General features: G+C 39.9%; 1 protein-coding gene and 1 non-coding gene across 3 annotated transcripts; one reads left to right on the top strand and one right to left on the bottom strand.

Annotated features, from left to right (window-relative positions):
* Nucleotides 1-23,268: 23,268 nt before the first annotated feature.
* On the top strand, nt 23,269-71,692 carry SLC17A5 (solute carrier family 17 member 5). 2 transcript variants are annotated; one of them, XM_068551614.1, is made up of 11 exons: nt 23,269-23,474; nt 36,198-36,394; nt 38,397-38,630; nt 41,147-41,234; nt 43,212-43,298; nt 44,687-44,805; nt 45,898-46,056; nt 51,772-51,904; nt 53,831-53,978; nt 66,855-66,945; nt 70,392-71,692. In XM_068551614.1, the coding sequence occupies exons 1-11, from the start codon at nt 23,381-23,383 to the stop codon at nt 70,527-70,529; spliced, it is 1,488 nt and encodes a 495-aa protein (XP_068407715.1). In that variant the 5' UTR covers nt 23,269-23,380; the 3' UTR covers nt 70,530-71,692. The 2 variants fall into 2 exon arrangements, with proteins under 2 accessions (XP_068407715.1, XP_068407716.1); XM_068551615.1 differs by lacking the exon at nt 66,855-66,945.
* Nucleotides 57,781-57,853, bottom strand: TRNAA-UGC (transfer RNA alanine (anticodon UGC)). Its single transcript has one exon. It is a non-coding gene; the product is annotated as a tRNA-Ala (tRNA).
* Nucleotides 71,693-72,089: the final 397 nt, after the last annotated feature.

Below are 72,089 nucleotides of genomic sequence, written 5' to 3'. Positions count from 1 at the left end.
TGTGTTCTGCCTGTGTTTTCCTCTAAGAGTTTTATACTGTCTGGCCTTACATTTAGGTCTTTAATCCATTTTGAGTTTATTTTTTGTGTATGGTGTGACGGAGTGTTCTAATTTCATTCTTTTACATGTAGCTATACAGTTTTCCCAGCACCACTTATTGAAGAGACCATCTTTTCTCCACATTATATTCTTGCCTCCTTTTTCATAGATTAGATGGCCATAGATGTGTGGGTTTATCTCTGGGCTTTCTATCCTGTTCCATTGATCTATATTTCTGTTTTAGTGCCAGTACCATACTATCTTGATTACTGTAGCTTTGTAGTACAGTATCAAGTCTGGGAGCCAGATTCCTCCAGCTCCATTTTTTCTTTCTCAAGATTGCTTTGGCTATTCGGGATATTTTGTGTTTCCATACAAATTATAAAATTTTTGTTCTAATTCTGTGGAAAATGCCATTGGTAATTTGATAGGGATTGCGTTGAATCTGTAGATTGCTTTGGGTAGTATAGTCATTTTCACAATATTTATTCTTCCAATCCAACAACACAGTATATCTCTCCATCTGATTGTGTCATCTTTGATTTCTTTCATCAGTGTTTTATAATTTTCTGAGTACAGGTCTTTTGCCTCCTTAAGTAGGTTTATTCCTAGGTATTTTATTCTTTTTGTTGCAATTGTAAATGGTGTTTCCTTAACTTCTGTTTCTGATCTTTTGTTGTTAGTGTATAGGAATGCAAGAGATTTCTGTGCATTAATTTTGAATCCTGCAACTTTACCAGATTCGTAGATTAGTTCTAGTAGTTTTCTGGTGGCACCTTTAAGATTTTCTATTTATAGTATTATGTCATCAGCAAACAGTTATGGTTTTACGTCTTCTTTTCCAATTTGTATTTCTTTTATTTCTTTTTCTTCTCTGCTTGCCGTGGCTAGGTCCAGAACTATGTTGAATAATAGTGGAGAGAATGGACATCCTTGTCTTGTTCCTGATCTTAGAGGAAATGCTTTCAGTTTTTCACCATTGAAAATGACGCTTGCTGTGGGTTTGTCGTATATGGCCTTTATTTTGTTGAGGTAGGTTCCCTCTATGCACACTTTCTGGAGAGGTTTTATCATAAATGGGTGTTGAATTTTGTCAAACTCTTTTTCTGCATCTATTCAGATGATCATATGGATTTTATTCTTTCGTTTGTTAATATGGTGTATCACATTGATTGACTTGTGTATATATTGGGATAAATCCCACTTGATCGTGGTGTATGATCCTTTTAATGTGTTGTTGGATTCTGTTTGCTAGTATTTTGTTGAGGATTTTTGCATCTATATTCATCAATGATATTGTTCTGTAATTTTCTTTTTGGGGGATATCTTTGTCTGGTTTTGGCATCAGGGTGATGGTGGCCTCATAGAATGAGTTTGGGAGTGTTCCTTCCTCTGCAATCTTTTGGAAGAGTTTGAGAAGGATGGGTGTTAGCTCTTCTCTAAATGTTTGATAGAATTCACCTGTGAAGCCATCTGGTCCTGGACTTTTGTTTGTTGGAAGATTTTTAATTACAGTTTCAATTTCATTACTTGTGGTTTGTCTGTTTATACTTTGTATTTCTTCCTGGTTCAATTTGTCCATTTCTTCCAGGTTGTCCATTTTATTGGCATATAGTTGCTTGTAGTAGTCTCTTATGATCCTTTGTATTTCTGTGCTGTCGGTTGTAATTTCTCCTTTTTCATTTCTAATTTTATTGATTTGAATCCCTTTTTTCTTGATGAGTCTGGCTAAGGGTTTATCAATTTTGTTTATCTTCTCAAAGAACTAACTTTTAGTTGTATTGATCTTTGCTATTGTTTTCTTCATTTCTATCTCATTTATTTCTGTTCTGATCTTTATGACTTCTTTCCTTCTACTAACTTTGGGTTTCCATTGTTGTTGTTCTTCTTCTTTCTCTAGTTGCTTTAGGTATAATGTTAGATTGTTTATTTGAGATTTTTCTTGTTTCTTGAGGTGAGATTGAATTGCTATAAACTTCCCTCTTAGAACTGCTTTTTGCTGTGTCTCATAGGTTTTGGGTTGTTGTGTTTTCACTGTCATTTGTTTCTATGTATTTCTTTATTTCCTGTTTGATTTCTTGAGTGATTTCTTGGTTACTTAGTAGTGCACTGTTTAGCGTCCACGTGTTTGTGTTTTTTACAGTTTTTTTCCTGTAATGGATTTCTAATCTCATAGTGTTGTTGTTGGAAAAGTTGCTTGATATGATTTCAATTTTCTTAAATTTTCCAAGGTTTGATTCGTGACACAGGATGTGATCTATTCCAGGAGAATGTTCCGTGTGCACTTGAGAAAAAAGTGTATTCTGCTGCTTTCAGGTAGAATGTCCTATAAATATCAGTTAAGTCTACCTGGTCTATTGTGTCATTTAAAGCTTCTGTTTCCTTATTAATTTTCTTTCTGGATGATCTGTCCATTGGTGTAAGTGGGATGTTAAAGTCCCCCACTATTATTGTGTTACTGTCAATTTCCCCTTTTATGGCTGTTAGCATTTGCCTTATGTATTGAGGTGCTCCTATGTTGGGTGCATAAATATTTATAATTGTTATTTCTTCTTCTTGGATTGATCCCTTGATCATTATGCAGTGTTTCCCTTGTCTCTTTTAACATTCTTTATTTTAAAGTCTATTTTATCTGATATGACTATTGCTACTCCAGATTTCTTGTGATTTCCATTTACATGGAATATCTTTTTCCACCCCCTCACTTTCAGTCTGTATGCGTCCCTAGGTCTGAAGTGGGTCTCTTGTAGACAGCATATATACAGGTCTTGTTTTTGTATCCCTTCAGCCAGTCTGTGTCTTTTGGTTGGAGCATTTAATCCATTTACATTCAAGTTGATTATCAATATGTATGTTCCTATTACCATTGTCTTAATTGTTTTGAGTTTGTTTTGTGGGTCTTTTTCTTCTCTCGTGTTTCCCACTGAGGAGTTCCTTTAGCATTTGTTGTAAAGCTGGTTTGTGGTGCTGAATTCTCATAGCTTTTGCTTGTCTGTAAAGCTTTTGATTTCTCCGTCAAATCTGAATGAGATCCTTGCTGGATAGAGTAATCCTGGTGGTAGGTTTTTCCCTGTCATCACTTTAAATATATCCTGCCACTCCCTTCTAGCCTGCAGAGTTTTGCTGAAAAATCAGCTGATAACCTTGTGGGGATTCTGCTGTGTGTTATTTTTTGCTTTTCCCTTGCTGCTTTTAATATTTTTTCTTTGAACTTAATTTTTGTTAGTTTGATTAATATGTGTCTTGGCATGTTTCTCCTTGGGGTTATCCCATATGGGACTTTCTGTGCTTCCTGGACTTGGGTGGCTATTGCCTTTCCCATGTTACAGAAGTTTTCGACTATAATCTCTTCAAATGTTTTCTCAGACCCTTTTTGTTTCTCTTCTTCCTCTGGGACCCCTATAATTTGAATGTTGGCACATTTAATGTTGTCCCAGAGGTCTCTGAGACAGTCCTCATTTATTTTCATTCTTTTTTCTTTATCCTGTTCCACAGCAGTGAATTCCACCATTCTGTCTTCCAGGTCACTTATCCGTTCTTCTGCCTCAGTTATTCTGCTACTGATTCCTTCTACTGTATTTTTCATTTCAGTTATTGTGTTGTTCATCACTGTTTGTTTGTTCTTTAGTTCTTCTGGGTCTTTGTTAAACATTTCTTGTATTTTCTCAATCTGTGCCTCCATTTTATTTCCGAGATTTTTGATCATCTTTACCATCATTACTCCGAATTCTTTTTCCGGTAGGTTGCTTATTTCCTCTTCATTTATTTAGTCTTTTGGGTTTTTACCTTGCTCCTTCATCTATAACATATTTTTTTGTCATCTAATTTTTTTTGATGGGTGGAGCTGTGTTCCTGTCTCACTGCTTGTTTGGCCGAAGGCATCCAGCACTAGAGCTTGCAGGCAGTTGGGTGGAGTCGGGTCTTGGTGCAGAGAGAAGGAGCTCCAGGAGAGCTCACACAGATTAATATTCCCTGGAGCCTGAAGTTCTCTGCTATTCCAGTGGCTTGGACTAGGCATTCCCACCACAGGAGCTCAGGCCCCATCCTCAGCCTTTTTTTCTTTTCCTTTGTGCTTAGTGTAGTTTCACTTGTTCACAGGGTACTGCGTGCAGAGGCCTTGACCCCGGCACTTGAGACTGGAGTTCCTGGTGAGACATGGCTGTACCAACACTGCAGCTGGAGGACCGTGTCTGAAACTATAGGTTTAAAGAGGCTTAAAAGACAACAATTAGTAGCAATGTATGAATATATTTGGCTCCTGATCCAAACAGAACCCTGGATAAAGGATTGTTCCATTTCTAAACAGTTGAAATTGTGCATACTGATTGGGTATTTGATGATATTAAAGAATTTTTATTAATTCTTTAGGCTGGAGTTATACTTTTTGAAAGGGTTTTTATCTTTTAGACATACATACTGAAATAATTGTGGGTGAAATTTATGATGTCTGGGATTTGCTTCAGAAACAATACAGGAACCAATTCAGACCCATTAGGATAGCTATTATCAAATAAATAAATGAATAAACCACAGAAAATAATAAGCATTAGAAAGAGTGTGGAGAAATTGAAACTCTTGTGCATTGCTGGTAGGAATGTTAAATGGTGCAGCCATGGTGAAAAGCTGCATGACAGTTCCTCAAAAAATTAAACATAGAATTACCATATGATTCAGCAATTCCACTTTTGGGTACACACCCGAAACAACTGAAAGCAGGGACTCAAACATATATTTGTACACCCTTGTTCGTAGAAGCATTATTCACAATAGCCAAAAGGTGAATGCAATGTAAGTGTTCCTTGATGAATTAATGGATAAACAAAATGTGACATATTTGTACAATTGGGATATTATTCAGAAAAGAAATTCTGACATGTGCTGCGACATGTTTGAACCTTGGCAGCATTATGCTAAGTGAAATAAACAAGTCACAACAGGACAAATATTGTGTGATTCCATTTATATGAGGTACCCGGAGTAGTCAAATTCATAGAGATAGAAAGTACATTTTACTGGTGGTTGCCAGGGGCTGGGGAGAGTGGGGCATGGAGATTTATTGTTTAATGGGTAGGGAGTTTCAGTCTGAGAAGATTAAAAATTTCTAGAGATGGATGTTGGTGATGGTTACACAACAGTATGAAAGTATTTAATGCCACAGGACTGTACACTTAAAAGTGGTTAAAGTGGCAAATTTTATGTTATGTTTATTTTACTATAAATAATAATAAAATTCAACACCCATTTATGATAAAAACTCTCCACAAAGTGGGCATAGAGGGAACCTACCTCAACATAATAAAGGCCATATACAGCAAACATCATTCTCAGTGGTGAAAAACTGAAAGCATTTCCTCTAAGGTCAGGAACAAGACAAGGATGTCCACTCTCACCACTATTATTCAAGATAGTTTTGGAAGTCTTAGCCACAGCAATCAGAGAAGAAAAAGAAATAAAAGGAATACAAATTGGAAAAGAAGAAGTAAAACCATAACTGTTTGCTGATGACTTGATACTATACGTAGAAAATCTTAAAGGTGCCACCAGAAAACTACTAGAACTAATCTATGTATTTGGTAAGGTTTCAGGATACCCTTCAAGTTTTCCTTCAGGATACAAAATCAATGCACAGACATCTCTTGCATTCCTATACACTAACAACAAAAGATCAGAAAAAGAAATTAAGGAAACAATCCCATTTACCATCGCAACAAAAAGAATAAAATACCTAGGAATAAACCTACCTAAGGAGGCAAAAGACCTGTACTCAGAGAACTATAAAACACTGATGAAAGAAATCAAAGATGACATAAACAGTTGGAGAGATATACCATGCTCCTGGATTGGAAGAATCAATATTATGAAAATGAGGTATCACCTCACACTGGTCAGAATAGCCATCATCAAAAAATCTAGAAACAATAAATGCTGGAGAGGGTGTGAAGAAAAGGGAACCCTCCTGCACCGTTGGTGGGAATGTAAGTTGAAACAGCCACTGTGGAGAACAGTATGCCGTTTCCTTAAAAAACCTAAAATAGAGCTACCATATGACCCAGCAATCCCACTACTGGGCATATAGCCTGAGAAAACCATAATTCAAAAAGATACATGTGGGTTTCCCTGGTGGCGCAGTGGTTGAGAATCTGCCTGCCAATGCAGGGGACACGGGTTCGAGCCCTGGTCTGGGAAGATCCCACATGCCGCGGAGCGACTGGGCCCGTGAGCCACAACTACTGAGCCTGCACGTCTGGAGCCTGTGCTCCGCAACAAGAGAGGCCGCGATAGTGAGAGGCCCGCGCACCGCGATGAAGAGTGGCCCCCGCTTGCCGCAACTAGAGAAAGCCCTCGCACAGAAACGAAGAACCAACACAGCCATAAAAAATAAATTAATTAATTTTAAAAAAAAGAAAAAAAAAAAAGATACATGTACCACAATGTTCATTGCAGCACTGTTTACAATAACAAGGACATGGAAGCAACCTAAATGTCCATCGACAGATGAATGGATAAAGAAGATGTGGCACATGTATACAATGGAATATTACTCAGCCATAAAAAGGAACAAAATTGAGTCATTTGTAATGAGGCTGATGGACCTAGAGTCTGTCATACAGAGTGAAGTAAGTCAGAAAGAGAAAAACAAATATCGTATGTTAACGCATATATATGGAATCTAAAAGAACTGTACTGATGAACCTAGTGACAGGGCAGGAATAAAGACGCAGACGTAGAGGACAGACTTGAGGACACAGGGGAGGAAGGGGAAGCTGGGACAAAGCGAGAGAGTAGCATTAACATATATACACTCCCAAATGTGAAATAGTTGGCTAGTGGGCAGCTGCTGCATAGCACGGGGAGATCAGCTCGGTGCTTTGTGACCACCTAGAGGGGTGGGAAAGGGAGGGTGGGAGGGAGGCTCAAGAGGGAGGGGATATGGGGATATATGTATGCATATAGCTGATTCACTTTGCTGTACAGCGGAAACTAACACAACATTGTAAAGCAATTATACTCCAAGAAAGATGTGAAAAAATTTAAAAAATAATAAATTGCATTATCTAATGCATTACTGATGGTATAAAAAATACAATTAATTTTTGTATGTTGATCTTGGATTCACCAACCCTGCAAAACTCTTATTAGTTCCAAGAGTTTTCTGGAGAATCTCTTGAATTTTCTATTAATAGTTGGTCCCCCTATACCTGAAACTAACACAACATGGTAAATAAACTATATTTCAATTTTTAAAAGTATTTTTAAGATGGCCCTCCATATCTGCAAGTTTTGCACCCACATATTCAACCAACCACAGATTGAAAATACTGGAAAAAAATTTTCCAGAAAGTTCCAAAACACAAAACATGAATTTGCCAGGAACTGACAACTACTTAATAGGAATTACATTGTATTTACAAATATTTACACAATATTTACATTGTATTGGGTATTGTAAGTAATCTAGAAGTGATTTAATGTATATAAGGGAGGATATACATAGGTTGTATGCAAATACTATGCCATTTTATATAAGGGCATCCCCAGATTTTGATATGGGGGCGCCTGGAACCAATCCCCAATGGACACTGAGGGACAATTATAATTAGTTTCCATCAAGCAACCACAGGGACATGAAAAAGTAGAGTTTAACTGACTTGATGGTGACAACATCAGAGCCTTGAAACAGGTTTAGAATAGTATAGGCAAGAAGCTCAGGTGCTAGTAGCAGAGCCTAATCAGTAACGTGGTGATAGGACTAACAAGGCAGAGCGGGAATTCTGAGCAAGGATACAAGCTGGAACGCCCCAGGGGATGTGCTAGCACTAGAGCCACATGTAGGGTCTGAAAATGGAGCTGAGGCGGAGCGGGGAAGGTAGCATGGGGTCTGGAGTAACTCAGGCGTCAGAGGCAGTAACTGGACCAGACAAGAACATCACTCCCATGGAGGTCATTTAATGCAGACAGGTTTGAGCAAAAACTAGACTTTGTCAAATGTGAAGAAACATGGGGATAAAGTTGCTTTGTTTTGGTTGAGACACTGAGTGCCAGTAGGCACTACCACTTCAAAGCAGGAAAGAGTATAGTGAGAGAGAAGAGACCTGGATCCCCACCGGCGGTGGAGCCCTGAAAGCCAATTTAGACTGAAACTTTTTGACTTCTCATAACCACTGAAAAAGGAGGTAATTTTGTCGAGTTATGTCTCTCCAGGGACTGTAGTTAATAAACCCTTCTTTTTGTAAATTCCCATCACCACTTCTGGGTTCTTCGGTGTTTTTTGTTGTTGTTGTTTGTTTGTTTGTTTATAAATTTATTTATTTATTTTGACTGCTTTGGGTCTTCGTTGCTGCGCGTGGGCTTTCTCTAGTTGTGGCGAGAGGGGGCTACTCTTCGTTGCGGTGCGCGGGCTTCCCATTGCGGTGGCTTCTCTTTGCTGCGGAGCACGGGCTCTAGGCGTGCGGGCTGCAGTAGTTGTGGCGCGTGGGCTCAGTAGTTGTGGCTTGCGGGCTCTAGAGCACAGGCTCAGTAGTTGTGTCGCATGGGCTTAGTTGCTCCGCGGCATGTGGGATCTTCCCGGACCAGGGCTCGAACCCTTGTCCCCTACATTGGCAGGCGGATTCTTAACCACTGAGCCACCAAGGAAGTCCTATTTGGTGTTTTTTTAATTTTCATTACAGGACTCAAAATTTTAGAGCGTGACCCCTCTGAGTTCTAGATGTCTATTTAAGAGGGCCCTAGGGTCACATCACGATAGTATGGAAATAACTCTATTACCTGGAATAGGATGCTTAGTCTTTTGTGTTTGAAGGCCTAAAAGCAGAAATGAGGAGGAATGGTAATTGGGGTGATAGGTCCATAAGGCAACAGAGGCTTGAATTCATCCAGCTTGCATTCTGAATCCAGGAAAAGCCTACTTGCCCCTCTGGCCAGAGAAGAAGCCAGACAGACACTGAGTACTGTCCAGTTTCCCAGGGCGATGTCATTCTGCATCAGCCTGCCACCTAATGGTCATAACAATTGATGCAACGTGTTACTGGTATCACCACATGATCCGAATAGTATGACCTCATCTTTTTCTGTGCTTCAGAGTAAATGCTTTCTGGGTCAAACCGAGGAGGAGAGGAAAGTAAACGTTCCTGTTACAAAGCGACAATGGCAAAACATTACTGATGAATATTCTTATGAAAAGATAAGAAATGTAATTCTTATATCTGTTATAATTAGGAGTGTACCTAAGACAAGTGTTTCAATGTCACTTGCTGAAACTTCATAGAAATGGACCATCAAAAGCCTCAGCTTACACCACAGTTAGATGATTGGCTCAGCCATGTAAAACGCGAGGAAGGACGTGAGGATGAGACCACAGGGATTTCAGGGTTACCACTCGGATTGTGAATAGCCTTGTATTCATCACTGTAGACACCACCATGAACAAAAGAATTTCCACTTCCCTCACTAAAAACTGAAGATGACCTCAGCTGAGTGCCAAGCACCACCTTGAGACAAAGGCCACCCATCCTAAAAATACCTTTCACTTGTACTCCTGGAGAACAGGTTCTCCAGGACATGAAAGCAGCACTAGGTTACTTATTCTAAGTACTTTCCATTGTACTGAGAACTTTGCTGTGAAAAGAGTTTGCCCTGGGCCAACACCACAATTCTCAGCGTAGACTTGAGCGATCTCCCAACCTCAGTTATCTCCAGAAGCAGCAGCTGTAGAGGACACCCAGCCAACAGGCAGAACCTGGAGTAGTGCCGAGTAACAATATCAGGCCTGGCTCTAAATTTTAAGTCCTGTACATGCGAAGTCATCTACCATAGGGACCTTTCATGGCCAATTCACAGCTTCACTTCTAGTTTATATGCAGTCAGAAGGCATCATCAACTCAAAGCTCCAGGAGAAAGCTAACCTCTGATGTGGAATTAGTCAGTGCTACCCTCCGATCTATTGGGGTTTTTGTTTGTTTTTACTTTTTGTTTGTTTTGGTTTTAGACCATAAAAGGTTTTTACTTTTTGTTGACTGGAAATCATATATTAAAATAAGCCCTCTGTAGGATAATGCCCAGTAAAAAACCGATCTCACATGTTTAGGTGCAAAAGAGTGGAAGAGGAAAATACACATTAAGGGGGCGTCTCTCCTCTCCATGATCTAAGGGGGAAAGAAAGGAAGCAAATAAACATTCCTGGGACACTACAGTGCTCCAGGAATTTTGCCATCTTGTATATTACTTAAACCTTGAATAAAAACTTGTGAATTGGTCAAGATCCTCTACACCTTACTATCTATATCCTTGAGTAAACTGCTTACACCTCCAAGCCTCAAGGTCCTTGTCTGTCACGTGGATATAATACCTTGGAGGGGGGCCATAAGGATTAAATGAGAAAAAGAACCTAGCACAGAATAAACTGTAGTAGCTATAAAATTGAAGACAGCTGTTAATCCCATTCTACAGGGGATAAAAATATCAGTTGTAAATTATTGTAAGCTCACTACAACTTTTTTTAAAAAGCCAAGAAGAATACAACATCAAAAATCTACAGTTAGAGCCATATCCAGAAACTAACAGCTGTTGTTCCATTGATTACTATGGAAAATCAAATGAAATGCTAGTGAGTTTCTAAAGTCTATTTTCAGGTGACCCAGGTTGTTGTTTTTCACACATATTGGGTTTATAATGAGCTATTAGAAAGGGAAAGATTTATCTTTTCTCTGCCTTTCCCCAGATCCTGTCAGAAAGTTTTAAAGTTTGAGGAGATAATTGCTAGTGTGATCTTGTTCCCTCAGGATAGCTGAAACTATCTCCAGCAATTCCATTCACTCCCAAGTAAGGATCCAGTTATAGAAATGCAGAGTTTCCTTAGACAACACTAAAGTCCCAAGTATTTATCTGTACTAAATGCTTTGGCACTACTTTCATAACCTTTTGAACTTATGCAGGGTCTGAATTATTAAATCGCTAATTAATTAATTAATATACATCAACCCTTGTTAGGAGACAGCAGACTGCACTGAATCCCTCATTTGCAACGGGGTAAAGAACTTAAGAGACCCCCTTATGTGTAGGAGTGGGTCTGAACAGCACGAGCAGGTTTGCCTAGACTGAAGGATAGTTTCCAGAAATACATCTCGATAAAAATTTGTCAATCCCCAAAAATATATACGACACGGGAAGTTTAGTGATAACAATATGCATTATGTTCTATGGTCTTCACTAAATGAAATCCTTATTTTTTTAAGTAGTTTGTTGCTTCCAAACAAATAAAATGTGTATTTTTTAAAAACACAAGAAATCTGCTCCTTAATAACTCAATTTTCAATCTGTTATGTACATAGGTCCAAAGATCACCAACAGCACTGACAATACCTTCCACATTACCATTTAAAACACAGAAATTAAAGAGTAATAAGCTATAGGGTTGTAGACCCTTCACTTAAAAAAAATTCTAATGGGAGAGTGTCATGGACATATATACACTACCAAATGTAAAATAGATAGCTAGTGGGAAGCAGCCGCATAGCACAGGGAGATCAGCACGGTGCTTTGTGACCACCTAGAGGGGTGGGATGGGGAGGGTGGGAGGGAGGGAGATGCGGGAGGGAGGAGATATGGGAACGTGTGTATATCTGTAGCTGATTCACTTTGTTATAAAGCAGAAACTAACACACCATTGTGAAGCAATTATACTTCAATAAAGATGTTTAAAAAAAAAAAAAATTCTATTTGTCAAGAGACACTGGGCTTCCCTGGTGGTGCAGTGGTTGAGAATCTGCCTGCCCATGCAGGGGACACAGGTGCGAGCCCTGGTCCGGGAAGATCCCACATGCCGCGGAGCAACTGGGCCCGTGAGCCACAACTGCTGAGCCTGCGCGTCTGGAGCCTGTGCTCCGCAACAGGAGAGGCCGGGATGGTGAGAGGCCCGCGCACCGCGATGAAGAGTGGCCCCCACTTGCCGCAACTAGAGAAAGCCCTCGCACAGAAACGAAGACCCAACACTGCCATAAATAAATAAAAATAAATATAAAAAAAAAAAAAAAAAAAAGAATACCTGGGACTTCCCTGGTGGCGCAGTGGTTAAGAATTCACCTGCCAATGCAGGGGACACTGGTTCAAGCCCTGGTCTGGGAAGATCCCACATGCCACAGAGCAACTAAGCCCGCGAGTCACAACTACTGAGTCCACAAGCCGCAACTACTGAAGCCCGCGCACCTACAGCCCGTGCGCCGCAACAAGAGAAGCCACCGCAATGAGAAGCCCACGCACCTCAATGAAGAGTAGCCCCCACTTGCTGCAACTAGAGAAAGCCCACGCACAGCAACAAAGACCCAACGCAGCCAAAAAAAAAAAAACCTAAAAGATGAAAATTCAGCTATCTCTCTACAAAAGGATTGATCATAGCTTCTCTAAAAAGCAGCAAACTCTCATGTGTCATCTTAAATATGGTTGAATTCATATAAAACTTTTAGGAATACAACCATCAGAAAAACAAGTTGCTGCTGTGTTAATTAGCAGGTTATAGTGATGGTGTAACACTTTCTAATATCCAGATCCCATTATCTCAGATTATTTTTTCTGTTATAAAACAACAACAATTAGTTTCTAAGCCAGTATATCCTTCATTAGTCAGAAAATAGGAATGTATATGTGGAGAGAATTCTGACCAAAAGGGATTATCAGGAAGGCTGACTCAACAGCACTGTGGCTTCACACACTAGTTAGAAGGACAGATTTGAACCTTAATCTTCTAATCTGCCTGAGTCATTCAATTTTGAGTTGCTTTGCATGCAGTTTTAGCTTATTTCTGAAGGTCATCCTGTTTCTTCTTCTTCTTGTGTGATTTTCCCAGTTGATTCACTATCTGCTTCACTGATAATTCACAACATTTGTAAAAATTGATGTAGTTTAAATTCCCTGAAGTTGAAGAGCTAAAACTACGACATACCTTCTAAATTTTTCAGTGTATTTAAATTTTACATATGGGTCTTTTCCAGGCTTTTCACAGAGGCAAAATTACTTATATCTCTTTTTTAAGTGACTGCTTTTTCAGCTTCCCTATAGCAAATCAATGAAAGGAAACTGACAAAGAAAATGCCATATAATTTATAATCAACAACTAACTTTACATATTATATACCTATCATTGAAATGACTTCCAAGACTAAGCAAAATTGTACTCAAAAGTTTTAAGATGCAAGGGTAACATAGGAGATGTAGAAAATCAAGAAAATTATGAAGAAGCACCATCCACGGATCTGAATTCTAGAAAAAGGCAATAAATCTGAATTGTAATAGTGGCTCTCACTGATCTTGGACAAATCACTTCATTCAATTGCCATGCATTAGTTAAAATGGTTATAATTCCCACGTCTGTGGGTATATTACAATAATTACTCAATTGTTAGGTTGAAAAGCACTGAGGAAATTTAAACTCTGCTATAAAAATAATTGAGTGCACACTTTCACATAAACATGACAAGAAACTGTTCACATTTACCTGCCTTATTTTGTTTATATTTTGATCGCTGTCTGAGGACATCTGTCAGTACAGCTGCCTGAAGGAAACAGGATATGGGAAAGTATGCCCAGACTGTTCGTTTTTGAAATTCCTTTCTAAAAATATTATCACTCATCCTCTCAAATACATTAATCATATACCACTGGCTCTCTAGAAAATATAAATTAAAAATATGTCCTCTAACTTTCATAATTGTTAGAGAAATATTTATACTTCCCTTGGACAGTAATTAAGAAATATTTCCTTCAAGGTACATTTTACTTATAAACTCCTTGGAGGCAGAAATCATGTTTATTCATCTCATACACTCTCATAGCACCCAGGACAGGCCCTCACACATAATACAAAGCTCCATAAATATTTCTTAAGCTGTTCTGTCTGCTTAGAGCTGGAATGGAAGATAAGTAAGTCAAGGTTCCTCTTCTCAAGGAATGACTCACACACTATAAACCGTCTTAGATAACACGATGTGCTATAATAAAGGTATGGACGATACACACGAAAGCAAGAAAAAGGGAGATTGTCAAGAGATCTTTAAAGAAAGGTGACATTTTAGTCTAAGGACAAATAAGAACTCACCATGCACAAAAGAAGCGAACAAGGAAAACGTGGTGTGCAGTCCAATGTGTAAAGCACCAAGCGGGTGCAGGAAGTGCGGAAGATAGCTGGAAACTGATGCCCGTCTGTAAGGATCTCGTGTTCTCCACCAAAGAATCTGGATTTTATCTTCTAGACAAGTAGTCTCCAAAGTGGGGTGCACTCACTCCGGAGCATATGCAAACCAATTCAGGGAAACACCAGAACATCTATTTGTATTTATATTTTCTCATCCTTTTTAATTTTGAGTGTTTGTTGAGTATAATGTGTGTATGTGTGTGTGTGTCTGTGTGTGTGTGTAATTTATATAGAAAAAGACACAAGTTGGGTCCATATTCAGAATTTTTACTGATGGAGTACACAATCAAAAACGTGAAGACCCAGGCAATAAGTTACCATTGAAGGGTTTTTTAAAGGGGTAACAGTATCAGACCTATATTATTCAGAGATAGCACTAAGGTACGTGTAGATGATACTTTACCAGGGAATGGAGAAATATTTTTTCCAGCTTTGTTGAGATATTGACATATAACTTATGTAAGCTTTTAAGGTGTACAATGTGATGATTTAACACATGTATATATTACAAAATGATACCACAGTAAGGTTAGTTAACACCTCCGTCCCCTCGTATAATTGTCTCTCTGTGTGCATGTGTGGTGATGATATTTAAGATTTACTCTCTTAACTTTCAAATACATAATACAGTATTGTTAATTATAGTCACCGTGCTATACATTAGATCCCTTGAACTTATTGATCTTGTAACTGGGAGTTTGTACCCTTTGACTGACATCGCTCCCATTTTCCTCACCCCACCCCCAGCCCTTGGCAACAAGCATTCTACTCTCTATTTCCGAGTTCAGCTTTTTTAGATTTCACATATAAGTGAGAACACACAATATTTGTCTTTCTCTGTCTGACTTATTTTACTTAGCATAATGTCCTCAAGGTCCATCTATATTGTCACAAAAGGCAAAATGTCCTTTTTTATATAGGTGAATAATATTCCATCATATTTTCTTTATCCATTCATTTGTTAATGGACACTCAGGTTGTTTCCATATCTTGGCTCTTGTGAATAATGCTGCAGTGAACATGGGAGTGCAGGTACTTCTTTGAGACCCTGACTCCACTTCCTTCAGATGTATATCCAGAAGTGGAACTGCTGGATCGTATGGTAGTTCTATTTTTAATTTCTTGAGGAACCTCCGTACTGTTTTCCATAGTGGCTGCACCAATTTACATTCCCACCAACAGTGCACAAGGGCCCCATTTTCTCCAAAGCTTCACCAACATTTGTTAGCTTTTGTCTTTTTGGTAATAGCCATTCTAACAGGTGTGAGGTGATACCTCGTGGTTTTGATTTGCATTTCCCTGATGTTTAGTGATGCTGAGCATCTTTTCATGTGCCTGTTCGGCCGTTCATATGTCTTCTTTGGAAAAGAAGTCTATTCAAGTCCTTCACCCATTTTTCAATCAGACCGTTTGGTTCTTATGCTGTTGAATTGTATGCGTTCCTTTATGTATTTTAGGATATTAACCCCTTATCAGACAGATGGTTTGCAAATATTTTCTCCCATTCTTTTTATTCTGCTGATTGTTTCTTTTGCTATGCAGAAGCCTTTTTAGTTTGATGTAGCTCCACTTATTTTTTATTTTGTTGCTTGTGCTTTGAGTGTCATATCCAAAAAATCATTGCCATGACCAACGTCAAGGAGCTTTTTTCCTATGTTTTCTTCTAAGGGGTTTTACAATTTCGGGTCTCACATTTAAGTCTTTAATGCATTTTGAGTTGATTTTTGTAAATGATATAAGATAGAGGTCCGATTTCACCCTTCTGCATGTAGTCGTCCAGTTTTCCCAACACCAGTTATTGAAGACGCTATCCTTGACCCAGTGAATATTATTGGCACCCTTGTCAAATATTAGTTGACCTTATAAGTGTGGGTGTTTCTGGGCTCTCAATTCTGTTCCATTGGTCTATGTATCCATTTTTATGCCAGTACTGTTTCAATTACTATAGCTTTGTAATAAAGTTTGAAATCAGGAATTGTGATGCCTGTATTATAAGGAAAATATATTAGATAGAAACCTTAGACTTAATGGAAATTTTCCTACCAATCCTGTCCTTTTCAAATATTTTTACACTCTTTCTTATATAATTACATTAGATCATTGTTTTAAGTTAGGCTGATCTGTGGTACTTAAAGTTTTAGTGTTTCTCCTTTGCAAAACTCTATTTTCTGAGCAAATATTTTGACTAATATTCTATATAAGTTACAAAGATAATTTGAGGAAAAAAATGATCCGTGGAATTTAACTCACGGAATTCTGTGAGGAAAAGGTCTCCAAATGGTGAAATGTTTCTTCATACAAAATAATATGACACAATTTAAAGAAAATAGTTGCTAAATCCTGGAGATTCAAAACCATAAAATGACAAAGAATTCTGCAATTAATCCGAAGAAATCAACTCTCTGATGATCAACTGTCAAGTTTGGCAAAAAAAAAATAAATCAAAACATTGAAAAAAATATCTCAATAACCATTATATCTCAATAATCATTATCATTTGTGATTATAATTATTTACTTTAGAGGAAAATCTGGGATAAAGAAAGGATGATTTTATAGGGCCACACTGTTCATCCAAAAATTCCTTTACCGACTTTATTTCTAAATTTAGTGATTCAAATATTTGTCTCTCCATTGAGTTTTTTAATCCCTATATATTCCTACCTACTTGAAATTCTCACCTTGGTAGCTTCACCATGGCCAACATGATAAGGCACTGTGAAACATGATTAGCACAGTGAAAGAAACATGGTTAGGAACTTCTCAGCTCACAGAGATAAATGAGACTTGGTACCAGCTCCTAGGACACCTACAGTCACAAAAAGGAACTAAAACAGCTGCACAGCCAACTACTAACCATGTAATTCCAGATAGAATGTGATACGTGTTTTAAAAGAGGTATAAGGAAAATCAAAAGGGAGTTCCTCTACACTGTTGGTGGGAATGTAAACTGGTACAGCCACTATGGAGAACAGTATGGAGATTCCTTAAAAAAGTAAAAATAGAGCTACCATATGATCCAGCAATCCCACTACTGGGCATATGTCCGGGGAAAACCATAATTTGAAAAGATACATGCATTGCAGCACTGTTTACAATAGCCAAGACATGGAAGCAACCTAAATGTCCATCGACAAATGAATGGATAAAGAAGATGTGGTATATAAATACAACTGAATACTACTCAGCCATAAAAAAAATGAAATAATGCCATTTGCAGCAACATGGATGGACCTAGAGATTATCATACTAAGTGAAGTAAGTCAGAAAGAGAAAGATAAACATTATATGATATCACTTATATGTGAAATCTAAAATATGACACAAATGAAGTTAGTTACAAAACAGAAACAGACTCACAGATATAGAAAACAAATTTATCGTTGTCAAAGGGGAAAGGGGGTGGGGGAGGGATAAATTGGGAGTCTGGGATTAGCAGATACAAACTTCTATATATAAAACAGATAAACAACAAGGGAACTATATTCAATATCCTGTAATAAACCGTAATGGAAAAGAATATGAAAAAGAATATGTGTGTGTGTGTGTATATAACTGAATCACTTTGCTGTACACCAGAAACTAGCACAACATTGTAAATGAACTTTATTTCAAAATAAATAAATAAATAAAGGAGTTCTTAAGATGGGTAAGCTCATTTTCCAAAACAAACTTATTAAAAATGATAATAGCTAACATATATTGAGACTACCCATCATGTACCATGATTTGCATGCATTATCTTATTTATTCCTCATAATAACCCTATGAGTTGTTTAACAATAATAGTTGTTTCTATTATTATCTTCATTTTATAGAGGAAAAAAACAGCTAGATTCTTTTGAACTAGGCACTGCTCAGAAGACACTCTTTTCCCATGCAAACACAAGATTTGGGGGAAAAAAAAATAAGTCCTCACATGGTCTACAACTGTGCTGTCCAAAATGGTAGCCCAAGCCACATGTGGTCATTAAACACTTGAAATATGACTGGTCTTAATGAAGATGTGCTGTAAGTATAAAATACACACCAGGTTTCGAAGAATTAGCACTGAAAAAAATAATGTAACATATCTTATTAAGTGTTTTATATTGATTAGATGTTGAATTGGTAAAATTTTTAGTATATTGGGTTAAAGAATGTATATTATAGAGTTAATTTCACCTTTTTTTGTTTTTTGTTTTCTTAAGTTTTTAATGAGGCTCCTAGAAAATGTTAAATTACATATATGTCTTGCATTATATTTCTATTGAACAGCACTGGTTTAGAGTGTTGTTAAAGAAAGGAATTATTAACCAAAAAATAAATAACATCAACGACAATCTTCTATGGTAGTGAGCAGGAATTAAATGCCAGATATAAGGAAGAAAAAGGTGTTATCTTACACTTTTTTAAAAAACCTTCTTGAGAAGATTATAAAAGAAAACAAAAACAAAACACAAGTACCTCCTCTGGGCCTGGAATCAATGACAACATAGTAGCAAGAAGTACACCCAGCACCCATCTTGGCTTCTAATATCATTCACCTTGGAGAAATGGCAGGAGCAGAGACTATACAGGATGAGCTGGGACAGCTTGTAATACCAGAAAGTAAGGTAGTGCTCAAAAAACACAGCAGGGGTCTTCCCTGGTGGCGCAGTGGTTGAGAATCCGCCTACCAGTGCAGGGAACACGGGTTCGATCCCTGGTCCGGGAAGATCCCACATGCCGCGGAGCAACTAAGCTCGTGCACCACAACTACTGAGCCTGCGCTCTAGAGCCCGTGAGCCACAACTACTGAGCCCACATGCTGCAACTACTGAAGCCCACGCGCCTAGAGCCCGTGCTCTGCAGCAAGAGAAGCCACCGCAATGAGAAGCCCGCGCACTGCAACGAAGAGTAGCCCCCGCTCACCGCAACTAGAGAAAGCCCGCGCGCAGCCACGAAGACCCAACACAGCCAAAATAAATAAATAAAATAAATAAATAAATTTTTAAAAAAAACACAGCAGGGGCATATAAAAGGGGCACAGGAGCCAACTGAAAGAGCTCCCAATTACCAAAGCTGGAACAATTTGAGCAATAAAATAAATAACAAAGTGTTGGATTATAACCCAAAGTATAAGATAAATAACCATGTGTCCATACTAATACAGATAAATGATTGAATAAATAAACAAATGGGGGTGGGAGGGAGGGAGAGATTGGGAGTTCAGGAATGACATGTACACACTGCTATATTCAAAAACAGATAACCATGGGAGTTCCCTGGAGGTCCGGTGATTAGGACTCGGCGCTTTCACTGCCGTGACCCAGGTTCAATCCCTGGTCGGGGAACTAAGATCCTGCAAGCCACGCATTGTAGCCAAAAAAACCCGATAACCAACGAGGACCTACTGTATAGCACAGGGAACTCTGCTCAATCCTCTGTAATAACCTAAATGGGAAAAGAATTTGAAAAAGAATAGATACATGTATATGTATAACTGAATCACTTTGCTGTACACCTGAAACTAACCCAATATTGTTAATCAACTATACTCCAGTACTAAATAAAAATGTAAAAATAAATAAATAAATAAAATTAGAGTCCCTAATTTTAAAAAATATATAAAATAAACAAATGGTGGGAAACAGACACTTTTCCCATACAAAAGAATTCTGCCCCTCAAACAGGTGAAGCATAAAGTCCCTACCCCTCAAGTATAGGCTGCACATACTGAGAGAAAAAAATGGAACGGGAGGGGGAAAAAAAGAGGAACTTGAGGAAAACCCTGACAAACACCATCTTAGGCACGTGATGAAGTTTAACACCACCAGTGATAACCATCAATGATAAGTTATGTTGACAGCATATTCCCTTGAAACTATGTGATGAGGATGGCACTTTACCTCTGTGGTCTTTAACCCCATAACCCCAGTGTAATTATAATAAAAACATCGAACAAATTCAAATTGGGAGCCTTTCTACAAAACCTACCAGTACTCTACAAAACTTTCAAGATCAGCAAAAACAAGGAAGGTCTGAGAAACTGTCAGTCTACAGGAGCCCAGTGAGACACAATGCCTAAATACAATATAATGTGGCATCCTGGATGGAATCCTGGGACAGAAAAAGAACATTAGGTAAAAACTAAATAAATCTGAATATAAAGTATGAACTTCCATTAACAATAACCTATCAGGGCTTCCCCGGTCGCGCAGTGGTTAAGAATCCACCTGCTAATGCAGGGGTCACGGGTTTGAGCCCTGGTCCAGGAAGATCCCACATGCCGCGGAGCAACTAAGCCCGTGTGCCACAACTACTGAGCCCATGTGCCACAACTACTGAAGCCTGCGTGCCTAGAGCCCGTGCTCCGCAACAAGAGAAGCCACCACAATGAGAAGCCCGTACACTGCAACGAAGAGTAGCCCCCGCTCAGTGCAACTAGAGAAAGCCCGCGCGCAGCAACAAAGACCCAATGCAGCCAAAAATAAATAAATAAATTTATAAAAAAACAAAAAACAAAAAAACCAATAATCTATCAGGGACTTCCCTGGTGGCACAGTGGTTAGGAGTCCACCTGCCAGTGCAGGGGGACACGGGTTCGAGCCCTGGACTGGGAAGATCCCACATGCCGCAGAGCAACTGGGCCCATGTGCCACAACTACTGAGCCCACATGCCACAACTACTGAAGCCCACGCCTAGAGCTCGTGCTCTGCAACAAGAGAAGCCACCGCAATGAGAAGGCCACGCACCACAAAAAAGAGTAGCCCCAGCTCGCAGCAATTAGAGAAAGCCCGCGTGTAGCAATGAAGACCCAATGCAGTCAAAGATAAATAAATAAATGTATTAAAAAAAAAATCTATCAATATTGGCTAATTAGTTGTGATCATGTATCATACTAATGTAAGACCTTAGCAACAGGTCAAACAAGGCAAAGGGTATGAAAAACTCTCTGGACTATCTCTACAGCTTTTCTGTAAACTTAAAACTTCTAAAATAAAAAGTGTGGGTTTTTGTTTTTTTTTTTTACAGGACCTCCTGTGGTTTGAAATATTTCAAGTCTGTTGGAATCTTTATTCCCTGGTTCAAGTCTTTTATAACCTTGCTACTCAAAATGTGGTCACCTGTGAGCTTCCTAACAATACAGAATCTCAGGCCCATCCCAGATATACTAGTCAGGGCCCACCAGAGAAACAGAACCAATAGTGTGTGTGTGTGCGTGCAGGCACATAATAAGAATTATAAGGAAATGGCTAAAAAGAATTATAAGGAAATGGCTCGTGCAATTATGAAGGCTGGCCAGTCTAAATCTGCAGTGTAGCCTGGCAGCCTAGAGACCCATGGCGCAAATGAAGTCTGAAGGCAGTCTGCTAGAGAATCCCCCCCTTGCTCAGAGGGCAGGTCTTTTATTCAGGCCTTAGATTAATGGAATAAGGTCTACTCACATTACAGAGGGCAATCTGCTTCAACAATTTAAATGTTAACCTCATCCAAAAGCACCCTCCAAGTAGATACATAAAATTAACTGTCACCGAATACTGTTATCACTTATATGTAGAATCTAAAGAATAAAACAAACAAATGAATACAACAAAACAGAAGTAGACTCACAGATATAGAGAACAAACTAGTGGTTACCAGTGGGGAGAGGGAAGGGCAGAGGGACAAGATAGAGGTAGGGAGTTAAGAGATACAAACTACTATGTATAATATAAATAAGCTACAAGGATACATTGTACAGCACAGGAAATATAACCAATATTTTATAATAACTTTAAATGGAGTATAATCTATAAAAATTTTGAATCACTATGTTGTATACCTGAAACTAATATATTGTAAATCAATTAAACCTCAATTTTTTAGAAATCAATGTAATTTACAATATCATATTAACAAATTAAAAAATAAAAACCAAACAATGATTTTTTAAAAGTTTTTAATTAACTGTCATACCACACCTGATAAATCTGAACCTGAATTTTAAAAGGAACTGCCTGGTGATTTCCTACATTCAAGTTTAAGGGGCGTTGCTCTACAAGATTCCTGAAGGGCCAGAATCCTCCTCGGACAGTTTAAATCTCATACATGATCATTTCAGTAACTCAGAAACAAGGCTTGATTTGTCCTCCTTGCAACGTGATGACCTTGCTAGCATTTACCGATCTGGAGGTTACGGATGCCTCCAGCAGTCGCTGCCACCCTCCCCTCCGGACAAGTTTGACCCTCTCATTTGTTCCCACGTGGACCTCACCAAGCCTCTGACCTGGCTCATTTAACTGCTGGCTTGTGGGTTTCTTCCCTGCTGCAATGAACTCCCCAAGGGCACCTACCGTATCTCATTTTCCCCTTCATCTCCAGTTCTTTATTACCCACAGAGAAACTGCCTGTGGTCAGAAGAGGTATGTCCCACTCCCACCCCCTCCCCGCAAGGCCAGGCTAGTGCATTTTCCTAGCGCTTCTACCTTAGAGTCAGCAAATGCCAGGAGAACCTGTTCGATTTAGACCTGTGGAGACATACGTCTGATGATTCTATAGAGTGAACCATATGAAACTGCTGATACTGGGTTATTTTGACCTACAAAGTAGGCAATTACATAGGACCCAACAATATGTTTCTATTGCCCGTTTTTCCGCCTCAACGGGTATCCTAGAGACAATATGCTGTCACGGGCAGACAGTACCAGGGTTGCTAATATTCACGGCAATTTACTACTATAACTGAACGTCAAATACAAAACATCCACTCCAAGTTCGGTCTAAGCCCTCCCCTCAATTATGCACGATGTAAGCCCCTGCCGCCCGCCTCAAGGTTCCCAGTCACCCCTGCTCCCTGAGCTCCTTGTAAAGGGAGCGCCAGGGAGGGGAACGCTCTTCCTTAGAACACCAGCGACCCGGCGGGCCGGCTACCCAGGCGTCCACCGCGCCGCTGCGAGCCCGGACGCCCGAAGCCCGCCGTCTCCACCCAACCGGCTGCCGAGTAGCCGCAACCCAAGATGGCGACAGGGGCGGAGTCTGCGTAGCCGCCCCTGGGCGGGGCCCGAGGCAAGACGTGGCCGAGGGGCGGTGCCAGGCCGGGGGCGGTGCCAGCGGCACAGCTCGGCCCGGCCGCCTCGGCCCGGGGGGATCTGCGGCTGTTCAGTCTGAGTTTTCTTCTCCGCTGGGTGGTCGGTGCCGCAGCTCCTTGGAGACGTCATGAAGTCCCCGGTTCCGGACCTGGCCCCGAGCGACGGCGAGGAGGGCGAGGACCGCACGCCGCTCTTGCAGCGCGCCCCGCGGGCGGAAACCGGTAAGCAGCTGAGAGAACCAGGGGCTTCGGGCGGGAGGCGGTCCCAAGGTAGAGGGTGTCCAGAGCTGCTTAAGCGCGAGGGGACTGAGAACGGGGAGCCCCCGTTCAGGTTCAGGACCCCACTCACCCCCCGCCTTCTCGGGTGCCCAGAAGCAGCTCTGGGGCCCAGGAGGCGGGCTGGACCGTGAGGCCGGGCCGGGTCGGGCGGAGGCTCGGGCGGGACCTCTGCAGGTGCAGCCCCGGGGACCTCGGCAGTTGCAGCCCCGGGGGCCTCGGCAGGTACAGCCCCGGGGGCCTCGGCAGGTACAGCCCCGGGAGCCTCGGCAGGTGCAGCCGGCGGGCCCGAGCGGGGAGCTGCTGGGCGCCGGCGGCGCTGGGCTCCCGGCGATTTTCGGTAGTATTGAGCCGGGGACCCTGTGGAAGAACGAACTGGGGGAGAATCTTGAAATCAGTGGGCAGAGGGCGGAGGGGAGGACCCCCTAGAAGAGCGAACTGGGGAGAAACCTGCAATTGAAGGATAGAGGGCGGGACGGAGCCGCGGGCTCTTCCTCCGTGTCACTGCCAGGTTGCCCCAGCTGCTCGCCCTCCAGCACGTGATCTGGTAGCTGGCTCCCTGGGCGTGAAGAGGAGACACAAAAAAGGACTGAGGTTAACATTTGTGAGTATGCGGAGGAAAATTATTGGATAACCCAGCGAATATCTTGAAATTGTGCAGTAAGAGATTAAAAGTACTGCATACATTTTTTTTTCCCTGTATAGCTGTCTACGATTAAGTTTCAGCAGTCTACGACTTAAGTTAGGAAACAGGTTATCGTCAAGATAGGCTGTTGATAGAGCACTAAGATAATTTGAACAAAGTCTTGCAACAAATGGAAAAGGAGTTACTTCACAATGCATCTTCCCTGAATTTGGGGAAATTAAAATATTTTGCTCTACTTCTTTAAAACAAATTAAAACTAAAGAATAAATCAGTTTGCATGCATTATATAGTTTCAAAGATGTGTGCATGAGAAACAGAGTTGAATTCGAAATTTGACTTTTCCTGACCAAGAACAGTACAATCCTGTGGTGTCTTCTAAATTTGTTTTTATCATTACCAGATGGTGGCAGTAGAGGTGGTAACATTATAGCTCTATCTGGCAACTGGGAGCTTATTTTTGTGCGCGCTCAATGTAAACACTGTACCATAGTGCCATTTTACCTGGAAGTCAGACTTAGTTCCATAAACTGATCTTTTTCTATGGCATATGAGTTAGATTTCTATAATCCTCTTCTGCAAAATAATCTAGTTTGTAAATACAGAAATAATAAAGATATTCCCTAGAGACTACTATATTCTGTTGCAATTGGGAAACATATATAAATATAATCAAACTTTAGCTCAAATGTTAAACGTCATTAGTTGTCAGGAAAATGCAGATTAAAACCGCAGCGAGCCATTACACACTTACTAGAATGGCTAAAGTTAAAATGGCTGAAGATACCAAATATTGGCCAACATACGGAATAACTAGAACTCTCATATTTTGCTTGTAAGAGTGTAAAATGGTACAACTACTTTGGAAAACTGGCAATCTATTTTAAAGTTAAACATACATTACCATAATACCAGACAATGTTTATAGCAGCTTTAATTCATAATAGTAAAAAACTGGAAACAACGTATCCATCAGTTCATCAGCAGGTGAATGGATAAACAAATTGTGGTATATTCATGCATACTCAGTGATATTATAAAAAGAAATTACTGATACATATAACAACGTGGATAGATCTCAGACACAAAAGAAACCACCGTATTAATGCATGACTCCATCAGTATGAAGTTCTAAACAAGCAGAACTAATCTGTAATAACAGGAAGCAGATCAGTGGTTGCCTGGAAGCTACAGGCAGGAAAGAATTGCCTGCAGAGGCACTAGGGTACTTTTTGGGGTACAAGATGCAGATGGAAAAGTTCTGCAGCTTGACTAGGATTGACAGATGTATACATTTGTCAAAATTCACCAAACTGTACGCTTGAAATGGGAGCATTTTATTGTATGTAAAATATACCTCAATAAAGTAGATTGAAAAAGAAAAAAATTAACTCATTCCTTTTAAAAACAATCCCTGCTTGATTCATGGGTTGAGTGTATAGATCTTAGCCCTGTTCCTCATGCCTTGAGGTGGCTGTCTTCATTTTAACCATTTTCCTTCTTATTTTTACTCTTTACATACCACTGGAGAGCAAAAGTGAAGTAAAAATAGCAGCAACACATTTTTTTTTTGCTATTTAAAATATGATAAGGGTTTTAGAGAAGAGGAGCCTGCCGTTATAGGGTATTGCATTAGTCAACAATATTTTAAATTAAGCTCTGTGTCTGGGGTGCTGGGAGTAGAAGGACAAGAGAGGAGCACCAGGAGAAGGGAATGGGGAAAACAAAGATGGATGTAACAGCTTTATAAGAGGCACCAGGTATTACCTCATTTTCTCTCAGTAGTGCCCTTTGTCCTAGCTTTAGTAATAATATTACCATGTACATCTAATAGGAGAAACACGATGACCATTATATTTTATATATGTTTTTATTTAATAATATATATTATATATTATTATTTATTATATATTATATATAATATATAATAATATATTATATAATTATATTATATTATTATATTATATTATAATTATATATATTATATATAATATAATAATATATATTATTTATTTTTATTTAGTTATATTTTTTATTTAAGTTATGTTCTATATGTTTACTTTGCACATTTCAGAAAGTATAGGTGTTTAAAAAAAAACAGAAAACAAAAAAAAAACACTTTCCATCCAGAATTAGTTTTTTTTAAGTTTTGGTGCCTGAAGGTGGAAATCTTCAGCAGACCTTAAAACCTCTCTTTCTATATGTTTGCATATGTTTTACTTATCTTTTATGTTTGTTTCTGGAACAAACCTCTATGAAATCAGCTGTACCTTATCTATGCCTATGTGTATAGTTTTATTTTTCAGAAGAGAAAAGCTGATAAAATGTTAGTCATAAAATTTTACAGCGGTTAAAAGACCTTAGACACTAACTCCTATCAGGTGGGCATCATTTTATATGTAAACAACTGAGGGCCAGAGAGGTTAAGTTCCCAAGATTGCTGTAGCCATATTAAGGACTAACCAGAGTTCTTCTAGTTTTTAGTCTAGTCCCATCCTCCTTCCTCGTCACAACACTGCCACATTTGTGTTACGTTTGAGAAATTCCTATTTGCAAAATGCTTAATCATTTTTGTTGAATCCTTCACAAATTTGAAAGTTCCTCGCTCCGTCATGAATAAGAGGACATGGTTTTGTGTTATGCGTAGTGCTGCTTTATTGAGGGAGCTAAAATTAAAGTATGTTTCTGTAGTGTTAAGAATTAATACATCTCAGGGACTTCCCTGGTGGTGCAGTGGTTAAGAATCCGCCTGCCAGTGCAGGGGACAAGGGTTCAAGCACTGGTCCGGGAAGATCCCACGTGCCGCAGAGTAACTAAGCCCATGCGCCACAACTACTGAGCCTGCGCTCTAGAGCCCGCGAGCCACAACTACTGAGCCCGTGTGCTACAACTACTGCAGCCCGCGTGCCTAGAGCTCGTGCTCCGCAACAAAGACAAGCCACCACAATGAGAAGCCCATGCACTTCAACGAAGAGTAGCCCCGGTCACCGCAGCTAGAGAAAGCCCGTGCGCAGCAACAAAGACCCAACGCAGCCAAAAATAAATAAATAAATTTATTTAAAAAAAAAAAAAACGAATATGTCTCAGGTTGACAGAATACAACAGAATTCTCAGTTACCTGTCAGTAACCTGACTGGTTTTCTTTTCAAGTATTTGCTTTTACATAGCCAGGTAGATTTCAGAGATGCACACCAAAGTGATGGGGGACATCCATGTTGCTGCAAATGACATTATTTCATTCTTTTTTTTAAGGACTTTTTTTTTTTTTTTTTTTGGCTGCGTTGGGTCTTCGTTTCTGTGCGAGGGCTTTCTCCAGTTGCGGCGAGCGGGGGCCACTCTTCATCGCGGTGCGTGGGCCTCTCACTATCGCGGCCTCTCTTGTTGCAGAGCATAGGCTCCAGATGCGCAGGCTCAGTAGTTGTGGCTCATGGGCCCAGTTGCTCTGCGGCGTGTGGGATCTTCCCAGACCAGGGCTCGAACCCGCGTCCCCTGCATTGGCAGGCAGATTCTCAACCACTGCGCCACCAGGGAAGCCCTATTTCATTCTTTCTTATGGCTGAGTAATATTCCATTGTATATATGTACCACATCTTCTTTATCAATTCATCTGTCGATGGACATTTAGGTTGATTCCATGTCCTGGCTATTGTAAATAGTGCTGCAATGAACACTGGGTGCATATGTCTTTTCTAATTATGGTTTTCCCCAGATATATGCCCAGGAGTGGGATTGCTGGATCATATGGTAGCTCTGTTTTTAGTTTTTTAAGGAACCTCCATACTGTTCTCCACAGTGGCTGTACCAGTTTACATCCCTACCTACCAACAGTGTAGGAGGGTTCCCTTTTCTCCTCACCCTCTCCAGCATTCATTGTTTGTAGACTTTTTGATGATGGCCATTCTGACTGGTGTGAGGTGATACCTCATTGTAGTTTTGATTTGCATTTCTCTAATAATTAGTAATGTTGAGCATCTTTTCATGTGCTTTTTGGCCATCTGTATGTCGTCTTTAGAGAAATGTCTATTTAGATCTTCTGCCCATTTTTTGATTGGGTTGTTTATTTTTTTGATATTGAGCTGCATGAGCTGTTTGTATATTTTGGAGATTAATCCCTTGTCAGTTGCTTTGTTTGCAAATATTTTCTCCCATTCTGAGGGTTGTCTTTTCATTTTGTCTATGGTTTCCTTTGCTGTGCAAAATCTTTTAGGTCCCCTTTGTTTTCTTTGTTTTTATTTTCATTACTCTAGGAGGTGGATCAAAAAAGATAATGCTGCAATTTATGTCAAAGAGTGTTCTATGTTTTCCTCTAAGAATTTTATTGTGTCCAGACTTACATCTAGGTCTTTAATCCATTTTGAGTTTATTTTTGTGTATGGTGTGAGGGAGTGTTCTAATTTCATTCTTTTACACGTAGCTGTCCAGTTTTCCCCGCACCACTTATTGAAGAGACTGTCTTTTCTCCATTGTATATTCTTGCTTCCTTTGTCATAGATTAGGTGACCATAGGTGTGTGGGTTTATCTCTGGACTTTCTATCCTGTTCCATTGATCTATATTTCTGTTTTTGTGCCAGTATCATACTGTTTTGATTACTGTAGCTTTGTAGTATAGTCTGAAGTCAGGGAGCCTGATTGCACCAGCCTAGAGATTGACATACTGAGTGAAGTAAGTCAGACAGAGAAAGACAAATATGATATGATATCGCTCATATGTGGAATCTTAAAAAAAAAAGGGGGGGTGAATACAAATGAACTTATCTACAAAACAGAAATAGAGTTACAGATGTAGAAAACAAACTTATGGTTACAAGGGGTAAGGGGGAGAAGAATAAATTGGAAGATTGAGATTGACATATACACACTACTATATATAAAATAGATAACCAATAAGGACCTACTGTATAGCACAGGGAACTCTGCTTAGTGCTCTGTAATGGCCTATATGGGAAAAGAATCTTAAAAAGAAGGGATATATGTATATAACAGATTCACATTGCTGTATACCTGAAAATAACACATAATCAACTATACTCCAATAAAAATTAAAAACAAAAACAAAAAAGCAGAGTGATGGGGGAAGGGCGGCTCAATACTGGTAAACCACAGGAAGTGTATAGATTTTTCTGCCTAATTAAGGTAGGAGAGAGGAGGGAATTAGGCACACATAAAAATTCCATTCCTCACACTTTCCTGCAGTTGAAGGTTTACTTTTGCATGAATGAGATGTGTCTTGTATTTGATTCAATGGATTTTCAAAATACTGTTGCACCGGGCTTCCCTGGTGGCGCAGTGGTTGAGAATCTGCCTGCCAATGCAGGGGACATGGGTTCGAGCTCTGGTCTGGGAAGATCCCACATGCCGCGGAGCAACTGGGCCCGTGAGCCACAACTACTGAGCCTGCGCGTCTGGAGCCTGTGCTCCGCAACAAGAGAGGCCGCGATAGTGAGAGGCCCGCGCACCGCGATGAAGAGTGGCCCCCGCTTGCCGCAACTAGAGAAAGCCCTCGCACAGAAACAAAGACCCAACACAGCCATAAATAAATAAATAAATAAATTTTTAAAACAAACAAACAAAATACTGTTGCACCAAAATGTGCTTATTCATGTTACGAAAAATCAGTTTTCGGTCTCCTAAGACATTTCTTTGTGCTTAAAGGCAGAACATGGGTCTGGAGGCAGGGTGCCTAATTGCCGATCCTAGTTCTGCTGCCTAACCTAACCTCTCTGTGCCTGTAAATCAGGGAAAATAATGCACCTAATTTATAGGGTTATTGTGAGGATTAAATAAGCTAATAGAAAGTGCTTGGAATAGAGTTTGGCATATAGTAAGTGTTAATTAACATTATTATCATTATTATAATCATCAATGAAGACTGGATTTTGCATTCCACAGAGAAGCTGGCACCACAAAATAAGGGCCCCATTCTTCATGTCACACTCTGTTGGAACTTGTGATTTTCTAGCTTATAATGGCACATCCTCTGCTTTATTTCATTTTTTGTTTTGTTTTTTACCTCTACTATTCTTTTGGTATGGGAGGCAGATGGTTACATTCAAGGTTCAGTTACATAAGTGTTGTGTTTCACAAATGTAATTTGTGTGTAAATATAGTCTTAAATATAAGGTATGGAGCGCTGGTAGACAGCAACCATATTAGAGAAGGAAGGGAAATGGCCTTGGGTCATGTGATAATCAATGTTAATATTAAAGTAACTGAGTCCATTTTAATGGAATTTGGTGTTTTCTTGTAAATGGGTATTAATTTGGGAGCTAAAAATACATAAGGATTTATCAGGAATGAATTACCCATAAGGCAGGCTAAGACCAGTTAAATATTACCCTGTTTAAAAGCAAAACTTATTTTATCCATTTAGATAGGAAATCTTTTTTAATGCAGTTCCCTGGTCAAGGGGCTCACTAGTCCAGGCCCCCTCCTCTAGAGAAAGTCATCGTCTTTGCATAGGTCAGTGCCCCCCCCCCCCCCCCCCCCCGACCGTGGATTTCCGCCTCAGTCTCAGCCCCTCACCGCTCAGTACTTCCTTGCTCCTCCCCACTGCCAGACCCTCCCACAATGAATAAAGGCTGGACATCCTCAGCTTTTCACCAGCCTTCCCTCGCCTCAGGCACCTCCTTGCTGCAACAGAAACCTGGCCTTCTGGGCACACCACTCCCACTCCTCCCTGCTGTCTCAAGGGATGATTTTCTGTTATCTTGTAGTAGTTGGTGGGATCGACTCTTCCTTACTCCACATTCATGCTTCCAGACAATCATCCCTCCACTCTCAATGCCATTAGGCTAGGCTACTTTCCCCTACATGGTTTTCTCCTGTGCCCACTTCCCAGCACTTTGCTTCAGTCATCATAGGCTTTACCACCAGACACACCCCCATCTTCTACGCTCTAATTCCCACCATTATCTTGAGTGACTCCTCATCCAGCACCATGTCCCCTCAACTTCTCAGACTCCTACGTGTCTGATGACTTCCTTCCCTCCTCAGTCACCCCTTGGACCTCGTCATCTCCCATAACTGCTTTAACCACAACTAGAATTCCTACCTGCCTGTGTAACTGCTCCACTTCGACTCCTCTCATTTCATCTGCACCTTCCACCCACTGACCCCTCATCTTTTTATGGAAGAGTTCACACATATACAAAAGTAGAGAGAAGATCTGTGTGTTTTATCTATTGTCAAGAGAACTTCATAGGTAGAATTGTGAAGTTCCAGCAGGAAACACCTCTCCGCTTTTAAGCCCCCTAAATATTTGCATGCCAGCTCTCCCAGACACTGCTCTAGGCATTGAAGGTATACAGCAGTGAACAAAACAGAACCAAAGCTCCTGCCCTCCCTGAACGTTTATATTCTAGTGTGCATTTTCCTAAACCATTAGCCCTCCCCATTTTACTTGCTTCTTGGGTCAGAATCACAGTCCGACACTTTTATTTTCTTGTCAGCACTGGAAATTCCCTGCCTTGTCACCACACCATCTCAGTGCCAACTATCTGCTTGCCTGGTGCTTGCCTCTGCATACAGGCAAGTCGTGCTTCAAGGTCACACGCAAGGGCAGGTTGCGCCCACCAGTTTTGGGTGGGTGTCCACTCACTCAGCAATTCTGTATGTTTCACTGGGAACTTAACGCCCGCTTCAACAGCTTCTTAACTTCTTTTTTCAACTTCTAATTTCTCACAAATGAGAAATAACCTTGATCCGTAACAAATTACCTCAATTCCTAATGTCCAGGAAGAGCAATAGTAATAACAACAATTCACAGTTATTGAAGGCATATTATGTGCTAATCACTGTTCTAAGTATTTTACATGTACCACCTCAACTAATCTTTATAACCCTAATATAGGCAAAGCACTTAGACTGATATCGAGCACATCGGGCTCAATAACTATTACCTATTGGGGTTTTTTTTTAACATCTTTATTGGAGTATAATTGCTTTACAATGGTGTGTTAGTTTCTGCTTTATAACAAAGTGAATCAGCTATACATATACATATATCCCCATATCCCCTCCCTCTTGCGTCTCCCTCTCACCCTCCCTATCCCACCCCTCTGGGTGGCTCAAAGCACCGAGCTGATCTCTCTGTGCTATGCGGCTGCTTCCCACTAGCTAGCTATTTTACATTTGGTAGTGTATATAAGTCCATGCCACTCTCTGACTTTGTCCCAGCTTACCCTTCCCCCTCCTCGTGTCCTCAAGTCCATTCTCTACATCTTTATTCCTGTCCTGCCCCTATTACCTATTGTTTTTGTTATTAAATTCAGGGCCCAGCGTCCCACTCTGAGTTACTGCAGCACCATAGTGCAGCCCCATAAGATCATTTGCTGTTTCCTGCTCCTTCTGTGCTTGCTTTCCATACTTCTGTACCTGCCACTGCCTCTCCTTGCATCGCTCTCCTTCCTCGAACCTGCCGGTGGCTTCCTGCTTATTGATGAAGGTTCAGTGCAAATGTTCTTTCTCCCAGAGGCCTTCCTTGACCATCCCCTACCCCACACACAGCACATTTATGTCACTCTTTTGTCCCGTGTTACACACATATGTGTATTGTAGCCGTTTATCTCGTTGGTATAACTTTTTCCAGGATAAACGGGAAAGGAACTCACTTTTACTGACTGCCCTTCAGTATTTCATCTAATGCACACACAACCCAGTGAGGTGGGTGGTGGTCACCTCATTTGGGAGCTGAGAAACCTGATAATGAAAACTATTAACTAACTTCCCCAAAGACATACAGCCAGTGAAAATCAGAGCTGAGCTCCATCACCAGGTCGGCTTCAATCTACATCAGCCTCTGTGCTTTCAGCTACGCCCACTCCACATTCCTAAGTTTAAACCATGTTTTAGAAGCTGATGTTTGTTTTGATGGGTGCTCCGTTCATTACGCAAGCATGGTTTTGCTTTGAACTTGATTTCAGTGTGGCGGGTGCCGGATGAATGTTCTCTCCCCTCATCACACAAGCACGCTTTTCTTGGACCAATTTCAAACACTCGCCAAATTCACAGGCTCATTTTGCTCTATCACCATACTTTCTTGAAACAAAATCTTTCTGACTGATTTGTAATCAACCATCATTTTTTAAAACTAGTAACCCCTTATTTGTAATGTTCTTAAAATCTCATAGTCATATACTTTGTGACTTCTGTGTTGGCTTTTTCTTTTCTGATTATTGACTGTGCCCCCAAAAGTTAACGTTGCCGGATCCATAACTTCTAGGTCAGATTTCCAAGTGGTATCACTAGTAATTTGAAATCATTTTACTCACCTTTCCTCCACTTCCCAAGCTTCTACCCCTACATGATATTCACATGGTAAGGTATATCATAGTCCTAATCAATTATCATGTGGGGAGAAACTGATAACATACGGTAAAATAAGGCAACTCAAATAAGGATAGAATGGAGTGATAACATTACAAGTCAGAGTAGCAAAAATAAAGTTGTTTAGAGTAAGAGCATTGCTGGTAACTTTGTCCCTCCCTTTCACTAACCCCTATGTCCAGTGTGTTGGCAAGGCCTGTCAGTTCTGCCTTTAAAGTTATCTCAAATCCACGCATTTCTCTCCATTGCCTGGGCTTTACTCTACTTTAAGCCACCATCACCTCTTTCCTGGAAACTTACAATAATCCCTTGAGTGATCTCCCTGAGTCTACATCCCTCACCACCGTTTACACTTCTGCCCCTTTGTCATCTCCACACAGCAACCAGAGAAGCCGTTTAAACCGTAAATCACATTTTGTCACTCCTCTGCTGAAGCATATAATGAACTTTGTATATAGTACCTTGGCAAAGCAGACAGTACATTAATCTGGATTTTTCTTGCTCCAAATTACCCAGAGTAACACATTTTAATTGCCCAAATTTGGAAAGATTATGAGTCCCCCCCATCCAGACATCTCCGTATATTCTTGTCCAACACAGAGCAATGATAAGGAAAATGTGCTCACCTATAAAACATGCCTTGCATTCTGCAACTGTCCTTAACTAGACAGCTGCCTTTTTGCTTGGGGCAGAAAGCCAGTGTGTCTTGATTTAGGTAACAGAGGCAGCGTGAATGAAGCTTTAGAAATACAGTTTTCACAGGTCTGGATCGAACTGTGGCAGTGGTGCCATAGTTCTAATACCAGCTGTACTCCTGAAAATGGAGCCAAGAATGCCAAATGAAAAGTTGTCTGTTAAAAGATGTCAATCTTGCACAGAGGAAAAATTGATAGCAGTTGTGAAGTGTATGAGTGCTTGTAGAAAAGTGAGTTGGATCACAGTATATTAATATACACCTAAATACAGTTGTGCTGTATTCATTAAAGCTTCGATCTGAATCTGTACCAAGACCGTTGTACTCTGAAGAATGTGTCCTTGTGTGAGGTTAGGTCAGTGAAAACACCAGGATTCCTGAGAAGGGAAAAACATGCACGTGTGTTTGTGTGTGTGTGTGTGTGTAATGCTATAAGTCATTGCCAAATAAAAGCACACATATGTTCATATATATGTATTTAACTTTAACTTGTCATTAGCAAATGAAACAGATGTTCATATCTTTCAACAGATATTTATCAAACACTCAGTGTTGACCAAACTTAAGGTGTAAAAACCTGGATTAGCCACTTTCTCATTGTCTCTCCGGGTCAGTCACCCTGAAGTCAGCTTCCTGTATTCTCATCCCCCCTCCAGTTCTGCAACTCAGTAAAAGAAGAAAAAAGAGAAAATATGTGCATACACCTATAGAGTAAAACAATAGGTCAGATTCCTCCTGTCACATGATCTGCCTTTCATTGGTTCCTCCAACCCACTCTGCCTTCCTTTTTTTTTTTTTTTTAATCATTGTGGTACATTCACTAACTGTGCTTTTTACTGTGGGCCCTTTAAGCAAGACCAGCTGAGCAACTGTCACAGGGGCTGCAACTGTTCATAGATTCTGCAAGTTTGCTTCTGGATTCTTAAATACACTTAGTTTAGGAGAGCCTTAAGTATTAATCATGGCTTCCGATTCACACCCAGCCTCTGAGGATACTTTTCAAGGTAAGAAATTGATCAGGAGGGCCTTCCTGCCCTGGCCTTGGCAGTAAATTTTTTGTGCTGAGATACGTTTATGATGCGATGCCTGCTAACCCATGGTAATGTACGTGTCACGCTGAGCGCTCGAGGACTTATTGGCCATGTTGGAGACGGCTTTTCAGAAATAGTGATGCCGTTAAACCCCCTTACCCGCTTTTCTCTTATCTTGCCGGCTGACAGGGATTGGGGGTTTGGCTTTGACTCTGGCATGCAGATTTTTCTGAGCAAAGTTGTTGCCTCCGTGTTTTAAGAAACTGTCTTACAGTTCAGGCTCTCATGTGTTAAATCTTTATCAAAACCACAGGTACTGGGAACAAAGTCTCTCTGATACATGTTTTTAGATATGCTTCATCTGAGAATATTCTCAGAAAAATTTTCATGGTTTATTAATTTGTGTACCTCTAAGAAGTGAGCTTTTTAGTGATTTAGACAGTATCACCTAAGTTACTCTTTTATTTTTCTTAACATCTTTATTGGAGTAGAATTGCTTTACAATGGTGTGTTAGTTTCTGCTTTATAACAAAGTGAATCAGTTATACATATACATATGTTCCCATATCTCTTCCCTCTTGCATCTCCCTCCCTCCCACCCTCCCTATGCCACCCCTCTAGGTGGTCACAAAGCACCGAGCTGATCTCCCTGTGCTATGCGGTTGCTTCCCACTAGCTATCTATTTTACGTTTGGTAGTGTGTATATGTCCATGACACTCTCTCACTTCGTCCCAGCTTACCCTTCCCCCTCCCCATATCCTCAAGTCCGTTCTCTACTAGGGCTGTGTCTTTATTCCCGTCTTGCCACTAGGTTCTTCATGACCTTTTTTTTTTTTTTCCTTAGATTCCGTATATATGTGTTAGCATACTGTATTTGTTTTTCTCTTTCTGACTTACTTCACTCTGTATGACAGACCCTAACTCCATCCTAAGTTACTCTTTTAATGAGAGTTTTTCCACCAATCTTTATTTCAGCTCCAGTGTGCTGCTCTGCTCGTTACAACCTAGCATTTTTGGCCTTCTTTGGTTTCTTCGTCCTCTATTCGTTACGGGTGAATCTGAGTGTGGCGTTAGTGGATATGGTGGATTCCAACACAACTGCAGCAGAGAATAGAACTGCCAGCGAGTGTGCAGAGCATGCAGCTCCCATAAAAGTTCTTCACAACCAAACGGTAAGTGCTGTTCTTCAAGCAAATGATCTTAATCCTAAAATACTTCCGAGGGAAAATATTGAAAAATACTGGATTTGTTCATCCTACAGAAACACGGACACTTTCTTCATGTAAACTCTGAATCATTCTCTTTTGTGTTTTCCCAGTAACTGGTTAGACAGTAACTTATAACTGTAGCTGCTGCTGCTGAGCCCTGATCTGTTTGAAAAGTAGCTTTTCAGCTTCCTCCATAAACATACTGTCCTTGAAGAGAATTTGGAAAAACCTGTCTGGTGTATTAGAAAATTGGGTTGTTTTAGATGTTGCTAAATAGTTTTTATGGGACCATTATTTAATAGCTGTACTACTTAAAAGGTTCCTGTTGCAGGAGGATTAAGGTAATCTCAACTACAGGATGAAAAATAAGAATGGGTCAGTTTCAAAAAAAAAAATCTATACATGCCTCACCTAAGCTGCTGATGTCATTTTGCCTCCCTCATATTATAGTGGAATTGATAAGTGCATGTTCATCATTTGTTCAGAATTGAGTTTTACACACTTTAAACATTTTATTTTGTCTCACATGGGGAGACAATACAGGCGGGAAAGGCTGGTGTCCTTTTTTTTTTTTTTGTGGCCACACTGTGCGACATGTGGGATCTTAGTCCCCCGACCAGGGATTGAACCTGAACCCCCTGCAGTGGAAGCCCACAGTCTTAACCACTGGACCACCAGGGAAGTCCCAGGTGTCCTTTTCTATAAGCGTATTTTCATCCATCTTCAGCGCTCACAAAGGAGCCAAACCCCATGTAGGTGAGTCTCTCCTGCCATTTACAGACAAGATCACTCAAACAGAGAAGAGGGTTTCTGCCCAAACAAGCACATGTACAAAATAATGACTTATCAAAAATCTTTACATTGGACTTCAGTAATGTTGCCGGATATATATTTGGGTACACGTCACCCACTTTCCCCACCTCAACCTGTAACTGCTGGACACTTCATGAAGCCCTGGAATTCTAGAGAAGCTGCAGATTGGTACTCTAAACAAGGATAATTAGGGGTTTGCTTTGTGTCTTTACTTTCGATAAGTGCTTTTGATGATCCACCTACTTACTTGCCCTACATCGACAGTAAAAAATCCTGAATGGTTCTTAACACATGGGTAGGTTACAGGGCTATGTGTGCTAAACATGTCAGATACTCAGTCACCAAATCTTCATTTTCACCTCGCTGTGTACTGCTACTAATTAAAAGACATTTCCTACTCACGTGAAGTTTCTGGCTTGGTTTAAATTCTTGCTCTTTTGTATTGCTCTATGTCCTTGTCGAAGTGCTTGGTCTGAAATGGTCTATTAATTAATGGTCTATTAATTATCTATATTTTTGCATACTAGTAGCCAGCATTAAGTGAATATTTAGTGTGTGTCAGGCCTTATTTTATGGGCCTTTTTCATTTAATCTTCCCAGATCACAAATCCAGTAAGTAACAGAGCTGGGCTTGAACCCAGGCCTGGCTCCAAAGCCTAGCTTGGCCACTGCAGTATCCTGTTCAGTAGCTTTCTGGATTAAACCTGTGCCTTTTTTTGAGCCTTCTTTGTCATGGTCATTACAAAATATCTACAATTCATCCCATAGTCTAGTTTCATAAAATAGCAAGCCTTCCGGAACATTATGACTTTCAGTGATTTTCGATTCACTTCTAGAATCTGCATGTCTGTATCACGGCGACTCACCTACCCAGTAGAAAGTCTGCATGTTCTTCAGTCTAAAACAATGGTTCTGGGGAGTTCCCTGGCAGTCCAGTGGTTAGGACTCGGCGCTTTCACTGCTGTGGCCCAGGTTCAATCCCTGGTCGGGGAACTAAGATCCCACAAGCCTCACGGCCAAAAAAACAAACAAACAAACAAACAAAAAACAGTGGTTCAGAATTACACTTATATGTACTCACATGCCAGTAAGAGAAAGGAGCCGTTTCATCAAGGTCTTAAAAGGCTGTTCTTTTTCCTCCTACTCGTCACAGGGTAAAAAGTACCGATGGGATGCAGAAACTCAAGGATGGATTCTCGGGTCTTTTTTTTATGGCTACATCATCACGCAGATCCCTGCAGGATACGTTGCCAGCAGAAGTGGGGGAAAACTGCTGCTGGGATTTGGGATACTCGGCACCTCTGTCTTCACCCTGTTCACTCCCCTCGCTGCAGATTTCGGAGTTGGAGCCCTCGTCGCACTCAGGGCTCTAGAAGGACTAGGAGAGGTAATTTTTTTTGTCTTCTGTTATTCTTCTTACCCTGCCTCACTTTCTTGTCTTCTTAAAGATACCATTCTTTGATATGAATATGAACCAGAAAAAATGACATTGGAAGATAATAGGGATTTATTTTTTAGTTAGAAGCTGATTAACTATGAAATAACATGAGTAGACTTCACTTGTGGTCAGTGAGGTCTTGAGTGGGAGCACTCCTAAATTAGAAGCTTTACTCAAAGACTAGGGAAAACATTTTCTAGGGGAACACTTCATAGCTGTCCCTACTCCCTCCTACTGAGGAGATAAGAAACCACTATTAAAACCACGAAGACAGGGGCTTCCCTGGTGGTGCAGTGGTTGAGAATCCGCCTGCCAATGCAGGGGACACGGGTTTGAGCCCTGGTCTGGGAAGATCCCACATGCCGCAGAGCAACTGGGCCCGTGAGCCACAACTACTGAGCCTGCGCGTCTGGAGCCTGTGCTCCGCAACAAGAGAGGCCGCGATAGTGAGAGGCCTGCGCACCGCGATGAAGAGTGGCCCCCGCTTGCCGCAACTAGAGAAGGCCCCCGCTTGCTGCAAATAGAGAAAGCCCTCACACAGAAACGAAGACCCAACACAGCCATAGAGAAATAAATTAATTAATTAAATTTTTTTGTAAAAACCATGAAGACAGACCATCCTACCTCTTGAACTTTTGCCACTGTTTACCTCTGCTCCATCATTGATTGCCCAGGTCTAAAACATATTTTACCCAATAGACTGTCACGTTGCCTTGTTTTCCTTTACATTTGTTGTTTTTCATAGAACTTCTTCTTTATCATTTGTTCTTTTTTCTGGTCCTCTAACTTAGAGACAAATAATTTATCATTTTATGTAGCTATCTTTTTTTTAGTCCTGTGATTCTTCTGGCCTTTCTGCTGCTTTTAAAGTTGTTATTATTAATTTTTATCTTTTTTTTCCTCTCCTCCTAAGATTTCTATCATCTTTTAATTTTAATTTTAAAAATTTAATTTCTTATTTTTTCTTTTCCTTTCCACTTCTCTTTTGCATTTCGTCATGTGTACCTCCACTTTTAAATAATGATCTCGCTTCATTTCTAACTTTGAACTTCTCAAGGCATAGGTTTATTTTGCTGTCTCTTAACTTTTCCTTAACCAAGCAAGATAGTGGCCTCTGGGTTTAGTATACAGCTTAAACGTTATTTTGTATCATGCTGTGTAGAAAGAACACTGACTGGAGTAGTAAAATCAGAGTTTGAATAATAACTCCACTGTATCTAACGGTGGAACCATAGGTTATAATATAAATATTATACAAATACAATATATAATATATAATATAAATCAAATATATTAAATACCTGCCCCATCCTCAGTCACAGCTCAGATGTGATAATAATTGCTAGAAAACTTTGGAAATTGCCAAGTGCTTTTTAACTTTAAGCTTTGGTCATTCATCTGGACATTCTTATTTTGTCCTTATCAAATAGGGGTATACCAAATAAGCCCTTCTTGACTACAAAATAAAATTACCCCCCTACTAACAGGTTCCTTTTCTCCTTATCTAAGCAAAATATATGTTTTACAGATAAACTGAAGTTCTAAGAGTTTAACTGATCTTTCTGAGGCTACACAGGCTAGTGAATGGCCAAGGAGAGCTGTGAATCGACTGCTGCAAGTCTACCAGGATCTATTCCTTCCTGCTCCCTTGTAGCATTTCCTCCTCTCCCAAGCCTCTGTGAACCTCCCTGCCTTCACTGTTTTGTTGCTTCTCCATTATCAGTAATTAGCATTTTTAAAATTGAGGTATAGTAGATGTACAATATTATATAAATTTCAGGTGTATAACGATTCAAAATTTTTATGGATTATACTCCATTTATAGTTATTATAAAATATTCGTTATATTCCCTGTGCTGTATAATATATCGTGATAGCTTATTTATTTTATACGTAGTAGTTTGCACCTCTTAATCCCCCACTCTGTCTTGCCCCTCCCCTAATTGGCATTTACTAGGCTAATTATCACCAGAAAAGAAAAAAATACCAGTAAACACTCTAATTGAGTGTCTTTCGGTAGTACCGTTTTTTGGTAGGACCATTTTTCCTATTGAGTAAGGTGAATCTGAATTTTCTTCTAGTATCCCACAGTATTAGTATTTTTAAAAGTTATGTATTGGTAACATCCCCATTGCATTCAGGCCATAAATAAAGTAAATGAGTAAAATTCACCGTGGGAGGCTACCTTTATATCCTCATTCAGTACATTCTTTTACATTTTTTGTAACCCTTGCCTTGCAGTCCTCAAATCAGTTGACAGAATCCACAAATCTTTGTTCAGGTTTTGAAAGTACTTCATTATGAGGTATTTGCACTCAGCACTGTAAAGACATCTCACTCCGTGAAACCTGATTCTAGTTTGAGTCTTATCCAGAAACTTCTCTTGCAACAAAATACTCACCTGAATTTAAAACATTAACAGAACTACCTTGTATTTCGTCAGAAATATCTTTTTCCTTTCCCAGGGTGTCACATTTCCAGCCATGCATGCCATGTGGTCTTCCTGGGCTCCTCCTCTTGAAAGAAGCAAGCTTCTCAGCATTTCATATGCAGGTGAGATAGCTGTCGTTGTGAAGGTTTTCGCTACAATTTGTTATCTGTATATCAACCTTGGGGGAAGGGCGCACGGCAGAATCAGGCAATGTCAGGTGCTTTCTTCGGGGAAAACTTAAGTTGCAGGGGTATAACTTTATTATTAATGTTCTTCTTTGGCTCACCAGCATATAACAATGTGGCTTCACTGACTACTGTCATTTTCTCCATCTGCCATCATTTATTTCAAAACATGTTGCCTTTTCAGATGTTGATACAGAGAATGCTTTAACAAAACAAAGCCAAAAAAAAAAAGCTGGAAAATTGAACACTTTTGTCCTTAAACTGTGATTTGATTTGATCATCTGATAAGCTGGTCATGACTTTCAACCCCTCCCTTCAGACACCTTGTTTTCTATGCATTTATTTGCTATCATTTTGATCTATAGGTAAGATAGCATGAGCTTTATATGTGAATTATAATTTTTCCAGCTCACACACTGAATGAAAACTTTTTGACCTGACTGCTTTTAAATACAGTTATTGAGAGAGACCTCTCTGCAGTGGCTTTTAAGCTAAAATCTGAAGGATGAGAATGAACCAGTCATGCGAGGAGCAAAAAGGAAAACATTCCAGCCAGTCAGAACAGCACGTACAAGGGCTGTCAGGCAGGAAGTAACATAAGGGTTCAAAGCAATGAGAAACCACTGTAGGTGTCTAGAACACACTGAATAAAGGGGGTAATGGCATAAGATGGGGTTAGAGAAATAGACAAGAGCCAGATTACATCAGGGCTTACAGGCCACAGGGAGGAATGTAGAATTTTTTTTCCAAAATACAATGGGGAGACATCAGACGTTTTTAATCGAGAGAGAGACATGATCCCATGTACATTTTAAGAAGACTCTTACAGCTATGTGGAGATCGATGTAAGAAATCTGATGAGAAGTTCAAGAACAGGCAGTATCAGTGGTTCCCCTTTGCCTGTTGAATGGTCTAAGCTCAAACTAGGGGTCAAGATTCTTTATGGTCTTCACCACTTCATTTTAGCCAGCCTAGCCCTTGACACATAGTGCCTGGCATGGAACAGATACTCAGCAACTATTCAACCCGGTTTTCTAGCCTTCCTGTTCCTTTCCTTCACCCAGCTGAGGTTCCCAAATCCACTTTCTGCTTTCCTACTTTCATTCATTTGCTCACCCTGTTACACCTGCCTCTATATCTTCTTTCTTATGGGACCAGATCTTGCCCATCTTTTCAAAGTCCCACTGCTGCTTTTTACATCTTTTCCTGATCTCTAGAGGTCAGAGGTAATCTGTCCTACATTTGAACTTCCATATTGCTCTGTGACACTCAACACTTTCTAACATGTAATAATTATTTGTTTATATTTACTTCCTATATAAGACTAAAATTTGAGACCAGAAACAATGTCTGATTATTTTAGCTCCCACTGTACCTACTAAGATGTCTTCTGTTTGGTGGTTAAAATGAATTTTATCACTTATTTATCCGAAACAATTGTGTGTAATATATTTGGGGCAAATTAGATTACCAAAAGCTTCGTTCTTTTTTCACCAGGTGTGCTGCAGTAGGTTATGTTTAGAGACCATCTTTGAGCCTTTCCCCAAACACTTGGCTTTCTAACACATTTACTAGTAATGTGGCATTCACTAGCTCATATTATAATAGGTCTTCTATCGATTGATGCCTTCTAATTCATCAGTAGATGAATTCATCTAATTCATCAGTACATAATTGTAACTAATATAACTACATATTAATGTATACATTTTACATATTGTGGGTTTTCTAGTAAATGATCCCTTAAGAGAATGGGTTGTTTATATTTACATGTGACTAACTCAACTCCTATAGGATTTGAATCACTCTTTCTTTTCCCTATTGTCTGTTATCCATCTTCTTTAGGCTGTAGACCTGTGTCCCCTCTTTGTTCATTTTTCTCCAAAGTTTACAAAGTCTTTGTTGTTATTCTAGGAGCACAGCTTGGGACAGTAGTTTCTCTTCCTCTTTCTGGAATAATTTGCTTCTATATGAATTGGACTTACGTCTTCTACCTCTTTGGTAAGTTTATTCAAAAATGTAACCTAAATTATAACGTGACAGATCCAAAATGTAATAGTGGTCTAATAATTGGTTAAAATATGTATATTCCAATTCACTGAAGTAACCATCTCCTAAACCACAAAGCTCTGAAACACTTACTGATAACCTGTTTTTCAAGTTTATGTGGTTAAAATGATCTAGCTGAGTTGTGATCTGATGTTAATTTTGGAATATTTGTTCAATAGAAACTGCTGTTGAATCCAGGACTTAAATGCTATACTTACTATAAAAATTGCTGTGTTATTATAAAAAATGTATATTTTGAAAATATTTCTTCTCAAACAAAGTAGGATGCTCTCACTTGGTAGTTTTAATCTTTTTTGTTTCTTTGTTTAGTCCCAGGGCCTTTCATTTCTCAATCTCAATAGCAGGATGATACACATATTTAATAAATTAGATTGCCATGTAAACATTTATGCAGGAAATATATCTGCAATCAAAACAAAAAACAAATCAATAAACAAAAGCAGATACCTGTGGAAATAATAGATTGTAGACTTTTATTTTTCAAAAGGTTTGTCTGGTAGACCCTGATAGGCAGAGTCATGTGGTTAAAAGTTGTTCTCTTCAGGTGCAAACTTCCCATTATAAAATAAATAAATCATGGGGATGTAATGTACAGCACAGTGATATTGTGGTACATGCTTTTTTTTTTTTTTGGCTGCGTTGGGTCTTCGTTGCTGTGCGTGGGCTTTCTCTAGTTGCGGCGAATGAGGGCTGCTCTTCATTGTGGTGCATGGGCTTCTCCTTGTGGTGGCTTCTCTTGTTGCGGAGCACGGGCTCTAGGCACGCAGGTTTCAGTAGTTGTGGCATGCGGGCTCAGTAGTTGTGGCACACAGGCTTAGTTGCTCCACAGCATGTGGGATCGTCCCGGACCAGGGATCAAACCCATGTCCCGTGTATTAGCAGGCAGATTCTTAATCATTGCACCGCCAGGGAAGTCCCTGTGCTACATACTTGAAAGTTGCCAAGAGAATAAATCCTAAAAGTTCTCATCACAAGAAAAAAAAATGTTTGTAATTTTGTATGGTGATAGATGGTAGCCAGACATATTGTGGTGATTATTTTGCAGTGTATATAAATATCAAATCATTATGTTGTACACTTGAAACTAATGTAATGTTATATGTCAATTATACTGCAATTTTTTTTAAAGTTTTTCCTCTTAAAAATTTATAGGAAATAATACAAATTGCAGTTATCCCATTAAAGAATTATGAGAAGAACTTGAAAACAAAGCTGAAACCAATTTTTCATTAAGTTTATAGTTACGTAATTTTTTCAAGACAGAAAAATTGCTGTTGGTGCATTCTAATTTCATTTACCTATTATTTTTCTATTTTAAGGTATAGTTGGAATCATTTGGTTTATTTTATGGATCTGGTTAGTTAGTGATACACCAGAAACTCACAAGACAATCTCCCCCTATGAAAAGGAATACATTCTTTCATCATTAAGAAATCAGGTAAGGATTTTGGCACATTTTAGAAATAATTTCAGAACCTTCTTTTTCTTCAGAATTAAGATACCAGTTTTTTTAATAGATATTTCTGTTGTGCACACTCTAGGCAAAGTAGAGCAGGCAAATTAAATAAATGTACAAGTACTGTTTTGTTCAAGAAATGTCAATTCTTTCTAGTTTAAATCTATGCAATTTAGAATCTAGAAATTTATTTAAATCTAGTTTAAATCTATGAAAAATTACTTTTCTAAGTCATTTTAAACCTTCTATTTACTTTCTCTTTAAGAATCTTTTGAAGACATTGTTGATCTTGTAGATTTGTTTTAATTAAAACTGGCTAGTAAAATCCATAAATCCATTTTAAAAGGCAGGTGTAAACTGTAATATGCTTTAATATTACACCGAGGGCAGACCAACAAGTAAGGATGCCATTAACCCCTTTTAATTGGAGAGATCATACAACATGTGATGGTCTGACATATTCCAGGGCCAACCTATTTGTTAAGTATTAATAGAGCTTAATTTCTCTTTTTACAGTAAAAGTGAGTATAGATAGAAGATCTGTTATGTCTTTCCACACCATGCTGGATTATCTTGCTACTGCTGGGATGCTTACATCCTGCTTTGAAGACCGTTACTCCAGATGGCTACATAAAAAACCTTCTATTGCACAGTTCTTATAGATCATTGTAATTGAATAAAGATTGGAGAATGAAATATGAATTCTAATAGGACTTCCAATCTCTTTCCCTTGCCCTTATGTCAGCCTCTGAATTTGATCATTGAACTGTCCTCTGTTTTTTAGGTGGAGAAATTAATATTGCAGGTGACTTCTGACATTCATGAGGAGTATTTAGTTTGACATTTTAGCTCTAAGATTACATTTCTGTTTTTTCTTCAAATCTGAATCATGGAGTTTCTATTGCTGTTTAATATTTTAAAAGAGTTGTTTAAAAATCTGGGATTTAGTAATCAAGGTTGATAACGTATTCTAGATGGAATTTTAGCTGATCAGATACAGATCTAAACATAGCATGAACATAGCTGTAGCTTATCCTAATTATGCCTGTTTGTTTTTTTTTTTTTCTTTTTCAGCTCTCTTCACAGAAGTCAGTGCCATGGACACCTATGCTGAAATCACTAGCACTTTGGGCTATTGTAGTTGCACATTTTTCTTACAACTGGACTTTTTATACTTTATTGACCTTATTGCCTACTTACATGAAGGAGGTCCTAAGGTTCAATATTCAAGAGGTAAGAAAAAATAAGTATCCGCTTCTTATAGAGAGTATACAGAATTTGTTTTTATCTATGTGAGACTCAGTTATCTTGCATCTTCCATTTTACTCTGATACACTAAATTCTAGAGGCTGCTCTTCTTAGCCTTGCTTGTTCCTTTCCTCTGTGTGTGTTAACTCTTGATTCAGAGTATCTTGGCTGTTATCCCCTTTAACTGTGAAGGTCTTACTAGTCCCCAGTAACATGCCAGGATCTCAGATGATAAGTGCAGGTGGTACCATATTCCCTTGGGATGGTAGCCCGACTCTGCTGGGAGCCGAGAGGGGCGTTGGGAGACACAAGGTTCTTGTACAGAAATCACTCTGCAGTGTTATCCAGGTGTTGGCAGAGCTATAGTTGCAAAGCTGTGTAAGACAGACCCCCCACTAAAACTGCCAGTTCCTTCTGAACTCATCAAACTGAGGCAATTCCTATTATCTCTATGTTGACGGATTTTGTCTTTAAAGAGATGGAAGAAAAACCTAAAGCGAAAGAGGCACAGTTCGTAAGGAAGTTTGGTAGTATTTTTGCCTTCAAAATGAAGGATAAATCAAAGATGTAAATGTTAGGAGCTAAAATGATAAAACTCTTAGAAGTGTACATCTTTGTGACTTTGGGCTGGGCAACAGTTTCTTACATATGATACCAAAAGCACACATGACCAAAGGAAAATATAGATAAATTGGGCTCCATCAAAATTGAAAACTTTTGTGCCTCAAAGGACACTATCAAGAATAAAAACCCACTGAATGGGAGAAAATATTCGCAAATCATATATTTGATAAATATATAAAGAATTTATACAACTCAATAATAGAAAGATAAATAACCCAAGTTTTTAAATGGGTAAAGGATTTGAATAGACATTTCTCCAAAGATATGCAAATGACCAATAAGCCCATGTAATGATGTTCAACATCATTACTCAATGGTTTGCACAGCAAAGGAAACCATAAACAAGATGAAAAGACAACCCTCAGAATGGGAGAAAATATTTGTGAACGAAGCAACGGACAAAGGATTAATCTCCAAAATATACAAGCAGCTCATGCAGCTCAATATCAAAAAAACAAGCAAGGGTCTTCCCTGGTGGCATAGTGGTTAAGAATCTGCCTGCTAATGCAGGTGACACAGGTTTGAGCCCTGGTCCGGGAATATCCCACATGCCGCAGAACAACTAAGCCCGTGCGCCACAACTACTGAGCCTGTGCTCTAGAGCCCACGAGCCAAAACTACTGAGACCGTGTGCCACAACTACTGAAGCCCGTGCACCTAGAGCCCATGCTCCACAATAAGAGAAGCCACCTCAATGAGAAGCCCGCGCACTGCAACAAAGAGTAGCCCCCGCTTGCCACAACTAGAGAAAGCCTGCGCGCAGCAACGAAGACCCAACACAGCCAAAAATAATTAATTAATTGATTAATTAAAAAAAAAAAAAGGCAACCCAATCCAAAAATGGGCAGAAGACCTAAATAGACATTTCTTCAAAGAAAATATACAGTTTGCCAACAAACACATGAAAGGATGCTCAAAATCACTAATCATTAGAGAAATGCAAATCAAAACTACAATGAGGTATCACCTCACACCAGTCAGAATGGCCATCATCAAAAAATCTACAAACAATAAATGCTGGAGAGGGTGTGGAGAAAAGGGAACGCTCTTGCACTGTTGGTGGGAATGTAAATTGATACAGCCACTATGGAGAACAGTATGGAGGTTCCTTAAAAAACTAAAAATAGAACTACCATATGACCCAGCAATCCCACTACTGGGCATATACCCTGAGAAAACCATAATTCAAAGAGTCATGTACCACAGTGTTCACTGCAGCACTATTTACAATAGCCAGGACATGGAAGCAACCTAAGTGTCCATCGACAGATGAATGGATAAAGAAGATGTGGCACATATATACAATGGAATATTACTCGGCCATAAAAAGAAACAAAACTGAGTTATTTGTAGTGAGGTGGATGGCCCTAGTGTCTGTCATTCAGAGTGAAGTAAGTCAGAAAGAGAGAAACAAATACAATGTGCTAACACATATATACGGAATCTAAAAAAAAAAAAGGTTCTGATGAACCTAGGAGAAGGACAGGAATAAAGACGCAGACGTAGAGAATGGTCTTGAGGACACGGGGAGGGGGAAAGCTGGGACGACGAAGTGAGAGAGTAGCATTGACATATATACACTACCAAATGTAAAATAGATAGCTAGTGGGAAGCAGCTGCATTGCACGGGGAGATCAGCTCGGTGCTCTGTGACCACCTAGAGGGGTGGGATAGGGAGGGTGGGAGGGAGACGCAAGAGGGAGGGGATATGGGGATATATGTATACATATAGCTGATTCACTTTGTTATACAGCAGAAACTAACACAACATTGTAAAGAGATTATACTCCAATAAAGATGTTAAAAAATAAATAAATAAAATAAAATTGATTCGCCAAAAAAAAATACAGAAATGGAACACAAAACCATAATGAGATACCACCTCACACCCATTATTAGAATCAGAAAACCAGAAAATAACAAGTGTTGGTGAGGATGTAGAGGAAACAGAACCCTCATACCTTGCTGGTGGGGATGTGAAGTGGTGTAGCCGTTATGGAAAACAGTTTGGCAATTCCTCAAAGACTTAAACATAAAGTCATTATTATGACCCAGAAATTCCATTCCTGGGTCTATACCCAAGAGAACTGAAAACATATGTGCACACAAAAACATGTGCATGTACATGTACACAGAAGTTCATAACATTATTCATAATCATGAAAAAGTGGAAAACACAAGTATGTATCAGCTGACGAATAGATAAACCAAGTATGGTATATTCCACAGTGGGTTGTTACTCAGCCACGGAGCGGAAGCCCTGGAAGTAAAGCAGCAGCCTGGGTGGTGAATGTGACGGTAGCAAGGCTGACTGCACAACTGCATTGGTTACAAGGACTTAGAGCTATCAGCAGCGTTGAAGTGAACCGGCCCGTCACCTCACTTCCAAGGCATACCGAAAACATTGGCCACAGGGACCGAACCTTAAACTTCACCCAAACAGCTAAGCTGTGAAGAACTCCTCTGGTTACTTTTGAAAAAAAGAGATCCATTATACTGAAATATATCCACCAATTGTACTGACAGAAGTTAAACTGAAATGAGCCTTTACCAGTAGCGTGGGATGGATTTGTTGCAAGCAACCTTGCTTTCCCTAAGCTCTCTGTTAACAGAGCCTGACTGTAGTCTCCTACTGTAGTGACAAATTGCATGCAAATTTAAAGATCATTCCACTGATGCTTCTATTTGAAATTTTCCCAGGAGAACTATAGAAAGAATGAAATATCAATAGCTGACTGGTAATTAGTATATGTACTTAATTGCCGTCATTTATTTTTTATTAATTTTTTTTTGATTCTATAATGAGAAACTTTAAAACTAGAATATTTTTTTCTTGCATTTTCATACCAAAAAAGGCATTTTCTTTCTGAATCAAAATTAAAAGAAATGTGAACAGAGTTTGAAAATAATTCTCTTGTTGTATAGAAGCCTCTTTTTTAATGGATTTTTTTTCTTGAAAAATCAGCATATTACATTCATGAAATGGCCTTTGTTCAAAATAAAGCTTGCTTTGAGAAGCATTGTATTTAAAATTATAATCAAGTTAATTAAAATTTTTAAAGCTCTTTATCCTTTGTTTTAAGCTTGCTTTGTTACATAAGTTTATTTTCATTAGTTATCACCACTTTTCTTTTTTCCTAGCTTTTTCCTAGTGTCCCTATTTCTTACAGCTCAGTGAGAGTTGGGGCAATATCTGTTACCCTATTTTGGATATTAACATTTTGGAATCAGTTTTTTTTAATAAATGAATACAAGGAACCATATCCTTGAACAGAATGCTTAACAACTGTGGAAGATACCCATGGATGTATAAATGTTGAAGATTTTGTCAGGGGAGTTTTTACCATTGGAATTTTAAGTGGGAAAATTCAGTAACTCTGATGAATTATCGGTCTTATCCCACCAGAGGACAAAGCCAAGATCAGAAAATTCTCTTCTCTATTTGCTGCAGTTCATGTGTAGGGTTCTGCCACAGATAATGATAGATGTGATCCCACTGTGCAGAATTCTAAATGGAATAAAATTTAAAGAGGAAATTACTCAGCTTAATACCAGAAAGAAACAAAAATCTTCAGCCACAGAAGTAAAACTGGAAGCATGCAACATCTGAAAATAGACCACAGACTATGATGAAAAAAATTAAATCTTTTCTTAAGCACACTTAAATTTAAAATATTAACAAATTTTGCTGGTCTGTACCATTAATGATGCCTAGATAGAATTATTACCAGATTAAAATATCAACGATAAAATATCTTTCTACCTTTTCTGTGTTTGTAAATCTCTAACAGGTGTACCCATCTCTCTCAGGCTATAAAATACTTTTGTTTTTATCAAGAATTGGGCCATTTAGGCTTAGCACCTCAGGTCTGTGCTTAAGGAAAAATGAATAGAAGAAAGAAATTTTTTTTTTGAGTATATTTTCTTCATTTTACAGAATTTGTGATTTCCTAAAAAGCTGACTGTCAAGTCATTTCCTACAAAGCAAATAACACATTTCCATGATAAATTCTGCTTCACATCTCGTGGTGTTCTCATTTTGTTTAGGTGGTGATGTAAAGTGAAAGAAGAGAGGAAAAAATAGAGGTCTCTCTATCACCTCACCGCCTTTGTGCTCTGCTCAAAGCATGTGCGAGTGCCCCAGGCACTTTTTTTTTTTTTAACTGCATCTTGATTTTGCATACTTTAATTTCAGAACAAAATAAACCAAAAACACACAATACACAACATTCAAACCCCATGTCAAATGTGGAAAGGGATAGGACTTGAGGCCCTTGTATCCTGCCTTAGACAGAAGGACAAAAATAAAACCACTAGACGTCAGCAGAGGGAGCCAGGTGGGCCAGGGCCACTGGGGCTGCCGCTGGGGGAGCCATGGGGTCACTGTACGGAGGGAACAAAGTCTGCAGGTAGAAACTCCTCATCTACTTCTTCCATGCGAAAGGCAGCCTCTTCCCCTCGAGGTGGGGGATCTCATCAGGAACAGCAGCCCTGGGCTCCTGTGCTGTCACTTCATCCTCATCAGCGCCCATGCCCAGCTCGATCATGCAGTAGAGGCGGTTGGAGCAGGTCTGGGGATCCTCAGGCGAGAAGCCAGAAGAGAGCAGTACCGTTTCGAACAGCACCTAGACGGTGCTCACTTTAGAATAATTCATTAAGCTGTACATTTGACTTACGTGCTTTTCTCTGTCTGAATTTTATTTTATAATAAAAAACATTTTTAAAGTAAATAAATAAATGAAAACTGTCCCGTGGGGAAAATCCATAGGCTAACAGGAAGACGTCTTCTCTCACTGAAGCTACAGCCCAAGTCCCAAAATAACATTCAGGATTACCCTGAGCATGCTAGACTATGGGGAGCTCTGGTTCCCTCTGAGACAGGCTCTCTGGGACTGCGTTGAACTGAATCCCATAATCCTTATAAAAATCAAACTTATTTGCTATATTATATAAAGATTAACAGAAGATTGCTATGTATCTCCTTTGCTTTCATATGGTAGCGGATGTGTGTGTGTATATGTTGTTTTGGTTCTTCCTCCCTCCATAATTAATTCCGGATCTTCTTATTCCTTCCAGAATGGGTTTTTATCTGCAGTTCCTTATTTAGGCTGTTGGTTATGTATGATCCTGTCTGGTCAGGCCGCTGACAATTTAAGGGCAAAATGGAATTTTTCAACTCTATGTGTTCGAAGAGTTTTTAGCCTTATAGGTAGGTAAAAATGAATCAGGTTTTGTTTTGGTTTACAATTATTTACTGTGTTTACAAGGCAAGGCAAAGTAAAAATGATAATAGTAGTCATTTGTTCACATATTAAAACAATATATTTTAATGCGTGTAGTGCATGTCTATACAAGATGGTTCTTTTTGAATGATGCATTTTGAGGATTAAGATTTATAATATCCTATTATCTCTACCATACTCTTGTAACTATAAAAAATGGCATGCTTTGCTGAATATCTTCCCCAGAATTTTATTTATTTATTTATTTATTTTATTTATTTACATTTGGCTGTGTTGGGTCTTTGTTGCTGCGTGCGGGCTTTCTCTAGTTGCAGTAAGCGGGGGCTACTCTGTTGCCGTGCTCGGGCTTCTCATTGCGGTGGCTTCTCTTCTTGCGGAGCACGGGCTCTAGGTGCGTGGGCTTCAGTAGTTGTGGCACACGGGCTTATTAGTTGCTCCGCGGCACGTGGGATCTTCCCGGATCAGGGCTCGAACCCATGTCCCCTGCATTGGCAGGCGGATTCTCAACCACTGCGCCCCCAGGGAAGTCCATCTTCCCCAGAATTTTAAAAATCACTTTGTTTTCAACTCTAAGTTTGCAATGAAAATAAGATTTTTAAGTCTCCATCCCTTTTCTATTTTAAATTTCAATCAAAAATTATACTAACATCGTTATATCGAATGTCTCCATCCCTTTTCTATTTTAAATTTCAATCAAAAATGTATACTAACATCATTATATCAAATGAGGAGCTATAAATCAAAGCTGTAAATCAAAGGAACCTGAAATAATCATGTGTTTCAGAGTCTGATTTCAGAAAAGTGAATTTTAAAACTATGTAGGACAGGGACTTCCCTGGCAGTCCAGTGGCTTCCACTGCAGGAGGCACAGGTTTGATCCCTGGTCTGGGAACTAAGATCCCACATGCCATGTGGCGTGGCCAGGAAATAAATTTTTAAAAAAACAAAAAAACCAAAAACCCATGTAGGACAATTATTCGAGTAAGTAGAGACCCTCAAAGTCACTGATGACTGTACTTCAATAATTATATTGTAAAGGGACCCTATTCAATGTAATTCTGAAAACACCTTCTGAGCACCTACAGCTAGAATGTGCTGTCCAATCCCACTGCTTACTGACCTCGACTCGAGAAATTTTTCCACATCTACAAGTGAAATAAATCCCTTTAGATTTAATTCGATTTTTTCTTTTTTGACTTTCTGTGGACCTGCTCTATCTAGTACAGTAGCCACTAGCCATATGTGGCTGTTTAAATGTAATTGAAATTTAGAAATAAGTTCCTCGGTTGCAGTATACACAAATACAACATTTCCATCATCACAGAGAGTTGTTGGATGGCACTGCTATTGACACAGAGAGAAAACAATAGCCCACCCGTTAGGCCCCTTCCTGTATTACTTGTATTTTATGCTTAACTGCCTGTAATAAACTCCACGTATTGTTTTCAGTTGTCAAAACCTAGATGGACTGTTTTTCTAACTTTATCCAGCAAAGTTTCTTATTGAGTTTATCTTCTTTGGTTATGTGAACTTTGAATCCCATTCTGTATCAACTATTGCTTCTCTCTAGAACCATATTTTTCAGTCATTCTCTTGTTCTTTCCTTAAGCATTGTAGAACTTTTAACCGAGTCCTGGTCACACGTAGATTTAATAACATTGCATAGTGAGTTTTTTTTTTTTTACGTTTTATAATAGTTGCATTAATCCTATATGTTTTCCAGCAAATTTTTTTTTCATGAAACTGTAATTTAAACTGAGTCTTCTAGGCAGTATACTGTTTCTACAGTAGATGGCAGTAATATCAAATCTCAGATTTATACTCTATTAAAGGGCAAGCAAATATTAATGCTGGGGCTTCCTTTTTTTCTTTTTATGATTTTTTAACTCCAGGAATGATTGGACCTGCAGTATTCCTGGTAGCCGCCGGATTTATAGGCTGTGATTATTCTTTGGCTGTTGCGTTCCTAACCATATCAACAACACTGGGAGGCTTCTGCTCTTCTGGATTCAGCATCAACCATCTGGACATTGCTCCTTCGTGAGTACTGATATAAGATTCGTTCTGACTTTAAATTATTTTCTTTAAGTGTGGTAAAATATATATAACATAAAATGTGCCATTTTAACCAAGTGTCTAGTTCTGTGGCGTTAAGTACATCCATTCACATTATTATGCAACCATCACCATGATCCATTCCAGAACTTCTTTATCTTCCCACGCTGAAACCCTGGACCCATTAAACACTAACTCCCATTCCCCCTCCCTCATGCCCCAGCCCCTGGCAACTGCCATTCTACCACCTTCTGTCTCCATGCATTTGACTGCTCTAGGAATGACACCACACAGCTCATAAATGATAGAGCCAAAACTTCCCCCTAAAATCTTACTTTTAATCCCAGAATTCTTTCTACAGCTATTTCTCTGGAAATATTCTTTTTGGGCCTGTGCCAGTTGACGAGGTAGAGGAGGAGACTATGTAAATATTTTAACCCAGGGGATTTGATGCACTTAATTTTTTTTTTTAAATAATGAATATAAATTTATTTTTGGAGAAAAGACCAGTGGTCTCCTGCCACCTTTCCCCTACCCCCAGTTCCTCCCACCTAGACTACCACAGAATCTTCTGATTCCTGTTAATCCTTGTCTCCCATCCCTTCAATAAACACTTCTAAATAAGCTCCAACAAACTGACGCTCACAGAACTTGAGTGGACCTTTGAAATCATTCTAATCCAGTCTCTCGTTTTATATAAGAAGTCCAGGAAGGCTCCATTTAGCATCGGAGTCTTTGTATGCTGAACTCTGGGCGGAGTCCTGTCTGCCGCTGCATAATGCCTCCTACAGGGGCTCATTCTCAGCCCGTGGTCCATTGCCTTTTCCTCTCCATCCGTCTGAACCCTTTCCAGTTCACATCCCAGTTCTTCATTAAGCCTTTCCAGGCCATTGTGCTTTTTTCTCTTCCTTTTCTCAATTTATAATTTTATGCTGGATACCATACCTTAATTTGTAATTATTTCCAAATGTAACTCTTCTCTTTCTTACCTCCCCAATTTGCATGTAAGCTTCCTCAGACTGAGACATCCTATATATCCATATCACAGCTTCTGCAGAAGGAGAGGCACCCCCAGTCCATACTTGCTGAGTGGTTGATTTATCTGATCATACTAAGCAAATAGGAGCTTCAGTGCTACATACCCTTAACAGTGGGGAACCAAGGAAAGAAAACCAGCAACACTTGTGTATTGGGCCAAGAAACCACTTGAAACAAAAGGTAGCCTAAGCAAAAGCTCTAAGGCTATCATCTCTGAGAGTTCAGGGCCCAAGTCTGTCTTATTAACCCCAGCAGTACCAGCACCTGACCCTGTGCTGGGCCATGGTCAGTGCTCAGTCAATCAATTACATGAATGGAAGAATGAAAATAGACTTTCATATTCAGTACCATGTCAAAATTCTTTCTAAAAAACTATTTGTGTGTTGACCTTACTGTGTATCAGTCAACACTTTTCTTTAAAGCTCTTTCTTTTGAGAAATAAGGGAAGAATTTTGTGAACTTTACAAGCTAGAAAATGTTCGTTAAGTATACATATTGGTGAGTTAAGAACTGAAGGAGTTTTGGACTTCCGCGGCGGTCCAGTGTTTAAGACTCCCCGCTTGCAATGCAGGGGGCATGGGTTCAATCCCTGGTCAAGGTACTAAGATCCCATATGCCGTGCGGTGCAGCCAAAAAAAAAAAAAAAAGAAGAAGAAGAAGAACTGAAGGAGTTTAACGTAAGTTAAGAGAAGAAGAATAGCAAATTAACTTGAAAAGCAAATTAATTAATTTAAAAATAATAATTTAAAAATAAAAAGTAAATTAATTTAATTTACTTGGAAAGTAAATTAATCTCAAGAAAACTTTGTTAAACATAGTGAAAGTTTGAAAGATTGGATACAAACATAACTGAAATAATAAAGAGCCCATTGAAGTGGAAGGAGTAAAGGCGTAAGATGCCATTTCAGTGGGGACTAGGAAGAGCCCACTGCCCTAAACAAATCTCTGCTCGGGCTTGAGACTTGGACTTGAGATTTACAAAGTAGAGAAAAGGATTCAAGGAGTAGGAAGTAATTAAAGGACTGTTCCTTTATGCTACTGATTAGAAAAGGAATCTGGAAAGGATTTCTCTTGAAATAAGTTAAACAAATGACATTGTTTTTATAAACTATAAGTGCGTGGTTTATAGAATCATAGAAAGTTAGAACTAGGAAGGATTTAGAGTATTCTTGTCTCTTACTATGCACATGTGGTCCATGTGCAAAATGCAGATTCTCAGGCATCTCCCCAGACTTACTGAACTAGAATCTGCATCTTTAGATCCTCAGGGATCTAAGGGATCCTTTAGATCCCTTGTACCTTTGAGCGTGAGACCCTGGTCTGGTCCAGTCCTCTCATGCATACAACAGGTGTTTATAGAGTATCTGCTATACCTTCAGTCCTCCACATGGTGCTACAGAAAATAAAACCCAGCTCCTGCTCGCAAGGAGATTAGTCTAGTTCAGGAAAGAAACATAAAAAATAAACAACTGTAATATATTGTGATGATAATTAATTCTTTCAAAAAGTAATTATCAAATGCCTACCAGGTACCAGCCACAACAGCACAACTGTGGCCTGTGGAGCTCTTAGTCTAGGGTGGTGGACATGAAAGAAATAAAAAACAACCTTTTGAAGAGAAAGTTGAGAGCATATAGTAGGGAGATATAATGCAGATCAGGGAACAAGGGAAGGTCTCTCTGAGGAAGTGATATTTAAGCTAAAGCCTGAAGAATGAGTAAGAAGTTAGGCAAAAAGGAAGTAGTATTCCTGACAGAGGAATTTACATGACAGGAAGAAGAAATTGGTGTGTGTCTTAGTCTGCTTGGACTGCCAGAACAAAATACCGTAGACTGGGTACCTTAATCAACAGAAATTTTCTCACAGTTCTAGAGGCTAGAATTCCAAGATCAAGGTGCCAACACAGTTGGTTTCTGGTGAGGAGTCTTCCTGGTTTGCTGAAGAGCTGACCCCTTACTGTGTGCTCACACGGCCTTTCTTCAGGTATGCGTGCACGGGTGTGTGCAGAGAGGGAGAGAGCTCTAGTGTCTCTTACTCTTCTTATAAGAGCACCAGCCCTGTCAGATTAGGGTCCCACCCTTATGATCTCATTTAACCTTTTTCACCTCCTAAAGACCCTGTCTCCAAATGCAATCACACTGAGAGTTAGGGCTTCAACATACGAATTTTGGAAGTACACAAACTTTCAGTCCATAACAGTGTATTTCACTTAACTGAGAGAAGGTCATTTGTGGCTGAGATGCAGGGAAGAAAGCCACTGGGGAGTAAGCAGGAGCCTATAGTAAGCGTTTTATATTGTATCCAAAGCAAGTAAGAAGTGGCATTCTCTGTATTTTAAGGTCACTCTGTGAGGACGAATACAAGTAGAGGAAGCCAGTTAGGAGGCTATTGCAGTAATCCATACAGGAGGTGATGACGGCCTGGAATGGGGATAGGAGGTGTAAAGAAGTAGATAGACTTGAGATCTTTGTGATTACAATAGAATGGGACTTGACAGTAGACTAGACCTGAAGAGTGAGGAAGATACCAAGGATGATGATTTCCATGTATTTTGCATGGGCAGATAGTTGTGCCACTTACCGAAACTGGGATGTCTGGAGGAAGAAGAGTCTTGGGGTAAGATAAAAATTTCACATGTTAAATTTTTTTTTTTAATATTTATTTATTTAGCTGCACTGGGTCTTAGTTGCAGCACATGGGATCTTCGCTGCAGCGTGCGGGATCTTTAGTTGAGGCATGCGGGATCTAGTTCCCCGACCGGGGATCGAACCCGGGCCCCCTGCATTGCAAGCGCAGAGTCTTAACCACTGGACCACCAGGGAAGTCCCTTCAATTTTAGATATTTGTGAAAAACGTTTAGAAAATAGTAGTTGTAGGCAGTTTGACATTTGGATCTGGAACTCAGAAAATCAAGTCTGACCAGAAATGAAAATTAGGGAATAGTAGTCCACTTTTTCAGAGTTTTTAAAGACAAGGATTGCCGGGTGAGAGAGAGTAGAATGACAAGATGAGTGACCCCCAGGACTGGATCTTGACAAACATGTAGAGACCAGAAAGAAGGGAAATAACCAGAAAAGGAGACCAAAAAGGAGCAACCAGGGAGACAGAAGGAAAATCAAGAATGTGGTGTCAAGGAAGCCAAGGCTATCCAGTCTTCAATTCAAGAATGAGAGCTGAACGAGAGATAAAGATGTAGGAGTGGCCAACATGAGTAGTAGATGAAACCGTGGGATTGGATAAAATTACTCAGTAAACTGTGACGAGAACCTTGGGAATCCACTAAGAGAAAGAAGAGCCTGATGCAAAGATAACTGAGAAGAGGGCTTCCCTGGTGGCGCAGTGGTTAAGAATCCGCCTGCCAATGCAGGGGACACAGGTTCGAGCCCTGGTCTGGGAAGATCCCACATGCCGTGGAGCAACTAAGCCCTCGCGCCACAACTACTGAGCCTGCGATCTAGAGCCCGTGAGCCACAACTACTGAGCCGCGTGCCTCAACTACTGAAGCCCGTGTACCTACAGCCTGTGCTCCGCAACAAGAGAAGCCACCGCAATGAGAAGCCCGTGCGCCGCAACTGGAGGAAGCCCGCGTGCAGCAACGAAGACCCAATGCAGCCAAAAATTTAAAAATTAATTAATTTTTTTTAAAAAAGATTCTGGTTCAAAAGATAAAATGCATATACAAAGCTTTAAAAATAAATAAAATAAAATAACTCCACAAGTTCTTCAATGCTCCTCCCTTCAAAAGGTGGAGCCTATGTCCCCTCCCTTTGCGTGTGGGCTGGGTTTAGTGACCTGTTTCTAAGGAGTAGAATCCGGCAGAAGTGATGGTGTCTGAGTGGGTCCTAGAAGGCAGTGTAGCACCCTGCTTGCTCTTTCTCTCTCAGGTGACTCACACTGGGGGCGCCAACTGCCGCATGGTGAGGACACTCAGCACCCAGTACAAGGCCCAGTGGGGAGGAACGAGGCCTCCAGCCAGCAGCCACATGAGTAGGATCAGAAGCTGGTCCTCCAGCCCCAGGCAAACCTTCAGATGACCGCGGCCCCGGCCAACAGCATCACTGAAACCTCCTGAGAGATTCGGAGCCAGAATCACCCAGCTAAGCCCCTCCTACATTCCTGACCCACAGAAACTGTGAGATGACAGATATTTGTTATCTGAAGCTGCTGCCTTTTGAGGTAATTTATTATGTGGCAGTAAATAACTGATTAAAAAATCTTAACTGTTAGTTTTTGATTTTCTCTGTGACATGGGAGTCAGGTTCACTGCTGAGACTAAGAAAAAAATAGAGTAAAAGACTTGAGAATGATAAAAGTTCGAAAGAGCTCCTGAGAAAAATAGTCACTAAGAACTCCTAGAAGGGATTTGGGGCATTGATGAGGGTCAGCTGAAGTTGGAGAGGAATCGTGTGCTCTCACTAGTTTACGAGGTGGTTTTTTCTTTAAGCGCTGTTCAGCAGCCCAAGTGTAGGACTGAAAATGTGCTGTTGAATTGATCCAGGCTTGAGATTTTAACAAGCTGAGTCAAAGGGATCTGGGAATTGGGAGTTTTGGCACAGAAGAGGCCCAGGCTGTGTTACCTCTCAGACACTTTTAGTTGAGGGAATGGAAATCCTAATTCAAGCTGGCTAAACATCATAATCTGTTAGTGTGAAGTCCAGAGACGGTAGGCTTCAATCAGGAATTGATATCCAGCTGTCCACTGATCTTACCCAAGACTCGTTTCTTTTCCACCCTCTACTCTGCCTTTCATACCAGTTTTATCCTAAGGCTGGATCTGCTTATAAAATCATGCAGTGAAATGATTGCCAGTAACAACGAGGATTGCATGCTTCTTCATTCACATCAAGCAAGAAAGAAAATAATCTTTTCCTCTTTCCATCATGGAAATACAGGCTTCATTTGGAACCAGACTGAGTCACATATCCACCCCCTGAACCAACCCCCGTGGCCAAGGGAATGCCATTAGACTTCCGCACAATCAGCACACCCGCCCCTAAAGTTAGAGGTGAAGGAGTCAGTGCCCCTAAGCCTCATGGGAATGGATGCTGAGGGAGCCACTGGTGACGTCCACACAACACGTGAAGATATGAACACAAAGAAAAGAACTCATTTGGAAGATGAAGAAACTCAGGCACAGAGGAGCTGTGTGACTTGCAAAGTCACAGTTAGCAAATGGCAAACCAAAGGCTTGAATCCAGGTCTCCCAGCTCTGTGGTCCAGGGATCTTTCTGCTACATCAAGGTGCCTCTCAATGACTTATTTAAAAGATCTTAAGAATTGGTCATTGAAGAGGCACTAGCAGTTATTTTGAAAACTCAGGAAAAAGAACTCATTGCCGAGAACAGATACGTACTTTGGTTGCCTCAGTTAATGTGATTTTATTATAAAACTAAGTAAATAAATACGGGAAATAGAAACGATAAGGAACGTAAAAGTGGCCGAGCAGCCACCCAGCCAGAAGGAGGGTGGTAAGCTACCCACTCCATTTCTTGAAGCTGCAATAGTCTGGGACTGATCAGGTGTCTGAAGTCTGTCAGAGCTCTGGAATCTGGCAGGGGCCCCACTATGCTCTCTGAAACTGGCAGTGAAGGAAAACTGGATCATTAAATAGAAATCGGAGCTATTGTCAAAAGAAGATGAAAGTGCATGCTACAGAAGGAAAAAACAAATATCCATGGTACCTACCTTATAAAATTGTTTTGAGGATTAAATCGAGCACAGAGAGAGAGAGAGAGAGAGAGAACACTTAGCTGATAATGCAATAAATGCATTTGCATACAATGCGATAAACTTCATTATTATTTTCTGGCAAACTCTGAGTCAGGTACCATGATCAGGGTCACAAATCAATCCAAGCAAAATACTAAAGGGATGATTGGTGAGCTCTTGGAAAAGAAAATACTGATCACTAAGGAGCCACACCATTGGGTCACTAAGCCCCAAAATAGCAAATTTCTCAGCATCATTTTCGACCATGTCTACACAATATATTTGGTATATCAGGATTTCAACAAGGTCTCCCATGATGTCCTTTTAGACAGGATGGAGAGACATGAACTGGATGTACAATTAGGTGGATTTGTAATCACTGAACTTCAGTGTCATAGCATGCTGATTAATGGACCTAGTCATTAAGCAAGCACTGTGCCAAACACCGTAGCAGATGTTGAAGACATAAACGTGAAACCCTGCTTGCACCTGGGTAAGCTTCTGCTGGCTTGGAGGGTGATACGGTGTTGTCCTGAAGCATTTACTGGACAGCCTGCAGGCAGTATCCTGGAACTGGGCTTCAAGCATCAGCTGGGTGGTTGAACTCTCGGTCTTAAAGGCCCTGGTCCAGCCCTGACATTTTATGAATCCTGTAAGTCAAAAAAAAAAAAAAAAAAAATTTATCTAGATATGGTATGAAGCTAAACAGTTTATTTGTTTGTTTATTTATTTGTTTGTTTATTTTGCTGTTAAAATGACAGTAATTTTATTAAAGTTCCATACTGTACAAATCAGTAAAACAGACTAGAAATAAAATAATACTTGGAATTCAAAATAATATAAGAATAACATAGTTATTCCATTTAAACCACAAAATAAACCTTGTATGGCTGAAATAAAGGATCTGATTTTTATTTGACTTAAGAGGTTACACTAGCTGTGACACATGACTTCACATCAGTCTCACTGCAAATCATCTGGCTTTTATAACCTCGAATTTTCTCACACATATTAAATCATATAGAAGAAAACCTTTATGAAACAAAGACATTCTACCAATATCACATCTTAATATAGTATTCATTATAAATGTTTCAGGCGCACACTTTGTTTTAGAAAAATAAGCCAAAAACCAATGAGCGATCACAGAAAACAGTAGCGCTTCTCAACATCAAAGGCATATTTCAGGAATGCAGTGGGCACGTGGTTGCCTTTAAGCTTAGAACAGAAAGTAATACGGTGAAAGAAAGTTTGGGAAGATACTAACAGGCTACAGTTCCTAGGCCTCATTAGAGTTCAAATCTCAAGCTAAACGGCTGAAAATGCGTGGAAATTTGGCAAGCCCAGCAGTTTCCATGTCTGGACATGCCACGTGGGCCCTTGTCCTATTACTTTGACAACTGCCGAGACTTCACACGTTTTCATCCCCTCCCTGTACTTCCTCTGCCCCCACGCATCTCTTACAGCCAAACTCGGGCACGACTTCCTCTAAGAAGCTTTTCCTGAGGCATCCCCTCCGGTCCCCTCAAATGTCCCCCGCCCACACACAGGGTTGATTAAGGCCCCGCCTCTATGCTTCTATAAAACCTGGCATGAGTCTCTAACATAGTTTGATTATTCAGGCTACTAGGTTTTATTACATTATTGGCCCATAGTCTTTCTCATTAAGTAAACTGTGAGCTCCTTGAGAACAAGAACTGTGTTTAATTCATTGTTGGACACCACTCTTCCATAGTGGTTGACACAAATGACATACCTAAGAACTGTTTGTTAAATGAATGAGTGGATGGGTGGATGGCAACAGTAACTGGTATTTACTTTTAAAATGGTTTGAACCATTGGCTCTCCTTCGTGCATTATAATTATAATTGGTTGGAAACTGTGATGAGAATTGGCTGCATCCAAGCGAGGCACTGGGGTGAGGGATGTATTTCTCGCACATTTGAGGAGTATCTTCATAATCAACAATTTGGTTTGGTTCATTCTTTTCCTCCCTTACTCTGAGAATAGTAGATAAATTGTGGGAAAATAAAACATCATTTTTAAAAATCTATTCAACAGATATTTACTGAGCATCTACTGTCCAAAGTGGTATGTGTCCTAGGCAGACCCAAATTCTATCCTCAAGGAGACTATAGTTTTTTTGTCGTTTTTTTTTTATTGGAATATAGTTGACTTACAATGTTGTGTTAGTTTCATGTGAATCGGTTATACATATACATATATTCACTCTTTTTTATTTTTTTTATATTTATTTATTTATTTGGTTGCACCGGGTCTTAGTTGCAGCAGGCAGGCTCCTTAGTTGCGGCAGGCGGGCTCCTTAGTTGTGGCATATGAGCTCTTAGTTGTGGCATGCATGTGGGCTCTAGTTCCCTGACCAGGGATCAAACCCGGGCCCTCCTGCATTGGGAGCGTGGAGTCTTATCCACTGTGCCCCCAGGGAAGTCCCTATCCACTCTTTTTTAGATTCTTTTCCCATATAGGCCATTACTGAGTATTGAGTAGAGTTCCCTGGCTATACATCAGGTTCTTATTAGTTATCTATTTATATATAGTAGTGTGTATATGTCAATCCCAATCTCCCAATTTATCCCTCCTTCCCCCATACCCCCTGGTAACCATAAGTTTTTCTACATCTGTGACTCTATTTCTGTTTTGTAAGTAGTTCATTTGTACCATTTTTTTTAGATTCCACATATAAGCAATATATGATATTTGTCTTTCTGTGTCTGACTTACTTCACTCAGTATGACAATCTCTAGGTCCATCCATGTTGCTGCAAATTGCATTATTTCATTCTATTTCATGGCTGATTAACATTTCATTGTGTATATATACCACATCTTCTTTATCCATTCCTCTGTTGATGGACATTTTATATATCTATAATGCTGCCTTATTGAAAACACAGTCACCACTGAATTCAATCTGTAGGAAAGATCAGTTTTCTCTTGCTTAGTTTTTCACCACAAGCCCCAGCATTATAGATATAACATCCCAATATTACGTACAGATTTGGAATCAGGCAAATTGGGTAACATTTTATAGTCTTTCTTTCTTATCCATAGAATGAAGATAATAATCCCTACCTCTTGGGGTTCATTTTACTATTAAAGTGGGATAAGATATATCAAATACTTAGAGCCCTGCCTGACATAAGGTTTTTCAATAGGCAGTCAGTATTCCTATTAGCATATAAATATATGTCTACATGGTATTTTCTAAGTCTTCTCTTCTGTAGACTAAAATAGATATTTTCTATGGATAATTTTGTTGCCCAGATTCAAGGGATTGGGATAGATTTTTAACCGTTAATCCCACAGAATTCTAGGACTCCAATAGCACAGAATCCAGACTGAGTCCATACAACATGTTCTTTTTTCCAGGCTCTCATCAATCTTTCATGGCCTTTCCTGGCCAAGTGTAATATAAATACTTGAATGAGCTTCTTGGTGCTGACATTTAGAATTTCACAGCATTCATCTGCACTTAATATCTGTCACTGAAAAGGCCTGGCAACATTGCAGTCGGTTCCTCCTACTGCCAAGGTGTTAATGGTTTAAAAAAAAAAAAAAAAAAGGACAGGTTCTGCCAAGCTTGGTTAATTTAAGATCCACTCCCTAAAGGGCATAAGCCAAAAAGATCTGTGCCACGTCGTTTTGTTATTGTGCCCTGTATACACGAGTTTTCAACATAAAAATTTGTGACGTTTCTAGATAACTGAATTAGGTTCAGCAGGATGTTTTATTTAGGCACTGTGTCAATCAACTCAGCATGCCATACAAAATACCATGTGGCTGAGTAGCTTAAAAAACAGAAATTGATTTTCTCACAGTTCTGGAGGCTGGAAGTCCGTGGTCAGGGTGCCAGCAGGGTTAGGTTCTGGTGAGGGCTCTCTTCCTGGTTTGCAGACGGTCACCTTTTCACTGCGTCCTCACGCGTGGCCTTTCCTCCATATATGCTCACAGAGACAGAGAGCGCGATCTCTCTTTCTTCCTCTTCTTGTCAGGCCACCAATCCTATTAGGTTGGGACCCTACCTTTATGACCTCATTTAACCTTAATTAACGCCTAAAAGCCCTATCTCCAAATGCAGTCACATTGGAGGTATAGATTGGGGGAGGACACAATTCAGTCCATTGCAGGCACTTTTCCATGTCTAAAATGGGGAGAGGAATTTCAGATAAGTAGTCTGCAACCAAGGTATTGAGGATCCTAAACCCTAACAGAAACAGTATTATCCCACAATAAGACTATATGGTCTAATAAACATCAAGTTTCTTTAATTTTGACCACAATTTTATAATACTGATTATCTCATTAAACAATTAAAAGCTCTAATTGGACTTTGAATATACCTAGGTGACTTTTATGAAAAATAAGTTAATAAATGCCATTTACTTGCTTAACTAATTTTTTTTTTAATAAATTTATTTATTTATTTTTGGCTGCCTTGGGTCCCCGTTGCTGCATGCGCGCTTTCTCTAGTTGTGGCGAGCGGGGGCTACTCTTCATTGCGGTGCGTGGGCTTCTCATTGCAGTGGCTTCTCTTGTTGTGGAACACGGGCTGTAGGCGCACGGGCTTCAGTAGTTGTGGCTCGAGGGCTCTAGAGCGCAGGCTCAGTAGTTGTGGTGCACGGGCTTAGTTGCTCTGAGGCATGTGGGATCTTCCCGGACCAGGGCTCGAACCCGTGTCCCCTGCATTGGCAGGCGGATTCCCAACCACTGCGCCACCAGGGAAGTCCCTGCTTAACTAGTTTTTAACTCCACCGCCACCATTAAGTTTTCTTGCTAAAAATATCAAACCTAAATCTAATGAACCCTTAAGGATCTCGAGTCTAGATACTACCAGTGTGCAGGAAATACAGGGGACATAACTCTGTGTCAAATGATGCCTCAGTCTACAAACTCCAGAACGTAGGGCCATCTACAGGACAAAATCCCAGGTTCTTCAGTTGACACACACAGCTATCGATACATAAACAACAACTTAAAATAATGTTCAGCAACCCTAGCATGTAATCCGAAATGTTGCATACTGTACGACCCTTTGGAGCCAAAGCACCGAAGGGGTGCTGGTCTCCGTGGGACAAGCTCCAGCAGTCCTTGCAGTGCAGCCTCACAGGACCACGCGTGGGCCTGAACAGCTGCGGGTCACACGCATTTGCGTGGTCAGCATGTATTGAACGAGCATAGATGTTGCACTGGCTGCTGGAAATAATAAAGGGGAGTAAAACATGAGTTTTCAGAGAGACCATGGAGTCAGAATTAGCGAACTTGAATCAGAGAACGAGTACCTCTTAAAACACACAGTACTAGCTTTGAGGGCAGTAAAGATTCTGAAAAGACAGAGTTCAAAATGCATTTTTGTCATACACCTACAATATATATAAACCCAACCTGTCTATTTCTGGGACAGTGTGCAAGGATTTAGCGACAAGAAGATACGTAATAAGTTGAACAGGTAAGTTGTGAAATTGTGTGTTCAGTATGATCTCATTTCTATAATATATATACAGAAAAAAATAATTAGGATATTTACCAAAATGTTAATGTTGATTATCTCTATATAGAAGGATTATAAGTAATTTTACTTTCTTTGTAATATTTTTTTTTAATTTTTAACAATGACATAAATTTTGTAATCAGGAAATAAATTCTCTTTTTAACTTAAAAAATTTTAAGGCACATGAAGCTTCCTATCTAGATACAGCCTTGTATGAAAATCATATCTCAGCACTTTTCTGTTTCACTGTAAAAGGGATCATTTCAATGGCTCTGTTTCTCTATGTGATGTTAGAACTATTGAAATGCAGGTTTTTAACTCCCCAAATATTTAGTCCTATTTCAGTAAGACGTCTCATTTAGACATAAAATTTCACAAGAATACAGCCTGGGAATGGTCTAGCTATCTATGGACAGAAGCTATTTAAATGTGTGATGCAGGGAATTCCCTGGCGGTCCAGTGGTTAGGATTCCACACTTGCACTCGCAGGTGGCACGGGTTCGATGCCTGGTTGGCGAACTAAGATCCCACAAGCTGCGCGGTGCCCCCCGCCCCCCAAAAAAATGTGTAACACAATAATAAACCCCTATGAAAATGTTTCTGCAGGTATGCTGGTATCCTCCTGGGCATCACAAATACATTTGCCACTATACCTGGAATGATCGGGCCCATCATTGCTAGAAGTCTGACCCCTGAGGTAAGTAGATAATTTGCCTATAAACTGAAAAGCTCTAAACAGTTCATTTGAAGCTGCACATCTGTGTCAAAGTTGAGTATATTTTAATTAAGGGTAAAATTCTGAATGTCTGTTCTTATGCAATTATTTACAGCAACAAAAAGCTAAATACCGTAATAGGTAGGAAAGTATATTTTCAAAGAGCACTGTTTGAATTTTAGGCAGAACAATAGAACTAAGTTAAATGAAGATCTTGTAACTGAAACCACACAAGTACTTAAAAGCTGTGATATTATACCAGATAAATAACTTGTATCTTTGGTTTGAACAAATAAAAATTGGCAATGTAGAATTATTCCAGAAATGGAACCACGAAAGTGTCAGGAAATCAGGTGAGAATGAATAGGAACAGTTGAAATAATCAAGAACGTTTAGAAGAGCAGAATACTTAGGAAGACGTATAGGTGTCTTCACACATTTGAAAGATGGTGACTTATTCTCAGTAGTGCCACAAAGCCAGATGGAGAGAAGGTACGAGGAGACAACAGGCAAGCTTTCTGTTTAAAGCTGTTATGTGTGGAATGGGCTGCCGTTTGAGTTAGTGAGCCCTGAAACGGTCAAACATGTATTCAACTGGCATTTCTTGAGTGCTTATTACTGTGACAGATACTAAGGATTCAAAGGCAAAATTATAAGATCCTACATTTGAGAAATTCATTATTTGGAGATTATGTGTAATGAAAGTACAGTGTGACAAAAACTGCAGAAAAAATGTATACTCTTGCTGTGGACACAGAGGAGGGGACAACCAGTTTGTGGGGAAGGAGCCTGGAGGAGTGAGCCAGGGTGTGGGAAGGGCTGGCATCCGGCCTGTGTCAGGGCACTGAGGCCCCAGAAGCACGGCGGGCCCGGGGTTGGTGTGGCCTGAAGCAGAGACACTGAGTTATACTGTGTAAGAAATCAAATTCAGCGACCTCAAAGGCCCTTTCCAACTCCAGTTTTCTACTGCTTAAGAAAATCTAAAGGACTAGTGAAATGTATTCTTCAAGAGGCTGACTTAAACCTCTAAAAGAGACTTAATTTTCTCTGTTTTGTCTCTGTGATGAAATTAACACTGTCTAATCCTTAGAATTTCAGTATATGCCTACAAGTTGTCTTATTACCGAATACTCTGACTTCAGACACAGGGGTGTTCACTGCAGGTGGTACTCTACCATTTCTAATTCCTTACTCAAGTGAATCAGTGCCTCCTTGTTACCATTTTCTCTCACTTAACAGAAAGGAATGTTGGGACCGCTCAGTATGTCACATCACAGATGTTTACCCTTACCTTCATGGAGCATAGTGGCAACACAAGAACCTAAGTCAGCACACTACCATGAGTAATTTCATTCATTATCACCAGTCCTGGCACTTCTGCTGGGAAGATATGGACTCCTGAATTCAAGTCTTGAATGTTTGTAAAGTGGGAACTGAACTGGATTTCAGATCTATTGTTAGAGCATTTGTTTAATGTTATTTAAAAAGGCCATTATTTTTAAAAAGGAAAAACACATTTACCTGCACAATTGTAATTGCTTACAATTAAAGTTTACTGCACTTTATAATTTATAATTTATTTATTATAAATAAATAATGAAATAGGGAGTCCCTGGCAGTCCAGTGGTTAGGATTTGGCACTTTCACTGCCATGGCTCAGATTCAGTCCCTGGTCGAGGAACTGAGATCCCACAAGCTTCGCAGTGTGGCCAAATAATAATAATAATGAAATAAAGGTCAAAGTGTGTCTGAGGTTCAATTCTGTTACAGACAAAACAGCATTCTCTAAAAACTGGTGGAGTTTTTGTTAAAAAAACAAACTAGGGGGCTTCCCTGGTGGCTCAGTGGTTAGGAATCCGCCTGCCAATGCAGGGGACACGGGTTCGAGCCCTGGTCTGGGAAGATCCCACATGCCGTGGAGCAACTAGGCCCGTGAGCCACAACTACTGAGCCGTGCCCCGCAACAAGAGAGGCCGCGATAGTGAGAGGCCCGCGCACCGCGATGAGGAGTGGCCCCCACTCGCCACAACTAGAGAAAGCCCTAGCACAGAAACGAAGACCCAACACAGCAAAAAATAAAATATAAAAATAAATTAATTAATTTAAAAGAAAACAAAACAAAACTAGGCGCTTTGTGCGATTTCTGGTACAGTTGACTGATTTTAAGTCACCCGTTGCCTCCAGATAACACTGAGGTATTATTTTATCCTGCAGATCACACAGCAGCTTTTTCTTAGAATCCTAAGAAGCTGTCTTAAACCTGTCTCTCAGGTATATGATGTAATTAGTAATTACTGACCGACTTCTACTCTAGGATGGTAACACGTTGTTAGCAAGCATATCTAAATAGTCCCTAAAATTTAAGATGATTTCTAAGATTTTTTTTTTCACCAAAATGCATTCATCTCAGATAAGTATAACTAACCGTGGAGTGCTCCTTTCTTTCTCCGTGTTTTTCCTTTTTTCCTAAATAAATGACTTCATGCCAACTTGCTGGTGCCTTTCCTTTTCCTTCCTCACTGCCAATTCAGCTGCTTGGTTTTTTCTTTTCTAACTGCTGCAAATGAAGCACTCTGGTTACATTGAAATTGTGAAAATCCAAAAACAAAGGTTGTTAAAGATAGTCACACGACCCAGAGATGTAGATAACTACTGGATATTTTTATACCACTGGATTACACACTGTGTCTTGTTGATCTCTTACTGACAAATCCCATCCGTGTCCTGTGTTGTGTGCCATTCAAGAGCCCTGCAGGATCTTTCAGGCCAGGCCTCGAACTTGAACTTCAACGTCCATCTTAACTCATCCTTACTTGATCTGCCCCTGACACCCGCTACCTGAGAACTTGGGAGATGATGTGCAGGCATAATACTAATACTTTCCTAGTAACACACGAGTTGAGGACATGCCGATGTTTTATTTTTAGTAAACTTTTTTATCGAAGTGTAACATGCATTTTTTAAATGCACAAATCCTCAGTATACAAGCTGGACAAATTTTCACAAAGTTAATACATCTGTGTGACCAGTGCCCACCCAGTCAAGAAACGGAACGTCACCTCCTTCACAAAGCCTCCAGGTAGCCCTTCCTTCCTCTTTCACCCCCACCAAGAGGAACCACTATCCTTTTTAACACCGTAGATTATTTTTGTCTGATGACGGTCTTTATATCAGTGGAATCGTTCAGTGTGCACCCTTTGTTTGTGAGGCGTATCGATGTTGTTGGGGGTCATTCGTTGTCATTGCTCTAAGTATTCCATTGAACACATATGCCACCATCTCACTGTTGATGGACATTTGGGTTGTTTCCAGTTTTTATGAATAATGCTACTGCCGTATAAAAACAATCTTGTGACGCCACCTTTTTTGAAAGCGGACTACAAACAAAATCCTTTTCCATTTGCATCGTTTTCTTTCTTTCTCTGCAGAACACTATTGGAGAATGGCAAACTGTTTTCTGCATTGCCGCTACTATCAACGTATTTGGTGCCATTTTCTTCACACTGTTCGCCAAAGGTGAAGTACAAAACTGGGCTGTTAGGGATCACCGTGGACACAGAAACTGAAGGAACCAATAAATAATCCTGTCTCAGTGTATTTTTGTTTATCATGTAACTTAACAGTGCCTTTGGTATTTTAATGTGTAAGCAATCTATATACAAGAAAAAAATTGTACTCTATTAAATTTTTAAGGCTTGTAATCATGAAATGTCACTAGTTGCCAGATTCGTGAAATTAGCTGTTTTTAATGATCAATAACACATTTGCTGGAACTTACAATTCAGGGTCACATACCTGGCTGCAAGTCAGGCAATCTGAAATAGGGGAGTTCTATTTATTTTTAAGACCACACTGAAAGGGATGAGCAGAAATGGACCCCCTCTATACCTTTGCTTAAGCTGGATAATAATTCTCAGGTCTTGGTAAACACCTTTTTTTTGTACCCTTTCCTCAAAAGATGATTTGTCAGTCATCAACATTCCCTGACACTTAGATCTCAAACTTCAGCGTCTCCACGGAGCCGCCAGCCACTGTATCACTCTGCCTGGCAGTTTCACTGAGAGAAGCATGCCCAGGCAGCTGCCAGGCATTCCCTCTCTGGCTTGACCAGGGTCAGCGCCAAGGCTTTGGATGGTGTCATTCCCCCGGGGCTGTTAACGGGTGGATGAAGCCCTGAGCCGGCAGGGACATTGCGGTCTGCAGCCATGGCTTCCGTGCCCCTCTCCCTTCCCTTCCCAGCACGCTGGAATACTGACTGGCATGTAACCTGCAAAAGAAAGCATGATGCCCAGTTTAGCCACAAGTAACATCATCCCACCTTCACGTGGATCAGAGTATAAATTTTCAAGCCCTGCATTCTATGAGCTCCACCAGGATAATTAAATTTAAAAAAAAGCACCCTCACGTGTTTTCTCTCTCTCTTAACGCGTGTCTGGTCGCAGCTCAAGGTTAGGGTGACTCTTAACTTCCGCAGCACCTACAACCAGTGGGGTGACCATCTTTACTGCTGGTTTCTGAAAGCTCATTTTGCCGATTTTTCCTGGGCCATCTTCCAGTGGTTTTTGAGCGTGCTCTGAGGGCATTTATGTGGTTTAGAACTTGATTTATGTTTTGTTGTGTATGTTTAACACTACCTGTAACATCTTAACTAAAGCTATTTAATGTAATATGATGTGTATACATTTCTGTAAATTTCTTTTTAAATCTGTAAATAACTTTTAAGTTGCTATGGTGATTTTTCTTTTATAAATTATCAAAATAAACCTTTTTGGACTGATTTTTTTTTTTTGGATCTGACAGTTCCGTGATACCTTCTAGTAGCCACAGTGGCTATTTTACATCTTTTCTGCCATCTTCCTCAACCACTGATCTACCTCTACCCACATCTCTGCCACCATTCAGCCAGGATACATAGGTCCTCTAAGTGATGCAGCATCAGAAACCTCTACTGCCATCAGCCTGCCCTTCCTGACTCTGAAAAGGGTCCACTCTTCCTGCTAAAGCAGATGCCGCCATCACTGATTATATCCTCTCACCTCCTCCAGACCTTGCTTCAGTAATTCCTCTTCCTCAGTCTCTACCTCGCTTCTTGTTCTTTCCCTTCTGTCTCAAAGACACACAAGCCT

Source organism: Eschrichtius robustus, chromosome 9 (assembly GCF_028021215.1).
Source record: "Eschrichtius robustus isolate mEscRob2 chromosome 9, mEscRob2.pri, whole genome shotgun sequence".
Taxonomy (NCBI): domain Eukaryota; kingdom Metazoa; phylum Chordata; class Mammalia; order Artiodactyla; family Eschrichtiidae; genus Eschrichtius; species Eschrichtius robustus.
Note: the sequence above shows the minus strand (reverse complement) of the source record. Positions and strands in the feature narration are given on the sequence as shown.

Bases quoted from the DNA above. Each gene is read 5' to 3' on its own strand.
- SLC17A5 (XM_068551614.1), top strand. From the start codon at position 23,381: ATGAAGTCCCCGGTTCCGGACCTGGCCCCGAGCGACGGCGAGGAGGGC. The intron at 23,475-36,197 runs GTAAGCAGCTGA...TCTTTATTTCAG, and splicing joins CGCCCCGCGGGCGGAAACCG to CTCCAGTGTGCTGCTCTGCT. The intron at 36,395-38,396 runs GTAAGTGCTGTT...TACTCGTCACAG, and splicing joins AAGTTCTTCACAACCAAACG to GGTAAAAAGTACCGATGGGA.